This window comes from Benincasa hispida, chromosome 7 (assembly GCF_027475165.1).
Source record: "Benincasa hispida cultivar pf3 chromosome 7, pf3_genome.v1.1, whole genome shotgun sequence".
Lineage (NCBI taxonomy): Eukaryota > Viridiplantae > Streptophyta > Magnoliopsida > Cucurbitales > Cucurbitaceae > Benincasa > Benincasa hispida.
The window spans coordinates 19,771,393-19,843,481 of record NC_143484.1 but is presented as its reverse complement, the minus strand read 5'-3'; the positions used below and the strand labels follow the sequence as shown (position 1 = coordinate 19,843,481).

The following is a 72,089-nucleotide window of genomic DNA, read 5'->3' as shown; positions in this document are numbered from 1 at the left end:
ATACGAATTAGGCAAAGAAGTGGAAGAAATTAAATTAGAAAAGAAAGCAATTTTGGTTTTAAAATCAAAATATGTTATTTTTCTATGGTTTTTATATCTCTACCTGTTTCAAAGGTTTATTACATTTGATGAAAGTAAATCTTTCTCAAGGCATTTTAATAACCTTCAATAAAACACATTTTTTAATATTTTTCGGAGGGTTTTTATAGTACATTCAATCAATGTATATTTTCCAAAGGTTTTATATATATATATATATATATATAATCTCTGATAAATTGTTATATTTTTTCCGAAGGTTTTGTAATATTTCCAATAAAATATATATTTTTCTCAAAGGGTTTTTTTTTTTTTTTTTTTTTTTTTTAACCTTTGATAAAGTAGAGATCTTTTTGAAGGTTTTTAAAAACCTTCGATAAATATATATTTTTTTTTCAAAGTTTTTTTATAACATTCAATAAATGGAGGTATTTTTTTTTAAGGTTTTCTAAAACCTTCCGATAAATGTATATTTTTTTCAAATATTTTTTATAACCTTCTATGAAATGGTGGTATCTTTCGAAAATTATCTAAAAATATATGATAAATTTATATTTTTTTCAAAGATTTATTTATAACCTTCGATAAAATAGAGATATTTTTCAAAGGTTTTTAAGAGCTTCTAGTGATTTTTTATTCTTTTCAAAGATTTTTTTTTAATTACCTTCGATAAAATGAAGGTACTTTTCGAAGATTTTCTAAGAGCCTCCGATAAATTTATATTTTTTTCAAAGGTTTTTATAATCTTCATAAAAGGTGGTCAAAATAGACTAACTTTCTTATAGTGGCCACTTTGGTGACTAATAAATTATTTATACTATAGATATCAAAATAACATAATTCCCAGCCATTTATATCATACAATTTACAAATTTTAATATTGCAAGTAATTTTATCAATGAAATATGAAAACTTTATGTATTCCATTGTGTAATTTAAATTACAAGGATAAAAGATACTTTATTCATGACACACATAATGCATATGGATAAAATAAATTAAATACATAATTTACTTTACTAAACTTGATGGAATTTAAGCATGAACATTAAACTTAATTCACAAAAATTATTCACATTGATATCTTACTTTTATGATATACAATAGGAAAAATAGCATAAATTCAATTTTAGATCCATCGTCAACAATCACTAAAAGGGTGTTTGTTTCAAGGGTTAGGATTAAATGGGTTAGGCATTCTAAGTCCAACCCTTGTTTGGGACAAGGATCTAGTAAGTCTTGGCTTCCTACACCATTTTCCCATGGGTTTGAATAGTAAACACAATTCAAACCCATGACTTATCCTTAATCTTTTTCCAAATTTAATCTAGGAAGTTCATTGCCCAATTTTCGGACACCATCTCTGATCGTCGCCAACCAACCGCCGACCACCAACTTCGGCGACCACCTCCAACCATCACTTTTGACGACCCCACCCGCGAACATTTTTTTTCTAAGAAATTCCAAAGAGGCCCCTTAGTTTAATTACAATAATTTTTTTTAAAAAAAAATACACTTCCTCTTCTAATTATTTTTTCTTTTTGAGTTTTTTTAATTATTATTTTTATTAGATGATCTTTTTAATTCTCCCTTCCCTTCTTAGTTTAAAATTAATGTTTTATTCATTGTAGGATGTTTCATTTATTTTCTATTGTTCTAGTTGAAAATAGATCATCTATCTATTGAGATTTGGGAAATTGTCATAAATGGCACCTTATGTTTTTACCTTACAAAACTAACACTTTTTTTGAAAACTCGTAAAAATAGTTTTTCTCAGTCAATCTCGAGCGAAATCGACCATCGAGATTTAGTTAAAAAAAAAACCAACTTTTTCTAACTTATAGATTGTTTTGAACCTTCTCGGTACATCTCACCGTATTAAACACGAGATTTACTATTTTTTTTTTTTATGCAATCTTCCCAAATCTTATATATTTTCAAGTTTCTCCCAATTCAGTTATGTTTACTAAATATTATATCAAATTATTTCGTAATTTTTCACATCTTTAGCATAATTTGTGTTTTCACAATTATATGAATTTCCAAAATTTTGAATGTGTTTTTCAATTATCAAAATAGATTTTCCAAATTGATTCAACATTTTTAAATTTTGGGAAAGATCAAATTTGCGAAAAGTTGGGTAAGATTTGAGAGATATATAGAATCTCAATATTAATCTTGCCTGAGGTTCCATCGAGAAAGCTCAAATATATGAATTTTTGTGTTAATGATGCTTGGGATTTCACCGAGAAAACTCAAATATATAGAATCTCGGTATTATTTTGTCTAGATTAACACAGAGATGCACATAATCTTGGTGTATAATCTGACGAGATATATCGAGATAGTCCCAAACAATCGATAAGTTGGAAAAAATTGATTTTTTAACTAAAATCTCGTGGCCGATCTCGCTCGAGATGGACCGAGAAAAACTGTTCTTACGAGTTTTAAAAAATGATGTTTGTTTTGTAAAGTAAAGACTTAAACAAACTATTTCTGACAATTTCCCTTTAGATCTCAAGTACATGTCGAATATAGTGATATATATAATATAGTGAAAAATGTAAATATACCTCGCATATACCATGGTTTATTCTTTAACGTATTTCCAAATATACTTAAAATGTAATTATACATATATTGTTTAGTATATAAGACAATATATGATACAAATTATATTGTTCATCCACTTATCAAAGATCAAATATACACAGATTTATTTATAGAAAATTCAAATATATAGTGTTATATATTTATCAAATATACCTTGTTTTCTCATTCAAAACTTCTCGTCGATTATTGCATTGATTTATGAAGGCAATAATTTTCAGACATTGGATATATTTTCCTTACCTATATAGGTCCTAAAAATAAAATTGATTTGGAAAGTTCATAAATCGCAAGAAAATTTCCATACATGTCGAGAGCTAAAAAGTAAATTTGGCCTTATTTTAGTGTAAAATAATAGCTCATTACAATGCAATTGTATGATTAGGTGTATTTATTTAAGCTATCTATAAAAAAAATCCCTAATTTAATTTGACATTTTTGTTTTTTTTTTTTCGATAGTCAATTTAACTAGTTCAAAGATTTAAAATTATTTTTTAAACGTAAAAGGATTAAAATGTTGTAACAACTTAGTACCAAATAAAAATTAAACCTCAAACTTTATGATTTTTTTATTCCTTAAATGTAATTTGATAAAAAAAAAATTATAATTTTTCAATAACTGAATTTAAAACTAAAAACTAGTTTATTTCCATTTGAAGTTAGCATATTACAGTAAAAAAAGTCGATCATTTTTAAATTAGTTAAAGTGATAAAACTCATAAATAAATTTATAAATTTAGTTTCATCTCTATTTATGAAAAAAAAAAAGAACAAATATTTTTGCGAAATTTTTTAGTTTATTTTAAAAATTTAACTATATTAAATAATTAATATGACAAGGTTGAACTAATCTAAATCTAGTTAAATAAATAAAAAAAAAATCACAAACTAAAAATCTGCACTTCATTCTCAGGCTTAAGCCTGTACTTTAAACACACATCCAACTTCTAAATACAGATTATTAAACTCAGTCTACCTAACTTTTTCAGTCTACACCAGGCTTAATATTCCCAAACTTAATTTTAAACCTACGCATCAAACACCTCCTATGAAGAATAAAGAATAGATTTTAGGTTATTGCAATTAGAAAATTTATTTCTCAATTTTCATTTGCAATATCAAATTTAAATGAGGTTTTTTCTTTCACACACACATATAGTAAAGAAAAAACTTTAATGGAATAATTAATTCTGCAGCATACATAAAATTAAACACAATATATTATTATCCTGGCTAAATACATTAATTTATGGGATCTTTTTAAATATAAAAATATATTTAAAAATATTTACATGTAAAAAGTTTTAAAATACACAGCTTTCTATACTTTTAAAACTTTTTGCTATGAAATGTAAATACTTTTGAAAATTTTCTATTTATAAGATTTTTCTTAATTTATTTCACTAAGAAAAGACATAATGAATCCAAGTATGGAACAACATAAACTTTAAAACTCATCAATAGAATCATAAACTTATCAAGAACGGCATCCTTCACGATTATTAATCTTAATCGCCAGCAACATTATTATTATTATTATTATTTTAAAAAATAAAATAAAAATTCATAAAAGTTGCTGCTTATGAAGATCACTTTTTTTCATTAAAATAAATAAATAAATTGATTGGCGGCAACTACGTTAACGTGGCAGAGAGAGGATCAATCCCTAGGATTTTATCTTTATATAGACTCCTTAATTGATAATTGATAGAATTCTTAATAATTGATAGTCTAAATTGATTTGTTTATGAAAGTTTAAGTATTTAATCGATAAAATTATAAGTCTCACACGACGTGTTTCCAAACAATATGTAATGGATGGTGTAAATTGATACACTCACAAAAGGTTCCAAGTTTAAAATAATACAACTATTAGTTCAAAGTTTAAATAGATATAATTCCCCTGTTTAGAGGCATAATTGATAAATTTTCATTTTTATAATAATGTTTATTTATTTTTGAAATTTTGTTTTTCTTTCCCAGTGACATGTTTGACATTCTTGTAGTCAAAGTATTATATCTAATTGTTGTAGTTGATGTGGTAGAACATGTATATATTCAGATATCTTGTTGGGGTTTACTTATTTAACAGAAATGGTACTTAATAGACACATTTGAGATAGCAATTTAAAAGGTAACCATTATTGTACCAATAAATAGGCTCATTGAATTATAGTTAGTTCTTGGAGTTCTTTTATTATCATTACTCATAAAATTACTGTAACTCTTAGGATAGCTTCAACATTGTTGTTTGGGGTCCAACATGGGATGGTATATCCCCACATCCTATATCATCTCATTGTTTGGAGGCTCATTATCCTATCACACCGATTTTAATTATTTGTGAGCCCATTTTTGAAATTCGTGTCTCACCGTCATTTTTCTTCTGTGTATCGTATATCATCCCAGTGCTTGAACATACTCGATCATACTCGATCATTCATACTAAATCAGAACTCTCTAGACATCAGAACTCTCCAAACATCAGAACTTCCCACATCCTATATCATCTCAGCGCCCCAAACAATTCAATTTAAATTTTTGTGTACAGATAAAATTGAAGAGATGAAGATTGTATTTATCCTAATTTCTTGTGGAAAACAATATTATTTTTGCACACTTGTGAAATTGAATTGTGGTAATTTGCATATTTCAAGCTTATGCTAGCTCAATTGATAAGATATCATCATTTATCATTATAAAGACCAAAGGTTCGAGTTCATCTCATAATACATGAACTAAAAAAAAAATCAATTTAGGTTATGGAGGTATAAAGTTGAGTTGGAACTGTTCATATCGAATGATCTTTTGAGTTTCTTTCCCCAAATTTCAAGGATCCCATTTTGATTTTGGTAAGCATACAATTTTAGAATGGTTGAGTTAAAGTATTATGAAAATAGTGGTGGATCCAAAAATTTTGTTGACGAGGATCTATAGTTCAGTAAAAATAATTTATAAGTGATTAGATCTAAAAATTGATAAATTTACTAACTTTCGTACATTACAATTTCTCCATTTAGATTTCAATTTAAATCTACAATAACATTAAAATGAAAATAAATCAAAAACAAATTGACAACACAACAACTATATCATAACATAAACAACCCAACAAGCAGAGTTTAAAATATTTACTTAAGATCCATAAATTATTTCAAAAATTAATAAAATAAATAAATTAAACAAAAAATAAGAATGATTTGAAATATGAAAATCAAATGCATATAAATAAAATAAAAAACTTAAAAAAGAAGAATAAAAATAAATTACAAAACTCACCTCACAAATTCGAAGAAAAAGTTGAAGAAGAAGCCAAGAAGAAGTTGAGGACGAAATTTAAAAAACTAAACAAAAATTAAGAATGATTTAAAATATTAAAGCCAAATGCATATAAATAAAATAACAAAGTTAAAAAGAAGAAGAAAAATAAATAATAAAAAAAACCTTACAAACTATGAGAAGAAGTTGAAGAAGAAGCCAAGAAGAAGTTGAAGAAGAAATTAAAAAGCTAAAGATTTATTGAAGTTAAAGCTTTATAATAATAAACAAAAAGAAATTTAAAAATGAAGACAAATATCATAGTTGACTTCCTTCTTAATTTCTGGTTGTATTTGATAGCGATTAGTGTGTAATTATTGTTTTTTTTTTTCCTCCAAACATCGAGTTAAGGAAGGAAAATCTGACGAAACAAATGTAAAAAGTAGGGTTTAGACCTAGGCTGAAGAAAGTTGGAAAATAAATTTACCACTGGACTAACTAATGGTATTGATACTATGTTAGTTTTTTTTTATATATGTTATATAAAGAGAATAAAGTTGAGAGGGAACTCGATCCCCCTAGACCTATATTAAAACTGTCGGTGATAAAAAATAACAAAAGTATTATTATAAATATAGTAAATTCAAGATGTAAATAAATTTTTAGTTGTCTCATATCTACTATGTACTATTACAACTATTTGCTATAGTTGATCAATTCTAAGTCAACTATTAATTCTAGGGTTTAAAAGGTCTTTGATTCCTTAATTTAATATCCTTTTATTAGAGATTTGGAATTGGCTATGTATTTGTTTAAGGTTCCTTGAGTTTTGTTTTTGGGTTGTTTTGATGACGTCCTAGGTAATATCTCACGGGATGTCTCATAAAATGTCAACAAATTTATTTTTTTCTATTATGAAAAATTCTATAGATTTATTTTTCTGGATTCTTTCCTTGTTTATTCTTTGCAGAATTTGAATGGGGTTGTTTTCCTATTTTTCTCTATGCATATTTAGGAGCAATTCGTGTTCTTTCTAGGATTGGCCATTTTGAAGAATATTGGAGCAATCATCTTATGTTTATGTCAAAAATACAAGTGTATCAATCCATGAGATTGTGAAGATTTTGCCATTGTCAATCTTGAGTGATTCTCTAGATCTTTTTGATTCATTCTACTATATTTTGAGAAAGGATTCTCATACTTAGCGGGAGTCTAAATTTTTTCATGCGAAGTGGTCTTCATTTGAAGCAAGAAAGATAGGAATTCGAATAGGGAAGGAGGCTCACACTTAGCGAGAGTCTAAACGATTGTTCACTAATATTCTTATACTTAGAGAGAGCCTAAATAAATTGAAGGTGAGGAGATCTCACATTTAAGGGGAGCCCATGTTTCATTAAGAGTGAGCCCTACACATAGGGGGACCTAACTGGTCATACGCCAAGTTAAGCTATTTGAGAGTCACTATAATTATCATTTATTTACAAATAAGTAGATCGTTGTAATTGCTTGATTTTCATATTAGTGAAAATATCTTTCCACATGTACACTGTAACCCTCATAGCACTGAAAATATACTATCTTTCTCTTCTTAATTTAAGATCATTACTATGTTTAATGTATTTATTTATTATTTTTCGGGTTCCTAGGAGGTAGAATCGACCATTACGAGCCATCTGGGATTAATTTGGAGTAATTAGGAGATAAATTAAGCATCTGAGCTTCAAATGAGGCAAAATGACAAAAATGCCCCTGGCGCAAGCGTAGCAACCCTATGGAGAGCATAACATTACGCTGCAAGGTAGTAGCTAAAGATTGAAGGGAGCGTAATGTAACGACATGAAATTAAGATATACTGTGATTGATGTTGAATGCTTGAAATGATGCGATACTACCACTAGATATGCGTTAATGATGGGTGTTCACGTAGTATGCCATATGTTGGCGCAAGTTTCCTTACGATAGAACCAAGTGTAATTCCATCGCAAGTTTCTCGGTGTGATCCGAGGTCGAACACGGGGACTGGTTTAGGTTATTGTGGTATGTTCATGATATATGCGACTAGGTTTTCAATCTTTAAAAATGTGTTTGTACAAGTATATAAATTACGATAAAATAAAGTAAAGTGGTAAAGATGCGATAATAAAATAAAATACAATAAACCTATGCTAAATGATACAAGATACAAGCTTCATGTACAAGATGTTGGGGTCAAGGCTGGCTATGAAAGATGTGCAAAGACGTGGAATGCGACGGCAAGTCTTATGAACAGGATAGAAAGAGAAAGACAAATAATATAAACAAACCAAGTTCTCAATTGCATTGAAGCTACAAATGTTGTTCTGCTCTTCTCTTGGCGTACACCTTTCAGTGATGGGCCGTGCTCCCACATGTCTGTGGTGAAACAAAGGCTAACATAATAAACGCAAGGTTGCTTCCATGTCTGGAAGTACTACTCACTTTAGTTAATGCATCCTTCTGATCTTCTCTCGATAGATCAGAATGACATCTTCAACACAGATTAAGTACTTAGTTAATTCATATTGCTTATCGGGGAATTAAGAAGTCATCAGAAGAAAGTGATTGATGGGTGAACAGAATAGACAGAAGATGGTAAATGAAAGCTATCGAAACATTTAATATGTCTATTAGGCGTTTGATATATGGTGTGTGAATGAAAAGATAAAGAAAACATGAAATACAATGAAAGAAGTAGAACAGATACAAATAAGTGTCAATGTCTTGGCACTAATTCGATGGAGATCTGCTTGTCAGATAGGATGGATTTGATGGTAGGAAGAGCTTCCCTCTCACGCTTGCCCTCTCGGTAACAGGGATCTTTGGACAGAGCTTTCAATCGGGTGTTTGGCAGGTTAGATCTGAGATTCACCTCTCGGCCTTATCTCGTCTTCTTCCCGGATTTCTTCACTCAAGCACTCAGCTCAGCCTTTTCTCTCAACAATTTTGCAACACTTACCCCGTATCCCATAGCATACTTTTTTTCTAAAATCAATGGGGTATTTATAGGTGTAAGTCTTTGACTCTGGCCTTGCGGTCCCTACATGATTGTCATGGTATTCCGAAGATGGAGGGATATTATTCCTTCTGTTATGCAATCAGACAGTCAATTCTGCACAACCGTTAGTTGTACACGTGTCTTAATCCTTCGCTTTTGCATTGCTCAGCTGCATCTTTCGATCATGGGTTCATATGCGGTGCTATTTTTATTACCGCATGCGGTTGAAACATAGCTCTGGATCGACTATCGCATTACACCGCCATTGCAGTAATCGTCTCTTCATTGTTGATTAACGGGCGCAATGTGACAGAGATGCGTTGATCAGTTTCTCGTGAGCCTTGAGCGCAAGTGGTGACTTGGTCTCCTTCAAAACAGAGTAAAATCCGACTTGTCTTCCATCTTTATGGTGTTAGTGGGTGTAATTGCAAACATTTATTATTATTGTAATACTAGGCTAATTTTCATACAATCGGTGCAAATTTACTAACTTTTGGTTGCAATATCTAGATAAGGTAGCATAAATAACTTGTATTTCTACAAATTATCACACCCAAAATTTAGATATATGCTTGTCCTCAAGCATATCGTCTACTAAGGCAACCATGCTCAATTCCTATCCTCTATTTTTGCGACAATTGGTTGCTCCGAATGTTACACTTAGGCACATTACTTGACATCGCAATTTCTTTCTATCCTTCTTAATTCTTAGCAAGCCCTACTTTATTCTTCTATATGACAAAATTCTGCTCAAAGATGCTTTTGTAGTTTTCAAAATAGAATGTTTATCTCTTCTTTGTCAAAACAACTTGATGTGTCTATATGCGGTGAGCAAAATTTTACGTCATTTATTCACTTAGAGACTGTTCATCATAGTTACACTCTTCGTTTTGGCTTATCCTCACGGGTGTCATGCGGACATCCAACTACTGTTGTGTGCCAATTTTAATTTTAACTCATGATAATCAGAGGAGTTGTCTCTTGCATTCTTTTATTTTTGTTTTTGTTTCTTTTTTTTCCCTTTCTTTTTTCATACTGCGTTGTTCTTGGAAACCCACCTTCGTTTTGGCTTGCTCCTATGGGTGTTATACGAACATCCAACTTCGAGCAGGCTCCTTTCACAACTAAACTCTTGTCAGGTTGGGATAGTTTTGATGTTTTCCCTTGCGTTGACATTGGAGTTTTGCATAATTTTTTTTATTATTTTTTTAAATGAAAATGGACACATTTTCTTAACTACAGCATAATCTTGATCTCATCTGCTGAGACCTTCCCTACCCCCAAATTTAAAGATGAGCAAGATCCTCATTGTGTTGTTTGGAGAGACTAGACAAACACTTAGAAGAAAATTTCAAAAAGAAGGTTTGAGCATAACTTTGAAATATAAAAGATAAAGTACTACCAAACTAAGAATTAACAAAATGTTAGTCAGAATTTATTAAGTATGGGAAATGTTTCTAAGTATTTACATGTAATACATCATAGCAATGCAATGAAGATCGTAAAAAATATAAGAGATTTAGAATGTCACAAAAATTGACAAAGGAAGATAAAGAAAGAGGCACAAGCAAAAAGTGGAGCGAATATATACTCTGATTGTATTGACTATTAACAAGGTATACAAATAAATTACAAATGAACGCATTTCAGAATTTGATTACTTTACAAATTTGATTTAGAAGGGTGCATGATTCAGAATTCACACTATACTTCCAATAAACGCAGATACATTTTTGCCGAGGACGGGCAACACGCATATATCCCCGTAACACACCCCTTAACTAACGCATTTCTGGAGGATACCTCAACATAGCGCATTTGGCTAAGGACGGGCAAAGGACATATGCTAGCGCAACACAACCCTCAACTTAATGCATTTGGGTGTACTGGATGCACAGTGTCGCTTACTTATTACACCCACCCTCTCATAGTTTACTTTCCTGTCCTCTTAATTCATCAAAAATGTCAGTGGAAAATACCTTGCATTGATTTATCCAATCATTCACAACAATTCTATGACCGGTGCTACTAAATTTGAGATATGGAGAAACATGCGAAATTAAATTGGAAGGAAATACAAAAATATTAAAGACTGATCCTACTAGACAGTAATTGACGGAATTTAGAAAACAGTAAAAGAAAGCTGTAAAGAAAGCGAGTAAACATAGATAGGAAGGTCGATTGAAATAAGTTCTTAGAGTTACCGCAATCGCTTTCCCTGCAAGCGGTTTAATCCTACTTGCTCAAGTCAATGGTGTCCATGCGTCGATCGAAGTCGCCTCCATAGTAGGGCTTAATCCATTGACCATTGACTTTGAATGTGCTGTTCCCATCTAAAGTTGTTAGTTCCACTGCGCCATGAGGAAATATTGTCTTGACTCGGAATGGCCCAGACCAGCAAGGCTTCAACTTTCCTGGGAACAATCGCAAACGCGCATTGAGTAATAATACCTGCTGACCTTCGGTGAATGTCCGATCGTTTATGTGGTCATCATGCCATTTCTTTGTTTTCTCCTTGTATATCTTAGTATTTTCATAGGCATCCCTTTGCCATTCGACCAACTGATTCAATTGTAGCTTCCAAACTTTCCCCGCATCGGCTAAATCAAACGTCGGCTTCTTGCATGCCCACATTGCCTTATGTTCCAACTCAAGCGGCAGATGACAAGCACTTTTGAAGTCTAGGGCGTACAGAGACATGCCAATTGGTGTTTTATAGGCGGTCCTGTAAGCCCATAGTGCTTTATCAAGCTTGGGTGACCAATCCCTCCTGGCAGTATTAACTACCATTTCCAAGATAGTTTTGATCTCTCTGTTAGAAATCTTTGCCTGCCCATTAGTCTGTGGGTAATAAGCAGATACAACTCGATGGCTAACGTTGAATTTAGTCAACAGGTTGGCAATTATGCGGTTGATAAAGTAAGAGCCCTCATCGCTGATTAAGGCCTGAGGCGTCCCATATCGAGCAAAAATGTTCTTCTTTAGAAATTTTTCCACAGTGGCCACGTCATTCTTAGCACATGCGATGGCCTCAACCCATTTCGATACATAATCTACCGCAACCAAAATATATTGATGACCTTCTGATGGTGGAAACGGGCCCATGAAGTCAATTCCCCAAACATCAACTAATTCAACTTCTAAGATTGATGTCAATGGCATTTCATTTCTTTTAGACATATTCCCTATCCTTTGACACCTGTCGCATTGCACAATATAGGCATGGGCATCCTTAACAGTGTTGGACAAAAGTAGTCGCACTGTAAGACTTTTGCTGCAGTCCTTTGTCCTCAAAATGTCCTCCATATGGAGACTCATGACAGAGCTCTAAAATATGCTTGGCTTCATGCTTAGGAACACATCGACGTATTATATGATCAGGTTCTTGTCGATATAGGAAGGGATCGTCCTAGAAATAAAATTTGGCATCATGTCTTAGCTTCTTCTCTTGCTGGTATGTATAATCATCCGGTAGTTGACCGAAAACTATGAAGTTTACTATGTCTGCATACCAGGGAACATCAATGTCTACTGCCATCAGCAGCTCATCGGGGAATCTTTCCTCAATATCTTTTTCTGTCCCTTGAACCTTGCAGTTTCTCAATCTTGACAAATGATCTGCGACTTAGTTCTCGGTGCCCTTCCGGTCTTTGATTTCTAGGTCGAACTCCTACAGGAGTAACACCCACTATATCATCCTCGGCTTTGCATCCTTCTTCATCATTTAATACTTAATCGCAGAATGATCCATATACACCATCAAGTTCGTTGCAATTAAGTACTGTCGAAACTTTTTCAGTGTAAATACCATTGCGAGCATTTCCTTTTCTGTGGTCGTATAGTTATCCTGCGCGCCGTTCAGTGTTTTGCTCGTATAATAAATAAGATGCAACACCTTATCCTTGTGCTGACTCAAAACTGCGCCCATAGCATATCCGCTGGCATCGCACATCAGGGTGAATGGTTGCATCCAATCAGGCGCAATCAAAATGGGTACGGAGATGAGTGCATCTTTCAATGTGTTAAATGCTTTGATGCAAGCTTCATCAAAATTATACTCGTTATCAGCTTCAAGAAGTGCACTTAAGGGTCTTGCGATTTGGGAAAAGTTGCAAATAAATCTTCTATAAAACCCCGCGTGTCCCAGAAAGCTCCTAAGTGTTTTTATGTTCACAGGTAGGGGTAATTTGGAAATTGCGTCGATTTTTGCCTGGTCAACTTCCAATCCTGCCTTGGAGATTTTGTGACCAAGAACTATTTCTTCTTCCACCATAAAGTGTAATTTTTCCCAATTCAAAACAAGATTTATTGCTACGCATCTCTTCAAAACTTTTTCAAGGTTAGACAAATAGGAGTCATAATTACTGCTGAAGACTGAGAAATCATCCATGAATACCTCGACTGACTCCTCCAAGTAATCTAAGAATATTGCCATCATGCATCGTTGAAAAGTGCCTGGTGCATTACAGAGTCCAAATGGCATGCGTCGGAACGCAAACGTACCAAATGGGCACGTGAAGGTTGTCTTGTATTAATCCTCCGACGCAATTGCTATTTAGTTATACCTTGAATAGCCATCAAGAAAGCAGAAAAATTCATTCCCCGCAAGTCTGTCTAACATTTGATCTATAAACGGGAGTGGAAAGTGGTCCTTTTTAGTGGCCAAATTCAGCTTGCGATAATCCATGCTGATTCTCCATCCTGTAGTTGTCCTTGTGGGAACCAATTCATTCTTGTCATTAGTGATGACTGTCATCCCCCGTTTCTTCGGAACACATTGCACTGGGCTCACCCAACTGCTATCAGAGATCGGGTAGATAACAACTGCGTCCAGCCACTTTACTATTTCCTTCTTTACAACCTTCTTCATGGCAAGGTTCAAGAGGTGTTGCCTTTCTACTGATCCATTCTTTCCTTCTTCCAGGTGGATATTGTGCTTACAATATGAGGGACTAATTCCTCGAATGTCAGCCAAGGTCCATCCTAATGCTTTTGCGTTATTTCTCAGGATCCATATGAGAGCATCTTCTTTCTCCTTACATAGTGATGCAGAAATGATAATCGGTAACGAGTCGTTACTTCCTAAGTAAGCATACTTTAGGTGTACTGGCAACAAATTTAACTCTAACACAGGTGGCTCTTCTAAAGATGGCTTAAGGCGCTGCGATGTCCGTTCAGATAACTCGAGCGATTCAAAATTAGATTCCGTATGAATTGCGGCACAGTCCTCCTCCAATATTATGCCGACCTCAAAATCCTCCCCCTCCATTTCCTTCAGGGGTTCGTGCCACTGTTCTCCCCACAGCTCTTCGATATATTGGCAATTCTCTATGTCTCTTGGGTACTTCAACGCATTGAGTACGATAAATTTTACTTCTTGATCATCAACCCGGATGGTCAATTCTCCTTTCTGCACATCGATTAATGCTCACCCTGTGGCGAGAAATGGGCGTCCCAAGATGATAGGAATCTCTCTATCGGTCTCATAATCCAATATGAAAAAGTCTACTGGGAAGATAAACTTGTCCAGTTGCATGAGAACTTCTTCTATCTTGCCTTCAGGAAGCTTTATCGATCTATCGGCTAGCTGTAATGTGATCGTGGTTGTCCTTGCTTCGCCGATGTCCAGCTTCTTAAAAATTGACAAGGGCATCAAATTTATGCTTGCCCCTAAATCACACAGCACGTTCCCGACCATCTTCCCCCCTATGGTGCAGGGCAATGTAAAAGTCCCAGGGTTCTTCATTTTAGTAGGGAGATTGTTTTGAAACAGAGCGCTACACTCATATGTTAGTGCAACTGTTTCATTTTCCCCAATCTTTCTCTTGTTGGCAAGAATATCCTTGAGAAATTTCACATAGCTCGGTATCTGCTCTAATGCTTCTATCAGGAGAATATTAATGTGTAGCTGTCGGAGAACATCCAGAAACCTCTGAAACTGCTTACTGTCGTCTTTTTTTTTTTTCAGCCTAGACGGGAAAGGTGGACGATCCTGCCGTGTTTCTTGGTCACTTTGCTGCTTGGTGAGGTCCTGTGCTTGCTGTGTGTCATTGGTTGGAGGCTGCGTTGATTGAGAATTCAAGCTTGAGAAGCTTTATCTTTTGTAAATGATCTTACTTCTGAACTGAGGCTGTTTCCGTTATTCAGTAATTGGTCATCATTAACAGTTAAATTTGCTGGTACTTTTGTTACCTCGTATGGTATCTTCGGTATAATAGGGGATATCGTTCTACCACTCCGCAATGTCACTGCATGACATTGTTCTTTACCTCTTGGCTCCGACACTCCTGAGACTCCATGCTGCGTACCAGGCGTTTTCTTCTTTAATTCCCTTGTAAGCTGATCTATCTGATCTTCTAATTCTTTGAGAGAGTTAGCTAGCGATTGTCTCATTGCCTCACTCTTTTCAATATAATGTTTTAATGATGTCTCCAGAGACGGGGTACTGAAAGCGGTATCATATGCGAACAGATGGTCACAGGGTGGCGTACCTTGAGAATTACTTGGGGCTGTAGTTTGGATTAGTGAAGACCGGAGGGTTGCCTCGATCCACTTGATAACTAAATTGATAGAAACTATGGCCCTCCTGATTGAGATTCTCATCCAATCCAAAAATTGGGTGACCCCCCCCCCCCCTCCCCCCCCAACCAGGGTTGTGGTTGTTGTCCCCTGATTTCTCATACATAGCATATACGGGTTGTTGATTCCATGGGCAGACGTCTACCGGATGTACCTCTCTCCATTGAGTACAATCCACTGCGGGCTCATGATTCACCACCTTAACCTGCACTGTTCCTTGAGAGAGAGTTCTCTACTGATTAGCCACCATCTGGAGAAGCGAGGTCATTGTGGTCATTTGTTCGACCAATCCGCTCATTGTGTCCATTGGCACATCGACCCTTTCTACTCTTTCTTGCTCCTGACCTCTTATCTAAAGCTCGGTATCAATCCATTCGTCAGAATGTCGCGAGATGCGATCCAATATGTTCTTTGCTTCCGTATATGACTTATTCATTAATCCTCCTTCTACGGAGCCATCGACAACTGCTTGCGTTGATTGGTCGAGGCCATTGTAAAAGGTTTCCATCAAAATACTGTCAGGAATCCCGATATGCGAACAATTCTTCATTAACCGCCGGAATCGCACCCAGGTGGTGCTCAAGGTTTCATAACCCTTTTGTTTGAAATTCAAAACCTTCCTCCGCCTCCTTGCGTTGACAGACGGAGGGAAGAATCTGTTCATGAACCTATTAACCAACTACTCCCATCCATTAATTTCGTCTGGCTCTAATGATTGGGCCCACCTCTTTGCTTCTTCCCGCAATGTGCACGGGAATAGGTATAGTTTAAGACTTTCTTGAGTTACATCAGGCAGAGAGATTGTGTTACACATGTCTACAAAATTTGCCAAATGTGCGTGTGGGTCTTCTCCCTGTAATCCTCCGAATTGCCTCACATTTTGAATCATTCGTAGCATAATAGGTTTTATTTCAAAGCTTGCATTCCCCTCGACTACTAGTCTTGATATTCCTGGTGAAAAATTATAGAAATTTGGCATTGCATATTCCCTCATAGGGATGTTCTAATCAGCAACAAGAAAAACGGGAACTTGCACTGGCAAATCTCCCCTCTGGTTTCCAGCAGGTGCCATATTCTCATTAGCCATACTTCTTCACTAATTAATTTAGCCCTGATGACTCTGCGCGAAGAATACAATTGATCTCTTAGAATTACCAGATCACTCTAGCACTCATAAGCCGTCAGACTGCTCTCCGCGTTGAACAGTCAGTACAAAGAGACTGTCCTGCACAAAACATAAAAATATTCAAACAATAAACCATTAACCAAATCCCCAGCAACGGCGCCATAAACTTGTAACGACATGAAATTAAGATATACTGTGATTGATGTTCTATGCTCAAAATGATGCGATATTACCACTAGATATGCATTAATGATGGGTGTTCACGTAGTATGCCATGCATTGTCACAAGTTTCATTATGATAGAACCAAGTGTAATTCCATCGCAAGTTCTCGGCGTGATCCGAGGTCGAACACAGGGACTGGTTTAGGTTATTGTAGTATGTTCATGATATATGCGACCAGGTTTTCAATCTTTAAAAATGTGTTTGTATAGGTATATAAATTGCGATAAAATAAAGTAATGTGGTAAAGATGCGATAATAAAATGAAATACAATAAACCTATGCTCCATACAAGATACAAGCTTCATGTACAAGATGCTGGGGTCAAGGCTGGCTGTGAAAGGTGTACAAAGACGTGGAATGCGACAGCAAGTCTTATGAACATGATAGAAAGAGAAAGACAAATAATATAAACAATGCAAGTTCTCAATTGTGTTGAAGCTACAAATGTTGTTCCACTCTTCTCTTGGCATACACCTTTCAGTGATCGGTCGCGCTTCCACATGTCTGTGGTGAAACAGAGACTAATGTAATGAACGCATGGTTGCTTCCATGTCTGGAAGTACTATTCGCTTTAGTTAACGCATTCTTCTAACCTTCTCTCGATAGATCAGAATGCCATCTTCAACACAGATTAAGTACTTAGTTAATTCATATTGCTTATCAGGGAATTAAGAAGACATCAGAAGAAAGTGATTAATGGGTGAACAAAATAGACAAAAGATGGTAAATGAAAGCTATCATAACATTTAATACGTCTATTAGACATTTGATACATGGTGTGTGAATGAAAAGATAAAGGAAACGTGAAATACAATGTCTTGGCACTGATTCGATGGAGATTTGCTTGTCGGATAGGATGGATTTGATGGTAGGAAGAGCTTCCCTCTCATGCTTGCCCTACCGGTAGCAGGGATCTTTGCACAGAGCTTTCAATCGGGCGTTTGGCAAGTTATATCTGAGATTCACCTCTCGGCCTTATCTCGTCTTCTTCCCAGATTTCTTCACTCAAGCACTCAGCTCATCCTTTTCTCTCAACAATTTTGCAACATTTACCCCGTATCTCATAACATACTTTTTCTCTGAAATCAATGGGGTATTTATAGGTGTAAGTCTTTGACTCTAACTTCGTGGTCCCCACATGATTGTCATGGTAATTCCAAAGATGGAGAGATGTTATTGTTTCTGCTATGCAATCAGACCGTCAATTCTGCACAACCGTTAGTTGTACACGTGTCTCAATCCTCCGCTTTTGCATTGCTCAGCTGCATCTTTCGATCATGGGTTCACATGCGGTGCTGTTTTTATTACCGCATGCGGTTGAAACACAGCTTTGGATCGACTATCACATTGCGCCACCATTGCAGTAATCGTCTCTTCATTGTTGATTGACGGGCGCAATGTGACAAAGATGCGTTAATCAGTTTCTCGTGAGCCTTGAGCGCAAGCGGTGACTTAATCTCCTGCAAAATCTTTATGGTGTTAGTGGGTGTAATTGCAAACATTTATAAATATTGTAATACTAGGCTAATTTTCATAAATCGGCGCATATTTACTAACTTTTAGCCGCAGTATCTAGATAAGGTGACATAAATAACTTGTATTTCTACAAGTTATCACATAACAACACCACCCTCAGGGTAGCTACGCTACGATTTTTGACGAAAGTATTGGGCGAGCTCACACGCTAGAGCGTAAAATGCTGTGTGTCGCTACGCTCCCATGTTATGCTGCAGCAACATTTGGCTAGTGTTGCTATGCTTCAACTGAGCACAGAAAATTTATATATTCTTCTTTGATTTTTAGGTTAAGAGGTCACCCACTTAGGCTTACAGCCACCTTTCCCCTTTTTTCTCTCTTCCACTTTCTTCATTAGGTGTTCATTTTGTAATTTATCAAGGAGATTCCAGGATTTGTCTTCTTTATCTCCATGAGGAGGTAAGTTCAAGGGTTTTCTTAGTTTAGAGGATTTGGAGAAACCATTGTAACTCTGTGAGATTTTTATATCATGATGTATATATCTTGCTTAGGAATTCTCACTCTGAATTGATTGTGAATTGCATTTTCATGTATTTGATTGATAATCAATACTTGTTTATGTAGTTCCATGCTTAGATTTAATCTTGATTAAGACAATGAACCATAGGAAGCAAAGGATTAGATTAACTAGCTTATTTGTATCATTGACTGCACTAAGTAATGCTTTAATCAATCTTGATGTAAAAATCATATTGAACGAGTTAACTAGACGGTGAAGTTAATTAGTTCATCTAGCGTCTCCCTTAAGCTTAATGTGATTAGTTAATATGTTTAGAGTGGATTCATCTTCTCATGTTAGTTAATTAGATAATAAGGACGATTAATTAGGATTCTAATTAATTTGGCTAGGCATATGCAAGAACGACTAAGTAATATTATGATTACTCAATGATTTAAATTGCATCGAGCCACTCCATTCCTTTAAACTATGTTTTGATTAATTGCACTTCTATCTTGTACTTTTCTACATTTTAGTTTTATGCATATCCAATTGTCAATCCACATCAAACCCCTTCATCCCCCCCTCCCCCTCCCTCCATCTACCACTTTAACTAAAAATGAATTTCGAGGAACTAATCTTCTATGCTTCCTTATGGTTTGACCTCGGAATTGTCGCTTGTACTACTAATTAGTATTGTCGGATAGAAGTTTGTGACACCCACTCTACCGCTCTTTCAACCCCAGACATAGGTGGGTTTGCACCGAACTGAGTTACCAAACTCTATGTTCTATTTTTGTTTTAGTTTTCTATATTTCTCTTTGATGTTCCTAGAAATGTTATAACATCGTGTGTAACAGGTTTTATCATATGTTAGATAACCTAAATTTCAATTGGTATCAAAGAAGGTTGCCATTACATCTGGTATTTCGATCTATACTTCTTCACATGGAAGGAATAAAAAAAGATGGATCAACCACATGTTCCTCTGGGCTTGATGGAACAAATTATGTGTGTTGGAAAGTTTGTATGACCAGTTTCCTCAAATCCATTGATAGAAAACATGGAAAGCAATGATTATTGATTGGTCTCATCCAATTGTATGAAGCTTGAAGGGATCAAATCTCACAGCAGAAGTGTATGAATGCTTTTGTTTTTTATGTGGAATATAAGAATTTACATAATTAGAATAACAAACATACAGAACATATATCACATGCTGTAAAATAAAGGTTAAGTATGAGTTTTGAGGTTTTGAGAGAAATACCTTTGTAGAATCCTCTATTCAACAACACGTGCTCTCCAACAGTAAAGCAAACTTCTCCTCTACACGGTGACGCCTCCGAAAGGTCTTCCTGGCTATTTTCTAACAAAAACTGAGTTGTGGGAGCCCCTTTTTTCAGAGAGAAAGGGAATTGGATTTTACAGAGGAAAATTCTCTATGATCTTGATATTGGGATTGGTGTCCTAAATCTCCTTGTAATCTCGTAGTTTGTAAACTTTGTATAAATATATTATTGTTAATAAAATAAGTGTTATTTTATCAGCATATACTCAATCCAATAAACTAAAATCCGAGGTTATTTCCTATAATTTAAACAAGTCTGTAGAGACATACAGGTGGATCTTGTCTAAATAATAACCTTAATGGTCTGTAGTAGATGGATAAGGTTGGGTACCTTATCTTGGTGACACTACGGATACGACCCACTTTGTAGGTGTTACGAGTGTTGTAAAGTGCTACAAATGATTTAATCCTGATCGTTCATGTAGGACATGTGAGCGGAGGTATCCTATACAAAGAGTTTGTATAATACTGGACCACGAAATGATTAGTCTCTTTATATAACGCCGTTAATAATAGAGACTTACATTTCACTAGGATGACCATAGGTGACATGACCTGAATCCTGAGTGAGTTGTGAACTTCTTTTTATGAAGGTGGTCCTTTGATTTGTATGGGTAAAAGTGGCCAGATTGTCAACTCAATAAGACTACCATTTTGGGGATTCATTCGACTGGGGAGCTGGGAATGCAACTACACAAGACGAAATTCACTCCTTCCCCGATACAAGGAAAAGTAGATAAATTGCTCCCTTAAGGGTTGATTCCGGGGCTCGAACATAATGGCCACACCCTCTCCTGGCTCGAGAGAAACTTGGTCGTAGTTGTACAATGACTTATTGTTCATTAGAGGGATCAATGGTACTTAAGGAGTTAGATATAACTATAAGGGCAAAACGATTTTTTTGGCCCAACTCTACTTACGAGCAATTTTTGAAAGGTTATCCCACTATTGTTGGTTATATCCAATGGACACAGAAATTTATCCGTAGTGTGAAGAGTGCAGCTATTGGTCTTTAATGGAATGACCGGCAATTAACGAATGTTGGATATTTTAATTAAAGAATTTAATTAATTATCCATGTACCGTTGGAGCTTCAACCTACAAGTCCATAAGGTCCTCTCTGTAGCTCAACAGGGATTTGATTGAGAATTAATTTTAGATTCATTTGAAGTGTTCAAATTAATTTAAAGAAATGATTATATATGATATAATTAATTAAATTAATTATATATTATAATATAAAGTATTTTATACATTATAATATAAAGTAATATGAGAGGAATTTGAATATGATTCAAATACTAATTATATGAATGAGATTCATGTAATTAAATCTAATATAAATAATTCATTTGGACAAGCATGCTAATTTTAGACTCTTTAACTTGATTTGTTCCTTCTTGCGTAATTTCAAGAGTATTCCAAATTTCTTGAGTGGATGAACATATGGATATTCTATTAAATTCATCTTTGTTCAAAGTACAATACAAACAATTAATAGCCTTAGCATTAAAAGGACACTTTTTCATTTCATTTTCATTGTACTCTTCTTCTAATTTAGGCTTATCAACATTATCAACATTTTTCATGGGTACATAAGGACCTTTAGCAACAATTAACCACAAATATAGTCAATAGGCTACAAATAAATTTTCATTCTAGCTTTCCAATATGCATAGTTTAAACCAGCAAAATAAGTACGTCTAGAAGTAAATTACTCTTTAACAATTCCATTTGCTACTAGGTTTGCTATAAGCTCTAACAATAAAGTTTATCAAGAAAATTAAATTTCAAGAGAGCAACCTCACTATGATACCAATTGTTGGATCGGTATAGCAACCCTAGGGGGTGAGTAGGATTTAATTAAACCTCAATTTGATCTAATTAGATATTTTTAAATTAAATTACTAAAAACTCTAATTTATGCTAAATAAGAAGATTGATAAAAGATATGTAACAATATACTCAATCAATCTAAAAAAAATCAAGCAATTAAAATTAAATACAAAAATAAATAGGAAAGAGATAGAGAAGAAGACACTGGGGATAAATAGGGTTTAGTTAAACTTTTTCTTAAAGAATGCTCAATTTGATCTAATTAAATATTTTTAAATTAAATTACTATAAATTCTTATTTATGCTAAATAACAAGATTGATAAAAATTATGTAACAATATACTCAATCAATCTCAACAAAAAAAAAAAAAAATGAAGCAATTAAAATTAAATGAAAAAATAAATAGGAAAGAGATAGAGAAGAAAACACCGTGATTTTTATGGTTCAGTCAAACATGACCTACATCCACTTTCCCAAGTTCCACTTGGGATTTTGATTAAACAATCTTCTTTGACTCTTTCCATGGATGAGAGTCGAACCGCTACCTTGCTCAAGAACAAACTCGATCTTTTCCATGAGTTAGGATCCAACCATTACAATATATTTGAAATTTTAAATTACACAATAAAAAACTCTCTAAAAAGAGTGGATATACAAGTTTAAGTTCACACACTTTAATCCTCACAATACAACAAAAATTTCTGTCGAGAATAAGATGAAAAGAAAGAAAATTGGAAGCTTGTAAAGAGAGTAACAATGATGGAAGCTTGTAGAGAGAGTAACAATGATGACTTTTTTGTTAATTTTGAGGATTGTAAAATGTGAAAAGTTGAAATAATTTTTGGAGAAGATGAAGTATGAAAAGAGAAGGAAATAGAGTAAAAATCATATTTTGATTTGGACCATTGAATTGATCAAAAAGTAAAATGGAAGGTGGTGATTGAAAGTGAAAAGGAAAAATATTAAATAAATATATATTTTTTAAAAAAAGCATTTAACAAAAATCCACCAAAACAATATATATTCTTTTTTTTTAATTTATTTTTCCTTAAAGTGACCAACGGTCACTTTATGGAAAACGGTAAAGGTAAGTATAAGAGCATTGAAAAACTTAATAAAATGATGTTTATTTAATGCATCTGTATGATATGTGTATTAATTATTGACTTTGTATTGTAGTGTCTTTTACAAGTGACAACTGTTGAATGTGGGTATTGTGTTATGAGAGAAATCGTGACTAAAAAGAAGAATATTATTACAGATGCGGTATGTCTTTAAACTACTTATATATATTGTAACATTATAGATAGTGTAAATAGTAAATATATATATATATATATTTCAATTTCTATGTTTTATAGATTGATACGAGGAGCTCGTACTTGCAACTTGAATTGGATGAAGTATGCGTGGAATGTGCTGGATATTTAGGTTGCTATATCTGATAGACTTCCTATAAATTTTGTGTATGTGTCTACATGGGAATGCCCAAAACTTTTTTTGTGTAAATGTTTTGTTAAACCATAATAAGTTATATACTTCAAATAAATGTATGGTGGAGGATAGAATTTTAGTCTTCTGATTTTCGGAATACATAGCACATATAGATTGGTTTTATAATTTTGGAATTATCATATATTGGGTAGGTTGATAGAGTATATACTGTTGTATTATTGGTCTTGTAAATTTTGGAATCGTTCATATAGACATGAGTAATAGAAGAATGAAATTGTTTATTTTAGTATTCTGAATTGTTATGTTGGATATATTGGACTGATATGTAAACCTGAAATATGTGCAACTGTTTATTTTAGTTGATGAAATTTCTTATTGCAACAAATGTAATGCAAGAAATGAGAAATGAAAATTAAATTCGAATGTTTAATTTGAAAAAAAAAAGAGCATAGATAACATTGGAAATGTGTCAAGAATTAGATTACTTGTCCATTATTTCATGTCAAGATAATATATTTGACAAATAAAAAATGTCAAGAGTAATCACAATAATAAGTGTCAAGAATTAATACACTTGACATGTCATCAGTGTCAAGTGTATTATATTTCTTGACACAAAAATTGTGTTAAGAATTATTTCTCTTGATGTTTTTACAGTATCAAGTTATGACATTATACTTGACAATCGAATAGACGACCTTTTATTAACGTTAAGTATACCCTCTACTTGATATTGGAAAAAAGTCAAGTAATCCAATTTCTGTAGTAGTGCATAGACATATATATTTTGATTTTTCTTAATTTCAACCAAAATAATTTCTTTTAATTTGTTTTTTAATAAAACTAAAATCCACCAAATGCAATTTTAAGCCTCATGTGTCAATCACCCTATAGTTCCAAATGACACTCTCTAATTAGTTTAATTAGATAATTAATTCGTCAAGTCACTATCTCAGATATTTTTCCGTTACATTTCTTTTGGTCACATCTTTTTCATCCAAATTCTGATTTGGGTGATTCAAAAGGCAACAAAATCGTTGTTTTGAGCTCTGCACTATGAATTATTCAAAACAATAAATTTGATAGTAAAAAAAATCAGGTTTTCTATAATCAAAATATTAACTAATTAATTAATTAAATTAATTAATTTGAGTTTAAGGGCCAAAAAGCCAACACCCATCACTCTCATTTTATTTTAAAGATCTTGTTTCTATTTAATCATTATAAATGTACTCTTTTAGTTAGTTTTTATGCTTACTTTTTTGTTAATACTAATATATATTTATAATTTTGACACAATCAAAATATATAGTAAGAAGTTGACATTGTTATTTCTTCCAAAGTGTTATGTGATTATCTTCTCTTTTACTATATATTTCTCTCATGTTTTGTTAAGTTTTTTTTTTTTTAAAAAAAAAATAATTTACTAGATTTTTATATTTGTACTAACAATATTATTGTTATTATTTGCTTAGAGAAAAAAAGATTGTAAAAGGAGAGGAGACGGATATCCGTATAAAAAAAATATTTATTATAAAGTACAAAAATACACGTTATTATTATTAGAATTATTTGAATTTTATTGCTTGGTAATGTATATAATGAAATATGTAAGTCATCAACATTAGATTAAAATAATTAACTTAAATTAAACTATAAATCAAATAAAATTAAATAATTGATCTGAGCTAGAAATGGAATGTCCTTCAAGGTTTAAAAAAGTTATTTTTCTTTTTAATTTCATTCAATGAATTTTCATTTTTTTTTTAATTAATAATAATGATTATTTGTTAACCTAAAGTTTGATAGGACATTGTGAAAATGAAACGGAAGTGGCTCTTGATTTTCTCTTCTCTCTTCATCAAACCAATGTAATCATAGAATTAATTGCCCAAATTTCCGTTTGTGGTTACCCCTTCGACTTCTTAATAAAAAGTTATTTTCCTTTTTAATTTCATTCAATGATTTTTTTTGTAATAATGATTATTTATTAACCTAAAGTTTGATAGAACATTTAAAAAAATGATTGTGTTGGGAAAATGAAAAGGTAACCGAAGTGGTTGTTCATTTTCCCTCCTCTCTCATTATAAAAAGGGATTTTATGTACATTTCCCTCTATCCAAGCAAACGTAGTTCACAAGTACTTTAACATAAGAGATGTGTGAGGTTAGTTTATGCTTCTCTTTTCTTGTTTGAATTTCTTGATCTTAAGGATATTTTGTAATTATTTTTTGTGTTGGGTTTTGATTTTAGAGAGTTGAAGTTGCTAATATGAATGCTGGAGAGAAGAATGCCACAGTCACTGCCATTTTTAAGATCCATATGCATTGCAATGGTTGTGCTGAGAAAGTGAAACAAGCAGTGAAGCATTTGGATGGTCAATTTTTGTTTCTTTCTAATATGGTAATTTTAGTTATTGGTTTGGTCAAATATTATCTTGAATCAACTCCGATGATTTGCAGGTGTGAGTGATGTGAAAGTGGATCTTTCATCCAACAGACTCATCCTTACCGGAAAAGTAGATCCTACTGTAATCAAAACCAAATTGGAGCACAAGACTAAGAAGAAAATTGAAATCGTCTCTTCTCAGCCTATCGAAGATGCCAACGGCCTGAACAAACCCGGCGAAAAGACTGAGAAGAAGACCGATGAGAATATGGCCAACAAGGTAATGGTCATATGTCATTTTTAATTGGGCTATAGCTTAGATCTGTGAATTAACCGTTAATTTTCTTTTCAATTCGTTTTTGGAAGATTGGATTATATTTCAAAGGTTGCATTCAAAAGATTAGGAAGAAACTCATCAAATTTAAAGATGAAGAAATTCATGTCTCATTCAAAAAATCAAAATCAATTGAAATCAATTTTACGGGAGTCAATGAGATTTCAATAGATGCTCAGAAGAATTTGATTACAGCAAAACACAACATAGAAGGAAAAGAACATGTCGGCTACCTCAATGGCAAGTTCAAGAGATCCGTCGAAGTAGTTCCTCTCAAGATAGGAGAAACCGCCTCTACTGGAGGTGACAAGAAAGAAAAAGAAACTGGAGAAGGCGATGGTGGTGACAAAGCTTCTACCTCATATCAGCCTTCGACATTCTACTACGAGGTCCCGATTAATTTTCACGGGGTTTAGATGTGTAGCGACGAGTATCTAAATTCTTGTCCCATCATGTGGCTAAAAAAATATATCCATGAAAATTCTTCATATAAAAAGAAGAATAAGAAGAATTAGGTAGTTTTTCCTTTTTTTTTTTTTTTATTTGTTGTTAATTCTGTGATCTATCGACCAACTAGTGTGGTCAAAGGTAGTCTATCTATCTTACTATGTTAAAAGATGGCTAAGAGGGAGAATCAGTTTTAGAATATTCTACCCCTTTGCCAAATCTTGAATTTATAATGTCATTGTTCTACCATCTTAAATTCATCTTATTAGGTTGTTTATGTTAATATTTGGAGGAAAAAAACACCTTTCAATAAGTCTCTTTTTTAAAAAAAAAAAAAAAATTGAATTATATATATAAAATAAAATAAATATTCACGACTTATTATCTTTTCACATTCTCATGTCCGTACATAACTTATAAGTATTTAAGAGATAAAAGATGTTAGAATATGAAAATTTTACCTCTTTATCATCATTATTAAATTTCTCAAATTTATGAGCTTATATTTAATGATGAGATTTTAAAAAGTTTTTGTAACTTATATTAACTTTTTTTTCCAAACATTTGAATATTCACTTCTACATAGGTTTTTTTCTTCTTTTTATTTACTCTTTCTTTATAATTTCTATTAGATTGTTTAATTTAACCTTCATCTTTAGCCTTACTCTTACGTTACAATGTTTTGTTAATGAAATTTGTAATGTTAGGGAAGACTCAAAGATGTTCATGTAAGGGAGAAAAAATATATATATTTGTCAATTTTGTAAAATTAAGCACAATAATGTTTTGATTTTATTTTTTTATTTTTTTATTTGTAATACATGGGGTTTAACCCTAAACCCTAAACCATAAAATCTTATCTTATTATCTTCCTATCTAAAAGATATTTTAGCTAGAGAATCATATTTTTTTACTATTTTTTCCAAATGATAATTTCAAAATTTTCTATATGCCACTTACTTAATTTTTATTATTTATTAAATATAAAATTAAAAATAATTCCCACATCCCACAAATAATAAAGGAACATTACAGGAGCATGAATTTGTAAATGGTTAAAAATATTAAAGGTGGTGGTTACATAATGGTGTGATTGTGTGTGTATATTTTTGGGTTGTTTATTTTCTATATACAATTACAATTATTTAACTTAGTTAGACCTCCATATCTTCCAAATATTAATTAGATCTCTTTATCTTTCAAATATTTATTTAATTGTAATAATTATAACATAATAGTTCATATATATAAATTTTATTATAAAATATTATTGTTCATCTTTTCAAATATTCCATAACCAAAAAGTAAATGGTTAATTCTAGGATACCATCTTGCATTATTTGTAAATATTTATATAATTAAAGATGCAATTGCAAACCAGATATTATTATTATTTTGTGTGTCAAATTGAAAATAGATTGTTTTAAGGTACATGCAATCCTTTTTATTTTTTATTTTTAATTTGACCATTTACTTTTATTTTATAGTTTAGATGGTTGTATTTCATTTTTTTTACTTGATAACGATATGTTTCTTATTTTTAATTTTTAATATATCCATTTTCTTTTTAAAAAGATGTTATTGCATTGCAACTTTTTTTCCTTTAAATATTCTTCTAATTTTTCTGTGAATACATAAAGAATTATTATCTTCTTTTGATTATATTTTAAATATATATATTAGCCAGACTATTTTGCCTCCTATCGTCCTTACTGGTATCTCCGACTCACACTTTATTTTTCTCTCCTTTTATTTTTCCTCTCTTTGTGCTCTTTGATGACTTGGTGTGTAGGTTGAAGTGGGGCGTCCCTCCTTTTATAGGCATCCAAAAGCCCTCCAAGATCCACATCTCCTCCTCCATGTGTTACTCTTAAAGATTGCCAACCTCCAGCCCCTTCCAACTCCTGCTTGAGGTGTCTACAAACAAAAGGTTTGATCAATGCAAATGTTGGGTGTCTTTCTTCTACATTGGCAATGCATGAGACTGATTTTTGCATGTCTCCTCAAGCCTCCACCTCAAATCCTTAAGGTTGAAGAATTCTTCTCAACAAGCCACATGTTAGGATGACGTCTTCCATATGAGCTCAGTCTTCTTATGCGTTCATTCCTTTCAATATGCATTCACTAGGGTGATTCTCAATGCATACAACTAGCCTCGCATGTTAACGCATAGTGTACTCAAGAACGCATAGTAGGTCCTCGACGCATAGTATGACTCCAACACATAGCAACCATTGGTTTCCCTTGATTTCCAACATAGGACCATCGCAACCCTTAACTATCGCAAGAGCCAACACCATGCGTCCCTCCTAGCCTATCGCATGGCCTATGTCCAATGCATTCCTCGTGAAAGCCATGACCAACCTCCAATGCATCGCAAGTCACACGGCTCCAACACGTAGGCTTAGCATCAACACATGGCTCACTCATCATCAACGCATCACTCGAATGGGTCGCATGGCACGGCGCTTGACATTGCTTGCATGGGCGCTTAGCCACATCGACGTACACTCGCTCGACCGCATCGACGCATAGGCACTGGCATCGACACATACGCGCTTGGCTGTATGAGCACTCGGCAGCATTCGGAAGTGCTCAACGCATGGGCGCTCGGCAGCGCTTGGCCCGCTCGACGCATGGCTGGGCGCTTGGCAGCGTTTGGCCTGCTCGACGCATGGCTGGGCGTTTGGCAGCTCTTGGCTCATTCGACGCATAGCTAGGCATTTGGCCGAGGCGCTCAACGCATGGCTCCCCTCCATCCCTGCGTTGCCCCACGTCCTGGCTTACCCTCCCCCTCCCCCTCCCCCATGCACCCTCGCATGCCCTTTTTCAACCGCCTGCCACCCTTCAACGCATCCTTTGCCTAATACGTTGGTCTAACCTCCAAGGCATGCGTTACTCTCACTACACTTCTCCCTTTGCCCAAGACCTTATGGCCAACGAATAAACATACCTAAACACTTAGTCAATTTTGTAGTAGGGTTTCACCTAACCACATCTTCACCACTTAGGGTTTATTTCCAAAGTATTCTATTCTTTTTCATCACTTAGGGTCATCCTAATCTTACCCTAGGATTTAATCCTTTAATTAACTCCTCTTTATTTTATTCTATTAATCGAAAATAGGCCTACGCAAAACATACGCCTCCACCCACACCACCCAAAGTGACCCCGACTTAATTAAGATAAGCCAGAGCAGCTACATAATAGAAACCTGGTTCCAAGAGGCCACATGCTTCACACCCAACCCCCCTCTCCCAACGATAAGTACACCTCATCCCACGCCACCTGTGCACCACCCCAACTCACCACACTACCTTTCCATAAATAACTACGTAACAGACGATCAAGCTCATGAGTTACACATGCAGGCAACATGAAGATGCTACACCAAAAAACACGAAAGGACTGTAAAACAGACCTAACAAGTTGCAACCTCCCAGCAAAGGAGAGGGACCTCGCTGCCCAGCTTCTAATACGAGCTGTAACCCTCTGTATGATAGGTGCACAATCCACAACCCTCAACCAACCTGCCAATAAAGGTAAACCTAGACACCTAATAGGCAGCGAAACAAGAGAGACACCCATATATGCAGTTAGTTCCTCCGCCTCACACCGGCAACAAACATGGAACTCTTCCCAACATTTGCAACTAACCCAGATAGCTCTGCAAACTTTGTCAATACTTGCCTACAAATTCCAAAGAATCTCTCTCAGCTGTACAGAAAATCATAAAATCTTCTACAAAAACCAAATGAGTTAGGCCCAAACGCTCACACCGATCATGGAACCTAAACTACACAGAAAGTTTATTCAACAACCTAGACAAGACCTCCATCACTATCACAAACAAAAAAGGAGACAACGGATCCCTCTGCCTCAACCCCTTCCTATCAGGAAAAAACCCTTCGAGGGAACCATTAATCATCACAGAGAACTTACGTGAAGTAATACAAGCTCTCACCCAATTAACAAACTGAAGGGGCATACCTATAACCAACAACACACTAAATAGAAAATCCCAATTCACTGAATCGTTAGCCTTTTGAAGGTCTACCTTTAGCACACAACACGACTTCCCTATACCCTCATTGTAGTTCCCCACGAGCTCCTGACACAATAAAATGTTATCGAAAATCGACCTACCAGGAACAAATGTAGGCTGATTACTACTGATGAAATTAGGCAACCACAACCACTTATACATAACATTACAACATGAAATAGTACGAAACTCCTCCATATGTTCAGCTCCCTACCTCTTAGGGATGAGAGTAATAGCAGTAGAATTAACTTCACCAGGTAGGTAACATGTCTAAAAAAAATTCAGCACAGCGTCACAAAAATCATCTCCAACCACACTTCAAGCAGCTATATAAAAATCCACCGAAAACCCATCAGGCCCAGGAGCCTTCCTAGACTTCATCGAGAATAAAGCCTTTTGAATCTCCTCCCGACTCACTCGACGACCAAGTGCCTCCACCCTCTCCTTGACCCAGCTAAACTGCACAATATCCCCAATTTGGGCAGTAAGATCCCTCTACCCCACATGCTGAGGCCCTAAGCAACCCGGAAGAATTCTACCGCCACCCCTGCCACTCTATCATGCACCGTCTGGCGAGTCCCCCCAGCATCCATGACCGTAAACAAGCCACTGCAGCTGCGACGAGAACAGACACAGCGATGGAAAAAAGCTGTGTTCATATCACCTAACTCCAACCACCTGACTTTAGCCTTCTGTCGGAGCGACGCCTCCTCCAATCTAGCCACTGACCAAAACACCTCAGTGGCCCGAGCTGCCTCCGCACACACCGACTTTGAATTAGGATTCCTTTCTACCGCAGCTTGAGCAGCCTCCATAACCTGCCTAGCCGCCTGGACCTCATCAGCTAACACAAAGATACGCCTACCATACGAAGCACGAAAAACCCGTTTCACTACCTTCAAATTTCGCACAAAACTAACCATAGGAGACACATCCTCAGACCTTATCTACACGTACTTGATAGTATCAAGAAAACCCTCTGCCTCGGCCCAATGAGAAAAATAACGAAACGTAGTAGGTAGACTACTCCTCATCTCCCCTATAGAAACTAAAAGAGGGCTATGATCAGAAATCTCTCACTGACCAACTCTAACCTCCGAATACGGAAAAGCTACCTTCCACGCCTCATTGGACAAGCATCGATCCAAACGACGCAAAATATCATTCCCCTGAAATTTACTAGTCCAAGTAAACCAGTTACCTGTCACACCCAACTCAACCAGATCTGCCTCCAATAACACGCCATCAAATTCCTCCATATCCCTCAAGCTAGGGAAACCACCAAAATCCTCCGAGCTACTACGAATAACATTAAAATCCCCCAAAACAACTCTAGGAAGCTTCCATGAGGCACACACATCAATCAACTGAGACCACAAGTTCCTCCTCTCACTCATGTGATTAGAGGCATATACAGCACCAGTATGTACCCTAACACTAGATACAATATCCACTAAGGTTCCATAAATGAATTGATCCCCACTGACATCAATAGAAAAATCATAGACACTCTTCCGCCACATCATTCAGATCCTCCCAACTCCCTGCACACTATAGCTACTCACATAACTCCAAGCATTACCAAACCTACCCATCACTATACCAAAATTCTCATGACGAACCCTCGTCTCAAGCAAACAATAGAAAATAACAAATGAGGAAGCTAGAAAGTCTACCACCACCCTACACTTGAAAGGGTCATTCAACCCTCTAACATTCCAGGAACACCAAATCATGAATCTTGCAAGAGATCACACTTACCACTTCCCACTAGGCCTTTGCCCAAACTCCAGTACATCCTATCCATAACAAACAACAGATCAGGATCTGCCTGCACTAGTGCCAATGCCAAGGAGTCTCCCCCCTTATCACACAAAATATCAAACTAATTACGATCATCAACATGCTTTACAAACCCCGTTATTCTAGGGGACCCATAAACTTCTGCTCTTTAAGGGCGACGTACCCGGTGACCCACTACCACCGCTATGCCCTACACCTCCTCTATCACGCCTACGTCGACTAACCATAGTAAACTCTTCAACCCTCCCCACGCACTTAATCTCATCCACTAGGCCAGCTCCCCTCGCACCCATACCCAAGTCCTGCCCCTTCCTCAAACTCTCAATTCCCCCATTCTTCTCTAAACACCCCTCATTGACTGCCACAATACACAATTCCTGACCCTTTTCCATACCCTATTGCTCACACACCGCCCCAGTATGCCCAAAAGAACCACAACAAGAACACTTGGAGACCACTGTCGTAATAAGATGGGCTTGCCATCCAAGTCCATGGACCATTCTCCAACACACAATCCCGTGAATCTACCTTCCGAAATTTAAAGATAATCAAACCGTTATCCAACAAGGTAATAGTTGGCATGTCTACACGTCTCCAAATTCTCTGAATAAGACGACAAATAATAGAATACGGGAGTTTGGCATCCACAAACTGACCAACCAGATATTTCTCCCACATACAGACACCCTCATCAATAATCTCCTCACAAGGTTCAACAATAACTTTATCATTTTCAACCAAAGGAGGAATGAACTCCAAATTATAATTAGTGATTTCATGAGAGCTATGAATAAATTATAACTGGAAGCTAACCATTTTTCAAAGACAAAAGTAACAGAAAAATAAAAGAAAAAAAAGTCTCTTTATTATGATATTAATTATATTGAGGCCATTTTATGATTTTGTATTTCATTATATAATCATTTTGTAAAGTTAATTTTCTCAAATAAATAAAAATATTATTTTACGTTTAAATATGTTGCCTAATCTCTCTCTTCAAGCTTAAAGTCCATTAGAATTTTACCTTATGTTTTCAAATATTTTAATTTATATATGTTTCTTTTTTAATCCCCTATTTCTTCTTTCTCCTCTTTGATTACAATTAAATGACACATTTATGATAGTAATAAGTAATAATAAAAAGAATACTAAAAAGGTTATTGGATGTTATGAATATTATAATAATGAGAATATCAATGTGATCACTACTCATTTAACCTACAAAAATCATACCCTGATCAGATATGATACTCAAATCTATATAAATTGACAACAAAATGAAAATGGAATATTGAACCAAAAAAAAAAAAAAAAAGAAACAAAATTATGACGAGAAAGAAAGTGAAACTTGCTTACATTGCAAATGCCTCTGCAAGAAAGGCAACATACAAGAAGAGGAAGAGAGGGCTTATGAAGAAAGTTAGTGAATTGAGCACTCTTTGTGGAATCGAGGCATGTGCAATCATCTTTAGTCCCTATGAATCTGAGCCTGAGGTCTGGCCTTCTCCGACTGGAGTCCAACGCGTTCTCTCCCGATTCAAGAAGATGCCTAAGATGGAACAGAGCAAGAATATGGTAAATAGTTTGGATACATTTACGAAGGGTTGTTGTTACATTATTATTGCAACGTAACTTCTAAAAGAAATAGGGGTATCTTTTGAAACAGGTGAATCATGAGAAGTTTCTACGACAAAAGATTGCAAAGGCAAATGACCAGTTGAAGAAGATGAGAAAGGACAACCGAAAGAAAGAGGTCATGCGACTCATGTTTCAAAGCCTAACCGCTGAAAAAGAGTTGCATGACCTCAACGTACTTGATTTGAATGACCTCGTTTGGCTCATTGATCAGAGTCTTGAAGACATTGCTACACGCATTGACTCTCTTAAAAAACGTTCGATGCAGCTTCAGCCTCGATCTCAACCTCAGTCTTTGTGTCAAGCATCGGAGAACCCGTCGGAAACAGTGGCGTGGATGATGGAGCTTGTGAGCCCTCAGGATCAAATGGGGCTTTTTGGGGATGATATGTTTTTGCCTTCTGGGGATCAAACTTATAACTATAGTAATGCAATGTTCTCCAATGCCTTTTTCCCTTAGATTTCACTTCTCCATTTTTCTTTTTTAATTTCTGAAATTTTCTTTTTCTATTCTCATCATCATAAATATAAATTTCCTTCAGTTTTCCTCTTCTTTTTCCATGTCATTTTTGTTTCAACTTGTCCAAACAAATTTTCATTTTTTTCTCTGGTTTCCTACAAGCTAATATTAATCTTTATAAAAATCGAATATTGTTTCCTTTTAAACATTGTATGCATATAAAGAATCTTTATAAATATAGTATGTGACATATAGGAAGGGTTTTGGTGAGAATAATTTAATTTCTATGATTTTTATCTTTATGATTGGGATAAGATGTAAAGTATCAAAAGAAGATATATATATATATATATATATATAATCAAATTAACCTTTCGAAAACCACCAAAATCATGTAAAACAATATATTTAAAAATCATAGGTTGAAATCACATGCAATTGTCCAATTACAATTTATCACGCAAGAACTTCTTCATATATATATATATATATATATATATATATATATATAAAGTTATTCCCACGATATGATTAGGATTGGTTGTAAACAAATAGGTGCATCTAAGTCTTTATTCTTTTCGTATAAATTTAATTATGTGTAGAAATCTAAACCATACTACAAGTTAGTGCATTATTAGCCTCTAAAAAGTAAAACCGACGTACGTATTAGAACAAAATAAGACATCAAGAAAAAGAGGAATAGACAAAAATTTTGTTCTATTTTATATGATATATTACAGCTAGGATGAGACACATTTGATTAGAAAAATAATTTGTACTTCATACAGCAAATAAGATATTTATCTTTTTTATATGATATATTGTAAGATGAAACACATTTTATAAAATAAAAATAAAAATGTGTACTTCATACGTACATCATATATTTTACGATCAAAAGAATATTTTTGGTCTCTGAAGTTTCATAGAAGTAATGATTTATATTTTGAACATTAGTTTACTTCAATTGATCCACTTATATTTATCGTATAGCTATATACTTATATTTGTATAGATATTAATTTTGTTTTTAAATTACAAAGATTGAATTAAAAGCTAATACTTGATTTTGATTTCATTTTTGGTACTAAACGTGTTTATAAAAAAAAAATGTAGTATTGAACCATTATAAATCTCAAAAGTATATTTAACAGTAAATTGTTACAAATTAAAGATTAAATTGTTAATGAAAAAAATTGTTTAACCTATATTTTATCTATTTTAGTGGCAAATTGATTGGTAACTGATAATTAGTGTTAGCATTTAGTGGCAATATTTCCAGAGTAATTGAGACATTATTGCATTTACATTCTCACAGTTTTCCAGGTAATTTGTTCTTACCGTTTTAATTAGTTTAAATCATTTAGTGTATTTCCATGTTTTAATTTTATTTTTTCCTTTGATTGGATTGATGTTGATTTAACAATATTTATATATCCTTGATGATAGGTTTACATTTTATGAATCCAACATATTTAGGACCTGATAGACAATTCAAATTTTGTTTTATATTTTATGTTTTTAGATTCACTAAATTCAGCGAATATGTGTTTTGTTGAGATTCTGTTTCCAAAAATTGTTTTCAGGTTCGATCAAAATGGTGCAAATTCTGAAAATAACTTTTTTATGTTTTCAGTGGATATAGATTTTGAATTCAATATTTTAAAATGCATAATTATATTTAAAAAAATAACACAATTATACTATTTCATGGTATAAACTCAATTATATTTGTTGAATTTAAAATATGTATTATATTATATGATATTACGAAATAATAATTATACAAAAACTTTAACATAAAGCAAGTTTATAAATTAATTAATAATGGTTTATATTCAATCTAGTATTTAGTGAGTAACAAAATATATTTTGAATCATATTTTAAAAATTTATTTAAATTGGAATTTGATTTATAAATTTACTATCAAACACATATCTGATAACATGAAATACAATTTTCATTGAATCCATTGTTTACAAATTTCTATTTTTAGATTGCATACCAAACAACCCTTATATATTCTCATTCCCGTTTTCTTCTTATAGTAATGTAATCCAAAAATATTGTTTTATTTTATCTCTTAAACATTCGGAGGGCATTTAGTAGTAGCAAAATGAAACATTTACAATTAATCTATGACTTGCTTCGTTTATTTTTTTTAATTATTATTTATTAATAACATATACAAAATATTGTAACATTTAATTTTTTAAATTATTATTTATTAATAACATATATAAAATATTGTAACATTATGAACAAGTTCTATTGTGTGTTAGACAATCATTATTTTATTATAGATGGTCACCTAGATAGTTGAATTAAGATTCCCTCTCACATATCGAAGCGAACATAGCTCAACTGGCATGCAAGAGTATTATTGGCTACAGGGTTTGTAGTTTGAATCCCTCTACCCCTATTATACTAAAAAAGAAAAAATAGATTCACCGTCAAATTTCTAAAATATTTGACATATATAATACTACATAGAACTGAGATATTTTTTCTTTTAGAATAGGTGATATTATTATATAACAATAAGGGGATCCCACAGCCCGAGATCAAGGCATCAAAGCATCAAAGCACAAGTAAGGACAGGGTAACAAAACAAAAAACAAAGCCTACAAGATAAGATCAGAACAAAACCAACACAAAAAAAAAAAAAATCGCAGACCACTAGAAAGAAAGCCAAAGAAAAGAAACCAAAATCCCACAAACAAGGGACAACAGCAAAACAAAGAACAACGGAAAGTACAACAAGAAAACATCCGTAAACATATTATATAAGACCAAGAAGATCAACTCGCCAGGAATAAGCACGAGCATGAACCGTAGAGACCATAAGGTGAACCAGAGCTGACACCGACCTCGGTCTACTTCCATGCAGTCGCCGATTACGTTCTTGCTAGATGTAGTATATGGAAGCACACCAGAATACACGGAATAACTTACTATGCACCCCCTTACATGACCCCACTCGACACAACCAACTTAACTTCACATCCCAACCCGCCACCCGATGCGATGACCCCAACTAATGCAACACACCAGACCACACCTCTCTCCTAAACCCAAACTTAAAAAATAAATGATCTCGCGACTCCACACATCCCCACACAGAAGGCACCCCCTTCTGACAACACACCCCAACTCCTCAACCAACCCCACGTACCCAACCTGTCCCTCACAGCTAACCATGTCCAGAAGGAGTGAAAACTTAGATATTTTTTAGGATTATAAAACCCAGATTGAAAAGACAGATTATTTTTTCATTAAAGATGTCTTCAGCTAATAAAGTTGATTAACATCAACTCAAATATAATGAAAACAGTAGTAAGAGGTAATTCTTTAAAGTTAGAATTCATTACTCTAAATTTTTGATAAGTTTTCAGGAAGTAAGACCAAAGTTGAAGTTCAATAATGTAGGTCTATCACAATTTTATGATCAAATCCTAATGAAAACTACATGAACATTATGTACTAAGATTAGTTGATAGAAAGTGAGAGGTTACATCTAAACTCTAAACATATCAAGTACAATTTTGTGAAATTTTGATGTAAAAAGAAGAAACAAGACCTTTGACATGTTCAGATTAATAATGAGTTATACAACATTACAAAACTCCAGTTAAGATGTGCAAAAGGAAGTTTTGTATTTTAAGAAATTTTAAGAATAAATAAATTAAAATATTTAAAATATGAAGGTCGTTTTTTCCTCCATGGAGTTGTTTATATTTTTCATCTTGAAAATTCTTAATTGAAAGATCTATTAAAATCATATATCAATAAACTCGAAAAGTAACTTCGAGTAACAACACAAAAAAATAAAACAATAATTGGAGAAGGTTTGATTATTCATAATCTTTTTAAAAATCTTATGATTTAGGATCTTAAGGATAAGAGAACAACATTCAATTTCACATATCAAATTTCGAGAAAAAATTTACAAAAATTGTCCATATAATGAAAAGAAGAAAGAGTAAGGAAGAACCATAAATTGTGTTCCATGCATATAAGAAATTTTGTTTCCGATGAGATTTTCCTTTAATCAAGAAATTGAGATATATACTTCTTATGAAATTTTTTATTATTTTTTTTTCTTTTTTCTTCCAAAAAGCAACCATCAAAGAACTACCCCATAATTAAGTACTATTTTATGTTATTATGTCACTTTCATACCAATTATATTTCACAGTTATTCTATCTAATTATATCATTGTGTATTCTAATTTGATTCATCGACTCTTTTTATATCTTTATTTACGGTATTATTTATATATATTTATTTATGGTATTTAAATGTTAAAAGCCCTTGAAATTTTATAGTTTAGAATAAATAAATTAAAATATGAACGTAATTTTATGTTTTGAAATAAACATTTTAGTCTAATAATAGTTTTTAGTTTTGTTATTTTTTTTTTAGTTTTCTTTTCAAAAATTCATATCTTAATGGCATACTAAAAAAAAGATTGATCAAAGTCAAGTATCGAAAAACTAAATAAGTAAATACAACTAACAATTAAAAAATCTTAAAAACATGAGAAGATTTAGTTGTCATAATTTTCTTAAAAAATGATTTGATATATTGGATTCTAATATAATAGGAAAACAACATTAAATTTTGTTTACAAAGAGATTTTTCTTTATTCGATGTAAAAATTATTAAATCTTTATATACTTTTTTTTTTTTTTAAATAGAGGTGTATAATTCTTATGAATTATATACTTTTATCATCTACGTTTACATATTTATTTATGGTAAATTAACTTGAAACAATAAATATATAGTTTAAGCACTATTTTTTTAAAATTTTTTTATTTCAGGTTAAACATTTACTAATTAAATTGAATGAATGTTCAATCAAATTTAAATTATAACTTAAAACTTTATGTCATAAAAAATATGCATACATCTTCCAACTAGTTTATTTAAGTCTTTGCAAATTTTTATTTCTATAATGCCTTGTTCTTAAGCAACTATTTTAAAATTAAAGTTGAAGACCAAAACAATGATTTTAGGTTCTTTCTCTCTCTTTTTTATGTTTGTTTGAATTATTTTTTAGAGAAATAGTAGTAGAATTTTTACTTTGGTTAATTTAGCGAGTGTTGAGAGACGACGAATCCACGATATAATTAAAAGGATATTGTCCTTTTAGAAACTATTTAGGAAAATATTGTTGTTTTCAAACTATTTGTAAAAATATTATTGTTTTTTAAAAAAAAAAAAAAAATAAGTCGAGGGTTGAAAATTCGACCTAGATAGGTCGAATTTTGAACCCTCGACCTTCCTTTCACTTGTACGTCGAACTTTAAACCCTCGACCTTGCCCTTCCTAATATTATTATTGAGTCTGTTTAATTATCATTCCGGAGACCTTTCTCTATCAAAATATCATATTTCTAAATTTTCATAAGGTCCCCCTGGAATTCCTTCCAAAACTTGTTGAATAATTTTTACGGATTCTGTCATCTCAGCAAGTCTGACTAAATAACGAGCTAATGAATCTCCTTCTTTTTACCACTGAACTTCCCAATCAAATTCGAGAGCGAGATTATGAGAGAGAGCCAGATTGAGAGAGCCAGATTTTGCGAGAGCCAGATTTTGAGCAAGAGCGAGGACGTGGGTGTGAGTGTGAGCGAGGGCGAGGGCGTGGGCATGAGCGTGAGCGAGGGCGTGGGCATGAGCGTGAACGAGAGCGAGAGCGAGGGCGTGAGCGTGATCGTGAGCGAGGGTGTGGGCGAGAGTGTGAGCAAGAGCGAGATCGAGATAGAGAGATTTTGAGCGAGAGCGAGAATACCGTACAAATTTCTTTTTTTTTTTCCTTTTTAATTATTACACATTCCACCTTCTTCTTTCAATCCTTTCTTCTTTTTTTTTTTTAATTTTTCATTTTATAAAAACCATTTCTAAAAATATTTTATTATTTTATTTAAACTCTAAAAAGAATAAATTTAAAAAAATAATAACTCATAAAAATAAAAAAATGTAAATTAAATATCTCATTTATATAAAAATAATTACAAAAATCAATGTGTCCCACAAGGCGGACGTCATCAATTTCAAGGTGGTTGTCGTTGTCGACTTCGAACTTGAGGTTGCTCGGGTTCTTCTTGATATTGCTCCGGTACCTCTGCAGGCGCTTCATAATATGAATATTCATTATGCTCTCCACGACCCCGACCATGTCCATGCACGTATGAAGACGAAGGACCAGCCTCTGAGTCATAATGTCCTAAACCAAATGTTGGCATCATCATCATCGGACAAACATAATTTGTTTGACTCTGCGTTTGCATCATAGGGGACAACTCTTCCACATTATGTGCAACCTCATCAAACTCATCCTCTTCCCCAACAGGTCCTCTACGTCTTGGAGCAGGTGGAGGAACAATAGGTATATCGTACATATAATGAATTTCCTCCATATATCTTTGGTTGTCACTACATATAGCAAGAAGTTAGTTCGGATCATTCGCAACCTCACGGTGCCTACTGTTATTCGATCTCTGTGAATTATAAAACAACTAGACAATATTTAAAATAAATTTAAATTAAAAAAATTAGATAATATTCATTCATTTACCAGATGACCCACAGCTGTTCCCGGACGAGTGATGTAGCGCCTTATGATATTATTATACCAATGAATATATTCTGAAGTGACATCTGTGTCAAACTGTTCAAGAGAAACCCCCACTGCAATAAACCTTGCACGATATAGTACCATCGTACTACCAAATGTGCAACTTTTGCGGACCAATCTCTAGTCCTTAGGTCAATATCATGCAGTACGGGTTCAGTATTATAAGGCGATGGGACATCCTACTGAAAACCAAATTGTCTCATCACCCTGTCAGGAAGATGCCACTCACCAATGTGAAAACATATGAGAGGACTCATCATCCGCCATATGTTTTGATCATTCGTACAAAAATAGGTAAAGTATGCACAATAATTTTGTACGGCTCCCAAATAACTTGAAACAAAAAATATTATATTAGAGAATATTAAAGACAAATACAATAAAAATGTGAATAAAATAATCAATTAGGTTTAGTGTAATGTACCTGTTCAGGTTGAAGTAGATCAAACATGTATCTATACTGGTTGACTACATGTGTGGCTGTCCTAGTCACAGAAAATTTATCTCTCCACCTAAATTTTTAAATTGATAATTTAAAATTTAAATTAACTAGATTAGTGATATAAAAATTAAATTGAATTAAAACAACATACTGAGAACCGTAGGCTCGTCCAACTAACTAAGTGTCATTAACATGATGTAGCTGTAGAGCCATTATTGGAAATCGCTCCCAAACCCATAGTTGCAAAAGTATGAGAGGCCCAACTATCTCTCGAACCTCAAGTCTTGTTGCTTTGCATAGTTGTCTATACAACCATGCCAAGCATGCTCCACCACACGAATATCGTCCCGTATCATGGAGGTTAGCTAACAGTGGCAGGAACATCAAGTGAACAAAATGACTTGATTTATCTGAAAACAGACTTCCACCCATCATTTGTAGTATATATGCTCGCGCATATCTTATGAAGGTTTCCTCGTTTGCATCATCTGTGAGCTCACGAAATTATGTTCCTAACCATTTGAAGAATGTTATCTGAGCAAGAGCATTTATAGGCAACATTCGAGCTCCTTTGAGGATTCCATTTATGCACTGATAGATTTGTCATCATCCACCCATATCTGAATCCTCCATGAGTCCATTGCTCTAAACTAATATTGTCAAAAAAACTTAGACAACTCCGATTTATTCCTTTGATATCTTCAATTGCTTTGTTGAACTTTTGAATTTGAAACTGACACCCGGCACGATAAACATAATTTTCAATGAATTAAATTTATACTTTTTATTGAAGTTGTTGACGATATGTCGTAAGCAGAAACGATGGTGACATTTCGGTCCCGTCCAACCATTTGCTGGGTTGTTCACTGCTGCAATTATACCAGCATGTGGATCTAAAATTAAACACACCTCTTCGTGTGTTACAATTTCTCTTAGGTGTTTCATACTTACTGATCTCAAACAAGCCATCATACCGAGCGGTACTGTTCATGTAACAAGTGGCAAGCATTCGATTTTCCATGCTCGCATTTTATGGCTGTTTGCTCACATTTTAACATGAACTACGAAGATTTTATTGAGGACTACTACAAATTGTCAACGTATGCTGAATGTTACTCTCCTCAATTTCAACCTATACCGCATGAAGTTTACTGGATCACGCACCCGAATATGCCCGTCTTACATCCTGATCCATCGTTATTAAGAAACATGGTAGACCGAAAAGTTCACGTTATCACAACGAGATGGATTGGACAGAACCAGTCACTCGACAGTGATGTGGATTTTGTAACAAGTTAGGAGATAATCAAAGGAAGTGTCCTTCGTTACTAAGACAGGCTCTAGATACTAAGACGGGCTCCAGATTGTATTCAATTTTTTTTTGTAATCAATATAATAATCTAATATATTCAATTTGTTGTCTAATGATTATTCAATTATAGTATAATAATCTAATATATTCAATTTGTTGTCTAATTATTATTCAATTATAGTATAATAATCTAATTTATTCAAATATAGTCTAACGATTATTCAATTATAGTATGATTATTAGCTCTTTTTTTCTCTTTTTTATATATATTTCTATGGAAAGTTCAAATAAAGTAAAGACTCTCGCTCTCTCCTAAGATCTCGCTCTCTCCTAAGATCTTGCTCTCTCACTCTCGCTCTCTCCTAAGATCTCACTCTCGCTCTCTCCTAAGATCTCGTGATCTCGCTCTCGCTCTCTCCTAAGATCTCGCGATCTCGCTCTTGCTCTCGCTCTCGCTCTCTCCTAAGATCTCGCTCTCGCTCTCTCCTAAGATCTTGCTCTCGCTCCCTCCTAAGATTTCACTCTCGCTCCCTCTCTCTCTCTCAATATCTCGCTCTCTCTGTTATTGTTGTTATTTTTCCGTTAATGATTACTAGCTTTCATTTCTTCTAGAATAATCATAAACACTTTTTTTTTATTATGGATCTACTTCCAAAAACTCAATGCATAATCTTAGCATTCAATGTGTATTCCTGAATAATCTCATTTTTCAATTATTCAACCATTTTATTTTACCAAATTCAATGTTAGTCAGATTAGTCAATATAAACTAAATCTCGTTCTCTCCAACATTCTCGCTTTGAATCTCGCTCTCTCCTAAAATCTCGCTTTGAATCTCGCTCTCTCTTAAAATGTCGTTCAACATCTCACTCTCTCCTACTATCTCGTTTTGAATCTCGTTCTCTCCTTAATCTGCTTCAGCCCACTTATCTCCTTAATCGCTTTGAAGTTTCGACATGTGTGTAACCTTTGACAACCTAATATACAAAATTTTGTTCGTAGACAAAGCTAATTCGGAATTTTCTTTCATTCCAAGGCATAACTTGTATCCATGTGTTTCATATTCGCCTGGAGTTCGCTCCCAGAAATATAGCTATCTCCACCCCTTCACATCAATCCCACAAGCCTCCGTCTAATTCGAAATGATAAAAAATGCATAGGTTGTTAGAAGCAGCTCGAGTACACAGATACATATAATATACCATCTTATTACTTTATTTCCTCTATGAGGGAAAAAGAAAAGTAATAAACCTGCAATCTTGAGGGTAGATGTGTGTCGAAACTTCAACCTTCGACAACCTAAGCGAGATTCGCGAGATTTCCCTTGGGTTGAAGTTTCGGCCTATGTATTGTTTCCAAGTTTTTCTTTGTTCGTCGAGTTCTCAACGTTTGACCTCCACATTAGTCGAGTTCTCAACGTTCGACCTCTAACCTCGAACTCCCAAAACAACAATATTTCTCTAATAAGTTTCAAAACAACAATATTTCTCTAATAAGTTTTGAAAACAACAATATTAATATTAAAGGTCCATCTATGTTTACATATTTATTTATGGTAAATTAACTTGAAACAATAAATATATAGTTTAAGCACTATTTTTTTTTAATTTTTTCATTTCAGGTTAAACATTTACTAATTAAATTGAATGAATGTTCAATCAAATTTAAATTATATCTTAAAACTTTATGTCATAAAAAATATGCATACGTCTTCCAATCAGTTTATTTAAGTCTTCGCAAATTTTTGTTTCTATAATGCCTTGTTCTTAAGCAACTATTTTAAAATTAAAGTTGAAGACCAAAACAACAATTTTAGGTTCTTTCTCTCTCTTTTTTATGTTTGTTTGAATTATTTTTTAGAGAAATAGTAGTAGAATTTTTACTTTTTTTAATTTAGCGAGTGTTGAGAGACGACGGATCCACGATATAATTAACGGTTTACTGATTGTTGATGTAAGAAATTAGTTGTTGTTTTGTTCACGTTCTTAGATGAAAATTTTTCTATTATTAGATTAGTAGTTTTTGAAAAAATTTAAGAATTTTTCATGTTCATGTTCTAAATCTAAGGATTTTATTTCCGAATGTTGAGGAGATTGGGGAGAGGAGGGTCAATTTGAAAAAAATTGGGGAGGGAGATATGGAGAAATATTAGTATTAGGAAAAAATTGACTTCCTAATTTTAATGTCATCTCAATTTTAAAGGTCATTTCTTCAAATCGTACCGTGATTCATATTTTATATTTATTTTTCTTTTAATTTAATTTTTTATTTTTTTTTGTATTTTTTTAAGAAAATCGTAAATTTATGACTATAACAAGGTAAGTTAAAATTCTTTGTTAACCTCTCTTGAATTAATAAATGGAATAGAATAAACTATTATATTTTGAAAATAAGAAAATTCATTTAAAAATAATGATGATAAAAATAGGCTTTTTTTTTTTTCATTACCATAATAAGATAATTTGAAATTTTATTGGGCTTGCTAGGTATGCCACGTGGGTTAATTGGGCTCCTCGGCCTTGGTCTCCCGAGACCATGGGAAAGGTTGGCCTAAAGGCCGTAAACTCCTTTATCTTGACCCAACATGTCTGGTCTTAGCCATGGTATATGGGGATGGGTGATCTTAGTGTCAAACCCATCTCTTCTATGTCTACTATTTCGGTTTTGACTCACTTAAATGACGAGAAAATTGTTCCTTTCCACTTCAATAATGCTATATGTTTTTCTTTTACTAACTTGCTGCCTATCACCAAGTCTTTTAGATTATTTTCTAAAGTTATGACTCGATGATTTAAGATGTATAGTAGGTGGTCCTAGAGGTCTTGTGTTCAAACCTCAAATAAATCATTTAATATTATTTCATAATTATAGGTCAATAAGCGATTTAAAAGTCACTACTCATTGTCACCATAACCCTCATCAAAGGTGAAATACAAGGAATGGAACATTATAAATATTTGGTATTTAGCATTTGAATTTTATGAGATTTTAGTTAATTATTAGTCATTTGTTGTATATAAATTTATATATTTTTAATTATAAAGAAAAACGTAAGTTATAACCCGATAACCCAACCCAATCCAGCTCGAATTTTAAGGGTTGGGTTGGGTTGGGTTGGAGATTTTACTTAGGCATTTTGGGTTGTCAACCCAATTATCCTGAATTTTTGGATTGGTCCAAAAAGCATCCTCAACCCAGCCCAATCCATGTACACCCTAAATATTTGTGTCTTTTAGAGTGATCCTTTTTATTATTTTCTTAAAGGAAGAACAATTGGTCTACGATAGAGAAAAAGGCGTGTGACCTTCTCTATGAGGCTGTGTTGGTTTGCTTTTGGTGTATGTTTGAACGGTTACATTCATGCGTTTTGATTTTGATTTAGTTAATAAGCTAATTTATGGATTCCTACTTAGAGGAGTCTAGATTCAAATGTAGAGAGGGAATTTCACTTTTAGGGGATCCTAAACAAAATTGTTCGAATAGTATTTTAAACAAGAGATAAAAAGAGTGATATTGCATTAAGAGAAGGGTTCTCAAGTTTAGGGGAGCCTAAACGCATGCTTATTGCATCAAGAGAGGGCATCTTCAATTTAGGGGAAGCTTTAACCTTTCATTAGAAGTAAGCTCTTGAGAGTCACAAGTGGTTGAATTCTATGAAATAAGTATTTTATTGAAATAAATTAACACATATTACAAAAGTTCTTTTCATTGAGCACACTGCTCAACAGACAGAGGTGTGGTTACATCGAACTGGATTACCAATTTTGTGTTTACTTTTTATGTCATTTTTTACAGTTTGATTTTAGGTCTCATATACCGTTTGTAACATTGCGGCTAACTTGTGTAGTCATTCATTAAATTCATCTAAATTTCAATTTCTATTGGGTTATCTTGAAGTTTAATGATTCACACTTTTATTCTTATTTTTCATTAAATATTAAATTTTACTTAATATTAATGTCATTAATTAATCTTTTAAAAAAATTAAATTAATTATAACTAAATTAGTTTTCATCAAGTTTTTATCATAATTAAAATTAAGTAAAAATTTTATATCATACTTATTATAAATTTATTGATTAATAGTTAAACATAGTGATGAAATGAAAACTAGATTCAAAATTTTTTTAAAATCTAAAGGCCAAGTGGAAATTAAAATTAAAGTTAAAAGAGGTAAAATGTAAACCAACAAATGTTATTTTTCAATTTCTTTTCTTTTGCAATTTTATTGGTCATTATTACTTTACTTTATAAAGAGAGAGAGTTAAAACATATTATATTTGTGGTCCCTAATGTTAGTAAGTTGATTTATCTTTTACTGGATCCACAAAGTCATTGACACCCCATACCTTAAAGTAGAAATAGTTTTAGAGGTTTAGGAAATCGTTTTGATTTCTAAATTATATTTATATAATTAGTTGACTATTATGAAACTAGAGTAGTTGATGAATTGGGAAATTTTGGACTTGTTAGGAACACTATATGTGTTATGTTTTGAGAGAAGTATAGATTCAAGGGTTTTTTTTTTTTTTTTTTTTTTTTTTTGTGTGTGAGAATATCTTTTATATACAAGAGGTATGGGTTTAGAATTAGTTCGTTGTTGTAGTTATTATCGTTGTTGTCGTTGTCATCTTCGTGTCGTCGTTGTTGATGATGCTTTATTTTAAAAAGTAAACTTAAATCCTTAAGCTTGTTGATTTTCTTTGATGATCAACCTTTTCTGTTTGATGATCCTCTTGGATGGTTGGCTTTTAGACTTGATGGTCTTTTTGGAGGACCTGCCTTTGAACTTGATGATCTTGTAAATCGTTTTGGAATGACATTTATATGTTCTAAGGGTTAATGATGATCGAAACATTGTTATCTGTGTCATGTGTTGATAATAGTTTCATGAATGAGTTCTATGTGTTATGACATTGTTAAATGTCTTTTGATTTAAAGGACACTCACTAGGCTGTAGCTCATGTTTGGAAAGAGGAGCGTTTAATTGCAAACGGTGTCAATGAGCAATGTGAGAAGGCAGGAAATTATCCAAACTTGGTTGAAACATGAGTGGAGGTTTGTTCTTACTTTGCCATTGTTGAAAAGATTATGCACCATTATTCTTTAACTTCTCTAGTGTGATACTTGATTTTTTTATTTCTATGATCATTTAAAGTGGTTTGGGAGTATACTTATGATTCGTTGTTACATTATTTCTATTTTAACTTCTAATTCAATAGGAGTTTCGTTTATTATTTATTTAGGATATTATGTTTCTTAGAGTTTTATATTTTTATTTTACTCCTAATTGTTTTAGTATATATTCATAAGGAGATTAAGTTCTTGAGTTTTTAACAAAAAAAAAAAAAAAAAAAAATCACTCTTGTTTATCTTATTGCTAAATTTATTTGGTTTCCCGAGTTTCAATTTAGGAATCTATGTTTGGGCATGAAAGTCATATTAGTTTTTGTTTTAACTTCCTTAAAAGCTTAATGTAAATAACATTTATTAGAATCTACTCATCATGGAGTTGTGAAAAATAACACCATCATACTTATGTAAGTTGGTGAAATTTTAAAGTAAAGTTTGTTCATTATGCTACCATTTTCAATGATAATATTTTGTTTGAATATGTTGTTTCCATATCTGTTTGAAAAAATAGATACAAGTGTGTTTATGACTTGAGAGAGAAAAGCCTATATAGAAAGGAAAATCAAAGAGAGAAAGATTGATTGTTTCCAAATTGATAGATTGTTTCATTAGTCAATTTGCAATGTCTTGAGAATCGAGACATTAATGCTTAATTTTACTTGATAAAATTCTGGTTCTCGAGCCTTGAAATTCATTTTCACTTTCAGAAATCGTACGAGGGGTTCGTTCAAATGTGGTTTCTTCTCTTGTGAAGAAGTTGTGGTCGATGAAATCTAGCACCAAAATTGGTATGTATCTTTGTTGATTCATGTTTTGTTGTTAGTTTCTTACAAAATCGACCAGCCAATTATAGAACCAAACACTAGATACAAAGTCAAGTCTTCTTATTAATGCTTATGATTTCAGTTCAAATCATGCTGATTGGGTATCCGAAGCTTAGTTTTGGAGTTGTCAGATGATTTGAGGATCACTGGATTTGCCTTGTCGTTTGGACGAATGGTTGAAAGGCATTGGATTTCATTGGATAGGTGATTCACTTTGGAAAATCCACGACCAACTTGACGGGGCAATCAAAGACCATCAATACTAGTTCTAATATTTTTTCTAGATTTGGTTTATGGTAGTGTTTGAACACTACTCTTTGTAATCATCATTCATCAAATTTCATATGGTGGAGAAGAACATGATTTTCTTTGTTATTAAATTGGTGGGAATTTAGTTTTCTTCGTTGTTGACATAAAATTGTGAATATATATTATTTGTTTATCTGGTTGACAAGATCGGAAACGTCGTTTATTTGGTTGTTGAATATTGTTTTCTTATATATATCAATGTGATAGTTGGACCTCGAAATAGGAGCAATTATATAATTCAACAATTGTTGAATTAGTACCATGCATCAAAATGAAAATATGATTAAAATATGATATTTTCATTCCTATATTTTAAATTCTATTTTATTTTAGTCTATATACTATTAATTGTATAAATTTAGTTTATGTATTCTTCTAATAAATTTTAATTAGTCCCTGTACTTTTATTAGACGGGATTTTCAAAAATAAAAAAATAAGATTTTTTTTTGTGCAAATAGAAAATTTTAATTATAGTCATGATAAACATTCTTATTAATGTCCATTACTAAAGAAATTGGATTACGTGACGTTTTTCCAATATCAAGTAAAGGGTATACTTGATGCTTATAAAAGCGTCGAGTATTCGACTGTCAAGTATAATGTGATAACTCGACTCCGAAAAACTGTCAAGACAAATATTTCTTGATACAATTTTTGTATCAAGAAAGATAATACACTTGACATTGGTGGTATATCAAGTTTATTGATTCTTGACATTGATTACATATCATATATGATAACTCTTGACGTTTTTTATTTGTCAAGTATATGTCTTTTTTAAAAAAAAAAAATTAAATGCCCTAATTGATATTCCCATTTTCTTCCTTGTATTCCAACAATAATACAATTATATCAACTGAATAAACATTATACATTTAAGATCTATCAACTCAATATATTCACTAAAATTTGCTTTTGTATACAAAACTCAACTTTCAACAAATTCAAAAGTGACAAATTGTTTAATAAGTAACCTCTCAACAAAGTACATTATTTATTCTATACATTGAGCTTTGAAGTCTAAAGATCGAAAACTAAGGGTCGGACAAGTCATGTTTAAGCAAGTCAACCTGCAAAATAGAATAAATGGCGATAACATCAAATTTCAAAATATAGAAACAAGTGTTAAGATACAACAATGACAAAAAGTTACGCACAAGGAAAAATGTACATGATTGACTTACTTTATGCAATGGAAAAATATCATACTCAAAACTTAAAAAATATCTACAACATAAAGTTAGGGGCTTACTGGAAATTCATTCATTCTCTTTTCACCATATCCAGCCTCAGGAGGAACGAACTTTCGCTACAAAAAGAAGAAAGATGGGAAAGATTTGAGAAAAATATAATAAAGAGGAATAAGATTATCAACAAATCAAGCATATGCTAAAATTTAAAATAGAAGAATGCAGATACTTTTCCTCTAACTTTCACAACTTTCACAACTTTCAAGCGAAAGCGACTTGACACAGTTGTAATCCCTTTATAAAGGCAATCAAAGTGCATCTTTAATAGAAAACTAATATAGAAATCAATGAGTGGAAGAGAATATTGGAAACCAAATCTTATCTACAAGCAATAAAAAATTTCTTCAAAATTTCATTCACCAAAATAACTAATTAACTCCAAATAGATTACCCGAAGTGTGGTTTGATTAGAATGTCTTCAAAACTACAACTAAGTAATCCAACCTACAAAAAATTCAATAATAATGGCTACAAACCCAATTCCAGCAACTATTTAATAATTCCACCAGAGTTTCAAGGCCTTAATACTTATCAAAATGTCCAAACATCGTTAACTTTGTTGGACAATGGCTCAAATCCCTTGAAATCTTTGAATTGAACATAAAAAATTGACCTCATAAATTTATCCAAAATTATCATGCTTCGACTCTAGAGCTTCAGGTCACATAAATAGAATTACAACAAACTAGGACATTCAAAGTATAAATCAGTAATTCTAGGTTTGGTTGATTTCAGTGGGTATTATTACCAGTGGTCAAACCAAACTAGAATGAGAAACCATAAAAAATGAAGAAATCAACCTCGAAATTATGATTCTAAATGCAGTGATCATCGGAAATGTTAACTTCCATTTCAACCCATCAATGGTCATCCATAGATACCATAAATAAAACAATCCACAACTATAGCTTCCAACTAATCAAGTGAATGTTTTATGTTACCATCCTTTTACTTTCAAGTTCTAAGTCTATAACCCGTTCTCTCCGAAGTGACTTAATGGGGCCCTTCAAGGTCAAACGTCTCTCTAGGTCTCTATTGTCTCTAGTTGAATATCAAAACTCCGTCACTATTATTTGGTGAACGTGAGGAAATCTGGCAGTAGACACAACAACCATTTTTCCCAAAGAAAATAATGAAACTACGACCTGTTACCATCTTTGTATAATAATAGGATTCCGTCCACATATCGTCAATTCCTCACCAATAACAAGAAAGTTACGACAAATAAAAGAGAACACAAAACATAACCACTTGAATCATAATGTGCCGTTTGGGTAGAGTTCCACTTGAATAACAAAATAACAAGAACCCACTAATCTCACCTCACCGAGAGGAACCCAACTTACCCAAAATTTCACCCAACACCACGATCAAGTAAAAATCCCAAGGAATGGCGACGGTTGAGGATGAAAACAGTAGATCTGATGGAGGACTGACCCGATCTAGAATAGGCGTAGCGCGGCTGTGCAGCGAACGACGTCTGGCGCGAGGCTGGGCAACTCCAAACCGCGTGTGGCGGTGTCGTGGTGGTTCGGGCACAAGCAGCGACGTCTGTTCAGCGCGAACAGCGGGTGGCTAATGCTTCTTCCTGCTTGGGCAAAGGAGACGAGCATCAGCGTCTGGTCACGTAAACGGTGTGATCGACGGTGACGGACAGCTTTGGCTGGACACTGGAGGCCGGTGGATGAGGGAGGAGTTGGTCGGCTGCCGACGGTAGGGAGAAGGAGAGTCGGCTGGGGCGGTGAGATGCTGCGAAAATAAGTTAATTATTTTTTATATTTTACTTGACACAAAAACGTGTCAAGCAAGAGCTTCTTATACTTGACATGAAAAATGTGTCAAATAAGACCTTATATTGACTTGACATGAAAACTTGTCAAGTAATGGATTAAGTGAAAATATCTAAAACATTTCGTCAATCTCCGCTTTTTTAACCATTTTACTTGACATTTTCTTTTCTAGGTCATTACTTGACCTTTTTTTAAAAAAAACGTCAAGTAATTACAAACTACAAGTGTCAGGTAATGTAGATTTTGTAGTAGTGGTCTATGACAGGTAGATGCTGATAGTAGTTTATCAGTGATAGAAGCTGATACAAGTCTATTACTGATAGATGCTCATAGAAGTTTATCAATGTCTATAAGTGATAGAAATTAATAGAACTTTATCATTGATAGAGGCTAGTTAATGTTTATTAGTGTCTATTAGTGATAGAAACTCATATATATCGATAGTAAACTTGTAGAATCTATCATGTCTATCAGTGTTTATCAGTGTTTTTTTTTTCTATTTTTGTAAATAGTTTGACAGTGAAAATTTCTCTTTAATAAATCTTATATTTATTTTTTTGAAGCCAAAATTTTATTAAAACTAGTTGAAAAATGATAATAATTTTCATGTTAAAAAATACACCATGCATGTAAATATATTTCAAATGAATGTTGGTACTATTGAGGATCTCCATTGGAAAATTAGGGACCTCACAATGTTAAGATACACGAGCTACTTCTCTCATTGCTAATTGATTGAAATGGAACCTTGTGTTATCTGGAATGAGATTAGACCCATGAAGTCCATATGGGTATATGACTTAAAAACAAAAAATTGTGTCATTCTATCCAAGAAAGAACTTAACATGCTTCACATTGGAAATATCAAAGGACCTCAAACTTTTCATAAGATAAACGAGTTACTCATGTTATCAATTAGTTTTGAGATGGAACCCCATGTAATCCAAAAAAAGTTGGAATCCAAATCAAGAAAGGTGAATTAAAAGGACACCATCTTAAGTGTATTTATTGAAGAACACATTGAAAACAACAATGGACCGCACGATGCTTATAGGAAAGTTGGACCCTATAGCAACTTTTAAGGTTGGGTTTGGAAGGACTGAAAAAAAAAAGTCTTGCAGTTTTCAAAAATGTGTTATTTTCAATATAGTGTCATTCCATAGTTTTATACCTTACATGATTTTTCTCAAAGGTAAAACCTCTAGAATTTGGTCCTCTTTCTACGTCATTAAATAGTTCTCCTGGTCAAGAAACCTAATTAAGTTCTAAAAAAAAGGAAAAACAGAAACGCAATCACTTACATGATCTAACTCATGTTATTGTAAAAATCATCTAATTCAAAGATTTTGATATTTGTTATTTTATACAATGTTAGAGTTTTATTGTATTATCGGTTTTCGGACCAATCTAGAACCAAACTAAATCGATTGGTCATAAAGAATGATTCAAATCAATATCCAATGAAGAACAAAATCAATAGATTAGTTTTTATTTGGTTCAATTTATTATCGGTTTGATTCTTCGTTTTGGATATTTCATTCTAAATTTTTATTGTTATTCACTTTTGTTTTGAAATTGATCCTTTTTGCTATTTTAGAAATAAAATTTGGTCTATTTCTTTATATAGATTGAAATTAGACATTTTTTTTATTTTTTTCTTTGTACTTTACCAAATAAAAAACATATACGCTCCATAATAACTAATCCTTTTTCTAAACAACAAATATAACCAACAAGAATGTAGCTCAATTGGCATAGTGTTCATACTATCAACAACGTGGTCTAAAGTTCAATTTCCCCACCTTATACTTTAATTATAATACTTTTGCAGGATATGTGTGTATATATATACATGCAATCAATCCAAACTAATACTTTTTAGTTTTCTCTACCTATAAATCAATATCATTCTTTCATAAGATTGCTTCTCCCATTTCTTATATTTTACTTTTTTTTTGAAAAAAAATACTTTTTTGGTCCTTACATTTCTGGTATAGTTTAATTTCTATTTGACCATTAAATTTTCAAATGTTATACATTTGATTTTAATTAAATTTTAAATTTTGTTTCAGTTTAGTCCTTAAATTTCAAAATGTTATAATTTTTTTAATAGTTAACGGAATTTTCATTGTTATGATGTGATATTTTCGGTTTAATGATTTTTTGGTATTCATAGGATTCTTTCATCATTAATGAGTTTTTAGTGTCCATGAAGTAATTTCATCTCTTGATCATTATTACTTAATAATTATTGAAAATCATTTTGCTGTTTTCCTAATTTTAAAACATTTTTGTTATTTTTCAAAATAAATATTTAAAATTTGTATTCCTCTAACATAAGCTATTCTTCCCTTGTGAATTAGGCTTTATATTATCTGTTTCAAAGTTCATGAAGTCCAAATAGATAATTCTGTCAAAATACAAAAAAAAAAAAAAGAAGAAAATTTGATTTGATTCAAGTATGGTAAACCAAATGAGGCATTATCTTGAAGTAGTGAGTCGCGGATCAAGAACAAAACAAACAAGTTTTTTTTTTTTTTGTCTTTTTTTAGGAATCAACGACAAAAAAGACTGAATTTGAGATTTATTGAAAGTACAAAGTAATAAATTTAGAAAATTAAAAGTACAAGCATTAAAATGAAATTAAACAAAAAAAAATATAGGCACCAAATTAATAGTATCTTAATAATATATAAAAAATAGAACAAAAAATTTTAAAAACAATAAACCATTTCTTCCACATTATATATAGTTTTAAGGATCACCTTCTTTATATAAGATTGTGAATATTGTTTGATAGTAATCCATTGTGGTTTTCTAAATAACTTTAAAAGAAGAACAAGAAATTCAAAAATTTATTAAAATAATGCCAAATTTAAGCATATCATTGCATTGAAAAAGTTCAAAAAATAAATTCTTAAAAGGAACAAAAGGTAATGAAAAAGAGAATACCTGAATTAAATAATGATTTTGAAGAAAAGAAAGAACTGAGAAAGCTGAAAAGTTGAGAACTTTGGCTGAAGGACATGACCAAATTGAACCAAACAATGGAGCGTATATAAACATAAGAATAACTAATTTATTTAATTATTTTAAATTAATTAATTGAGATTAACTTTTATTAATTAATTTACAATAGTATAATGCAAGAAATTTTAAGTAACATTAACATTGATGACATACTAATAAAACTAATTTATTTAATTATTTTAAATTAATTAATTGACGTTAACTCTAATGAACAAAAATTAATACTAGTCAAATGAAGAATAGAAGTGTAGATCATAAAAAATTTAAGGATCAAAAGGAAAGAAAAACATAATATACTTAAGTGGCATTTGGGCAATTTCTATCACTGATAGACATTGATAGACTTTTTATCAGCATCTATCGGCTTCTATTAAAGAAGATTAAAATTTTATTATTTTGTGTAAATAATTTTTCTTATTTTTCTATTTTTGAAAATCTCAATGATATTTAACTAAATCCATTAGATGTATTTCACCTATAACATCATGATATTTAATCTTTTAAAAAAATCATGACATTTAATTTTAAAAGTTTTTTAAAAGTAATAATTGGTTGTAAAGAATACAACGGATCATCAAACTATACCGACTTGAGCAAAACATAACTAATTATTTTATTGGAATATATTATTTTCTTCTATTTTTTATCATTTGTTAAAAGATTATGGATACTCAAATTTTGAGATCTTAACCTGATAAGTTCTCAATTCATTATTGGGTTGAAGTTCTTCATATACACATAAAAATTTGACACACTTCGTTTTTTTTTTTTGTTTTTAAGTTTAAGTTGATTAGAGTCTAACCAACGATTCTGTTTTTTTTTTTTTTTTTTTTTAAAAAAAAAATTAAGCATATTTTCTCCCCAATTTTTACTACAATTTACATATTTCTTAAGTACAATGATTGAATTTTTAACCAAATTCCTACCAGAAAAACAAATTTTTAAAAGCTACTTTCTTAGGCCTCTTTTGGTAACTATTTTGTTTTTAGTTTTTGTTTTTGAAAATTAAGTCTAGGGGCACTACATATATTGGTAATATATCAATTGTATCAAATGTATCAAGTATATTACATGGGTTGAACTTCTTTTTACTATTTTTGTAAAAGTAATAAGTTTGGGCTGTGTCCTTAATTTTTTAAACTTATTTTTGTCAAATCTGTCTGGAGCTCTAATAATTATGTACTAATTATCCACTACATAATTAATATAAAAAGAATAGGTTAGATAAAGCAATGGCGGTCAAATTTGCCAAATATAATTATAGACATTAATTATAATTAAAAATTTTGGATATCCAGACACTAATTATAGACATTGGCATATAAGATTTCGTTTTCAAATATTAATTTATACTCAAGGTTGTATCAATTTAAATGGTAAGCTTTTATATGTATATAAACTTACCCCCTCCTCCAAATTTTGATCGATCAATGTTGTATGAAATTTATAATTGAACCAATTAAACGCCTAAATTTTCATAAGTCACTCAATTTAGATTCTTAATTACTATTACATTTGAAAATCATTCATGCATTAATTCTCAAACACAACATAAATTTCTTCAAAAGTCGGTTAAAGGAAGTTTACGGGTTTATTTGATACAACAAATGTTACGAAATCGACAATTAAAGAACACAAAAAGGAACGTGGAGATAGAGAGGATCGACACACAGATATACATGGTTCACTAACAGTGTGTTAGCTACGTCCGCGGGCAGAGGAAGAACAATATTATTTGAGAGAATGTTTTCAGAAATTATATCAAAACGGCGCCTTTAGGGTTAGCGAGACCCCCGTACTTAGTTGTTCGAAACACCAACAAACAGATTCAAGGCATTTCAACAACAAATGTATTTCACATGAAGTTTTTCTAAAGAAAATGTAATGGAGGGTGTAAATTGATATAGTTACAAATGTTCATGATTAAAATTGATAAATTTATTAGTTTGTGGTTTAAATTGAGAAAACCTCTAACGTCTAGGGATATAAATTGATATTTTTTCTAAACTTTGGTACGCTTCCATTCAATTTATAGCCCTCCCCAAAACCCTTTAGTGAATATTCAAACAATTATTACTATTTATAAGATATATGTCACGAATTAATAATATAATCAATCTATAGAGAAAAAAAAATCTTGATATATAGAGAAGGAGGTGTTCTTTTTTTCTTTTTTCCCCTTTTTTTTGTCTAGTTTTGATTTAGTCCCTATGTTGTAAGATGTTATACTTTTAGTTAGTAAGTTTCAAAATGTTTGATTAATTTTTAGGTTTCAAAATGTTACAATTTTACTCTCTGAGCCATTTTGAATTACATATATTGTTTCATGACATGGATGTTAATTATTTGAAATTTAAATGTTTGGGTTTTAAATATTTGAGATAATTAATACTTGTGTTAGGATAAATAGGATAATCAATGTCTGAAAGTTATATGACTAGCTTGTAGTTATGATAGCTAATTCGTGCATATAATGTCTTTATTGAATGTTTGAGTTGTAATATCCTGTGGATGTCTTGCATCGTTATTATCTGAAACTCTCCTCTAAAAAATATTATTTTCCTTATTTGTTGCAGATTTCAAACAATAGCTTTCTCTTTTGGTCCCCATGAAAATTCTCTACCTTATAGACTTATTTCCTTTTTTTCTCATATATATTCTCTACCTTATAGACTTATTTCCTTTTTTTCTCATATATATTTGTAATATTTGTGTCTTTTAGAGTTAGAAGTAAGTTCTTGAGAATCACGATGGTTGAATTCTATGAAATAAGTAATTTATTAAAATAAATTAACTCATATTAGTGAAGTCCTTTTCATCAGGTACACTGCTTACCAGATAGAGGTGTGGTTACACTAAAATGAATTACCAATTTTTATGTATTTACTTTTTATGTCATTTTTTACAATTTGATTTTAGGTCTCATATATTGTTTGTAACATTGCGACTAACTTGCGAAGTCATTCATTAGATTCATCTAAATTTCAATTTTTATTGGGTTATCTTAAAGTTTCAAGATTTACATTTTTATTCCTATTTTTAATTAAATATTAAATTTTATATTTAATATTAATATGATTAATTAATTTTTTAAAAAATTAAAATTAACTATAACTAAATTAGTTTTCATCAAGTTTTTATCATAATTAAAATTAAGTACAAATTTTACATCATATTTACTACAAATTAATTAACTGATATTTAACATCAAAGATAAACATTGTTAAGTATTGAAATATAGAATCGAATAAAAACTAGATTCAAAACTTTTTTAAAATCTAAAGGCTAAGTGAAAATTAAAATGGATGTTTAAGAGGTAAAATGTAAATCAACAAAAGTTAATTTTCAGTTTTTTTTTCTTTTGAAATTTCATTGGGCATTATTACTTTGACTTTACATAAAACCTTTAAAGATTACATTTACTATAATTTATGAAGATAAATTATTAAACTGTGGTAGTAATTTAAAGAGAAAAGTTAAAACATATTATATTTGTGGTCCCTAATCTTAGTAATTTGATTTATTTTTTTACTTGATCAACAAAGTTAGTGATGTTAGCATAAATTCTTAATATCTATATTGAATAGATAAATCTTATGATTATTCATGCCAAATTGTTAAGAATAATATACCGGATTTCATTGCAAAATTGATGATAGCTTCAAGATGATGATGGATGCCTATGGTCTTCCTCAACCAAAACTCTGAATGCTTTTAGTGGGATCTCTCTCTAGATGAGATTCAGGAAAGACTTAATGCTTATTGTTTTGGTATATTAGGAACCATAGCCCTATGGTCTCTTTATATACTAGTTCAATTAGGGTTTCCATGAAACCCTAATTAACTAGGAAGAAACCTTCTACCCATTAAGTCCATACTCAATTAGGAATCTAAGGCCTTAATTAATTAGATCACATAATAGGGCCCAATCTAATAAAAAAACCCAATGCGATAAATTTTTTTATTTTTTTAGAATAGGTGATATTATTATAAAACAACAAAGGGGATCCCACAACTCGGAATCAAGGCATCAAAACAACAAAGCACAAGCAAAGACAGGGCAACAAAACTAAAACAAAGCCAATAGGATAAGAACCCAAGGTGAAAGACAGAGAAAAGAACCCAAAACCCCACAAACTAGGGGAAATAGCACGAGCACGAACCGTAGAGACCATAAGGTGAACCAGAGCAGACACCGACCTTGGTCGATCTCCATGCAGCCACCGATTACGCTCCTGCCAGATGTAGTATATGGAAGCACACCAGAAAACACGGAACAACTTACTACGCCGCCCTTTACCCGGCCCCACTCGGCACAACCAACTAAACTCTACATCCCAACCAGCCACTCGATGCATCAAACCCAACTGACGCAATACACTAGACTACACCTCTCTCCCAAAACCACACTAAAAAAATAAATGATCCCGCGACTCCACACCTCCCCCACATAGAAGACACCCCCCTCTGACAATACACCCCAACTCCTCAACCAATCCCGCGTACCTAACCTGTCCCTCACTACTAACCACGCACAAAGGGAGTGATGCGGATACCACCCCCCGCCCACAAAATACCAACCCACGACACCCTAGGGCGACGAGGATGTATACTCTCCCAAGCACTAGAAATAGAAAACCAACCACTAGCATCTGACACCCAAACCCAATAATCCTCTCCCCTCACCCTAGGCCCCACTGCCTGGATAAAACCCCAGATCTCAAGAAGCTCCCAAGACACTTAGGCCACCTCCAACCTCCCTCACCATCCAAGAACTCCAACAACCGCGCTTCCAAACTACTCCTTGTATCATAAACCACCGTAGACCCATATGATTCTAAAATTGCGCCGCCCGGCAGCCAAGGATCCCACCAAACAAAACAAGATCGTCCATCGCCAATCATCAAGCGAACCAGATGTTTGAATTTATCTCTACTTCGCAAGATAGCCCTCAAGCACCAAGACCTCCCAACCTCACTCCGAACAACCCATAACGACCATCCACGCAAAACATATGCCTCCACCCACGCCACCTAAAGTGACCCCGACTTAATTATGATAAGCCAAAGCAGCTTCATAATAGTAGCCTGATTCCAAGAGGCCATATGCTTCACACCCAACTCCCCTCTCCTAATGGCAAGCACATCTCATCCCACGCCACCCGTGTACCACCCCAACTCACCACACTACCCTTCCATAAATAACTACGTAATAGACGATCAACCTCATAAGTTACACACGCAAGCAACACGAAGATGCTACACCAAAAAACCTGAAAGGACTGTAAAATAGACCTAACAAGCTGCAATCTCCCAGCAAAGGAGAGGAACCTCACTATCCAACTTCTAATACGAGTTGTAATCCTCTGTATCAAAGGCGCACAATCCACAGCCCTCAACCGATTCACCAATAAAGGTAAACCCAGATACCTAACAGGAAACGAACCAAGAGAGACACCATATATACAACTAGTTCCTTCACCTCCCCCGACTACACACCTGCAACAAACATGGAACTCTTCCCAACATTTGCAACTAACCCAGACAGCTCTATAAACTCTGTCAATACCTACCTCACAAACACCAAAGAATCTCTCTCAACTGCATAGAAAATCATTAAATCGTCTGCAAAAACCAAATGAGTTAGGCCCAAACGCTCACACCGATCATGGAACCTAAATCACACAGAAGATTTATTCAACAACCTAGACAAGACTTCCATCACCATCACAAACAAAAAAGGAGACAGCGGGTCCCCCTGCCTCAACCCCTTCCTACCAGGAAAAAATCTTTCAAGGGAACCATTAATCATCACAGAGAACTTAGGTGAAGTAACACAAGCCCTCACCCAACTAACAAACTGAAGGGGCGTACCTATAGCCAATAACACACCAAACAGAAAATCCCAATTCTCCAAATCGTAAGCCTTCTGAAGGTCTACCTTTAGCACACAACGCGGCTTCCCTCTGCCCTCCTTGTAGTTCCCCACAAGCTCCTAACACAATAAAATGTTATCGAAAATTCACCTACCCGGAACAAACGCAGACTGATTACCACTGATGAAATCAGGCAACCACAACCGCAATCTCTCAGCTAATATCCTCAAGATATACTTATACATAACATTGCAATATGAAATAAGACGAAACTCCTCCATACGTTTAGCTCCCCACTTCTTAGGGATGAGAGTAATAGCAGTAGAATTAACTCCACCAGGGAGGCAACATGTCTCAAAGAAATTCAACACAGCGTCACAAAAATCATCTCCAACCACACTCCAAGCAGCTCTATAGAAATCCACTGAAAACCCATCAGGCCCAGGAGCCTTCCTGGACTTCATTGAAAATAAAGCCTTCTAAATATCCTCCCGACTCATTGGACGACCAAGGGCTTCCACCCCCTCCTCGGGCCAGCTAAACTGCACAATATCCCCAATTTGGGCAGTAAGATCCCTATACCTCACATGTTGAGCTTCTACCCAACCCCGAAAGAAATCTATCGCCACCCCTGCCACTCTGTCATGCACCGTCCGGCGAGTTGTGAAACCTCGATTTCCATTTTTCTTACTTAAGCATGTGGAAATTAACTAAGTGAAAGTTAAATCCTATGTTGAAGAGAAGGAAATTTCTGAGTTTTGAATAGATATTCCTTAAATAGTTTTGAGTTAAGCTTAAATTGATGAAAAATTGACTAAGTGTTGGACTAGGCATTGCTATGCATTGGCCATAAGATCTTGAAAAGATTATTTGGGCCAAGGGAGAAGTTGAAGTGGGAGTGACGCATGCCTTGGAGGGTAGACCAACGTATTAGGCTGGATGGATGCGTTGGATCGTTGGATGTTGGATGCATTGGATGCATTGGATGCGTTGGATGATGGATGCGTTAAATGCGTTGGATGCATTGGATGCGTTGGATGTTGGATGTGTTGGATACGTTGGATGGTGGACGCATTGGATGCGTTGGATGCATTGGATGCATTGGATGATGGATGCATTGGATGTGTTGGTGAAGGAAGGAAAATGGAAGTGATGCATTGGAAGGTTGGATGGGACAAGGGTAGGCGAGGACACGGGAAAGGCATGCGACATGCGTCGAGCGCTCATGCACAGTACACAGTCCATGCATCGAGCGGACGAGCAAGCCCTGCCGAGCGATGCGTCGATGCCAAGCTGCCAGCAAAGTGCCCCTGCCCATGCGTCGAATGGCCATGCCAAGCGCACAGCCCATGCATCAAAGCACCCTATCGAGCGGTCGTGCATCGAACACCTCTGCAATGCGTCGAACGCCTTGCCATGCGCCCATGTGGCCGAGCAAACCAATGAGTCGAGCGACCAACGCCTATGCAGCACGCCCATGCGTCGGTGGCCAGTGCCTATGCCAAGCGCCATGCGCCCATGTCGGGCTAGTCGTGCTGTGATACCTAGTGAGCCATGCATCGAGAATGAGTGGCCACCCTATGCATTGGTGATGGTTGGCTCTTGCGATGGCTAAGTTGGGTTGCTAGGCATTGAGTATGGACTATGCATTGAACATCCAAGAGTTGGACGCATATAAAGGATGAGATCACCTAGAAAACATTATCAAACCATGTGTCTTCTTGGGAGGAAGCCTTAAGCCTTAAGAATTTGAGGTGGTTGCATCAGATTGGAAGCTCATGCATTGGCTACATAGGAGAAGGACACTTAGATTGCGTTGATCAAAGAATTGCGTTGTTGGTATGAGGAGTAAACACTTGGACATGCAGCCAAGTAGGAGGTGTCGACTTTGGAGAAGGTTTGGATGCCTATAAATAGGGCCAAAAGACTTCATTTGTAGATCACAATTCAAAAATACATTAAAATGAGTGTGAGAGTTGAGCAAACCTTGCGTTGAGGCCAAAATCCATGCGTTGATCATAGAATTTCAAAGAGGACGCATTGGACACTAAAGCATGGAAAGCAACATCAATTTGAGACGAGAAGTTCTCCCAATTTACTCATGCGTTTAATGTGATTCCAAATCCATCTGAAAGCTAAAAGAGTATAGTTTTCATGGTGGGGCTTCAGGAGAAGAAGCTCTAAGGAATCGGGCTAGAAGCTGAGGAAAACACAGAAGGGTCAGGCTGTCGGGTAAGCTGGGCCAGTATTGATTTTCTGAAGATTCCAGCTAAACCACGAGAAGTTATGAGCTAAGATTTTATAGTAAGCTTCCTGAGATATCTTAGAACATGTTTTTAGAAGAAAGTATCTTAAAATAAGGTCTGTAACTATGAGAAATATAAGCTAATAATTGAATCTGGAATTTAGGGTTCGAAAGGGAACCAAGGAAACCTAAGGAATTTCAGAAAGGAAAGTTCCTAACCAACCAAGGTGAGTGGTTATTGTGTGTTATATTGTGATATAATTTCTATATATAGGTAAATATATAGAGGGGATAATGTTAAATTGTCATGATCAGGGATATATGTTTATCTGATTACTATGCTTGTGGAGATATTGTTTGTATGTTTGTTTTGGAAACTAAAATTGTACCCGGGATACATAGTTAGCATGCTTGAAAAGGGTACTTGGAGGGAAAATATAGTCGACTTCGATCGGCGGAAAATGATAGTCGGTGACGACCGGCGGGAAATATAGTCAAGTTACCTAAGCATAGCTAGCGGAAAAATAGTCGATGTGCACATTGGCAGGATAATAGGGTATAGGGAAAGTTTCCACAGGAATTGTTGTTGTCTTAGCATACATGTGAAAGTACTGGGGATTGATTGTTTTAACCAGCGGTCGAGCTGGGAATTGTCCAGCAGTTTGGCTGAAAAATAATATTGAACTTTTTGTAATGTTCTTGTTGACTATGCATTGCTTTCCCAAAAGAATATTTCTGTTGACAAAGTTATTTGTTTATCTAAAGGCACCACTCACTGGGCTTTATAGCTCATATTTTCCATGTTTTATTTTTTACCCCCCTCCCCCTCCCCCTAGGTAACGAAAGGTGAGGAGTTCCAGGGTGCTACTAAGGTCAAGGTCTGCCACGTGCCACAGTTACACTTCCGGAGGGTTTTACAATTATTGTTGTAAACTTTGTAGTTAAGTCTTAGAGTTGTATAAACTTTACATTGTTCTAAATAAAATGGACCTACTTAATCAGTTGTTTGTTGAATTTTTTCATTGGTATTAGAGTTATTTTCGTAAGAGTTATCAGGCAGTAAGTGTGAACTAAAGGGTTGATAACTGCTGCAGTCACACCCTTTCTCAGGCTCAGAGGGTAGTCTGGGGCGGGGTGTGACACGAGTCCCCCCAGCATCCACGACCGTAAACAAGCCACTGCAAATGCTACGAGAATGGACATAATGATGGAAAAAAGCTATGTTCATATCACCTAACTCCAGCCACCTGACTCTAGCCTTCTGCCGGAGTGACGCCTCCTCCAATCTCGCCACTGACCAGACACCTCAGTGGCCCGAGCTGCCTCTACACACACCGACTCTGAATCAGGATTCCTTTCTACCGCAGCCTGAGTAGTCTCTATAACTTGCCTACCCGCCCATACCTCATCAGCTAACATAGAGATACGCCTACCAAACGAAGCACGAAAAATTCGCTTCACTACCTTCAAATTATGCACAAAACTAACCATAGGAGACACATCCTCAGACCTTCTCCACACAGACCTAATAGTATCAAGAAAACCCTCTACCTCCACCCAATGAGAAAAATAACAAAACGTAGGGGGCGGCCTGCTCCTCGTCTCCCATGTAGTAACCAGAAGAGGGCTATGATAAGAAATCCCCCACTAACCAACTCTAACCTCCGAATACGGAAAAGCTACCTTCCATGCCTCATTGGACAAGCATCTATCCAAATGGCACAAAATACCATTCCCTTGAAGTTTACTAGTCCAGGTAAACCAGTTACCTGTCACACCCAACTCAACCAGATCTGCCTTCAATAACATTCCATCAAACTCCTTCATCTTCTTCAAGCTAGGGCAACAACCAAAAATCCTCCCAGCTACTACAAATAGCTTAATCCATATACATAGCCCGTACTTTAATTAAACATATTATTATTTAAATATGTCTAACAATATCCCACTTGGGCTATGTCTGTGTACTTGATATAATTAAATCACATAAACCTTAAGCGCGCATAAACAGGTTATTTCATTAATAGAATTCCCCTTTTGTTCAATTTGTTCCATCTCCTGTATTAGCACGAAATCAAGGCGGTTTTATCACTACCCTTGTAACTAAACCTTCCTTGATCACCAATTCCAATACATTCAATGACATAGATCAAGTATGGATGGATAACATGGAAACAACATTTAAAGTGATCTAGATCATGCCTGTTTCCAACTGGTCCAAATTCCTTAATGAGATCATTCTAAAAACCTTTATGCTAAATTGCATGCATGATAAATGAGTTCAGATAATAAAATATAAACCATCAACTTTGTTCTACATAGAAAATAAACAAAATAAGATCAAAGAACTTCCTCAATAACAAACTCTCATTAAACCATGGAATCAGAAAAGTGACAATACCCATGTGAACAACATGCTCATGGAAAACTTTAGGTGGCAAACCTTTAGTCAATGGATCTGTCACCATAGAGTTTGTTCCTATGTGTTCTATCGAAATTTGACCATTCTGAACTCTTTCTTTAACAACCAGAAACTTCACGTCTACATGCTTTGACTTCGTATTGCTTTTGTTGTTGTTGGAATAGATCACTGTCGACTTATTGTCACAAAATAATTTTAGTGGTCTTTCTATGCCAACCACTATCCGGAGCTTAGTGACAAAATTTCGCAACCATATTCCATGATTGGATGCCTCATAACATGCTATAAACTCCACAACCATGGTAGAAGAAGCCATAAGTGTTTTTTAACATTTTTCCAAGATACAGATCTTCCAACCAACATGAAAATATAGCTTGAAGTGGATCGCAAAGTGTCTTGACATCCAACATAATCAGAATCAGAATACCCAATGATCTCCAAAACTTTTGATCTCCGATAAGTGAGCATATAATCTTTTGTTCTTTGTAAATACCTCATAACTCATTTGGCTACTTTCCAATGATCCATCCTCGGGTTACTCAAATATTTGCCTAACACTCCAACTATGAAGGCAATATCTGGACGCGTACATACTTGAGCATACATTAGACTTCTATTGGTTGATGCATAGGGAACCATCTGCATCTCCTTAGTCTCGAGTGTGGTCTTGGGGCATTGACCTAAATAAAATTTATCACCTTTAGCGATCGGGATATCTCCCGATGCACAATCTTTCATGTCAAATCTACTCAAGATCTTTTCAATGTAGTTCTTTGTGACAATCTCAAAATACCTTGAGAACGATCTCACAGTATTTCAATTCCTAATACAAAAGAAGCATCACCATGATCCTTCATCTCAAAATTCGTTTTGAGAAATCTCTTAATGACATGCAATAAACCTACATCATTACTAGCTATAAGTATGTCAATGACATATAACACAACAAAGATTGATTTGTTCCCACTGAACTTATGATATACACAATCTTCCAGTATGTTCACCTCAAAACCAAATGAGGTTTTCACTTCATGGAATTTGTGATATAATTGACGAGAGGCTTGCTTGAGGCCATAGATGGATTTCTTTAATTTGCACACCATAGACTTTGAATTACCAGACACAAAGTTTTCTGGTTGCTCCATATAAATTGTCTCATCAATGTTCCCATTGAGAATTACAGTTTTTACATCCATCTGGTGTAGCTCTAAATCAAAGTAAGCTACAAGTGCCATGATTACCCTAAAAGAGCCTTTTGATGAAACTAGAGAGAAAGTCTCTTTGTAATCAATGCATTCTTTTTAAGTAAAACCCATTGCAACAAGACAGGCCTTATATATTTCGATATTGCTATATGAATCTCTTTTGGTTTTAAATATTCATTTACATGGCAGTTCGACAAGTTCCCAAACGTCATTATCTTTCATGGATTTTATTTCCTCTTCAATAGCACTTATCCAGTTTGAGAGTTAGAACTTTGTAAAGCTTGTTGGAAGTTGATTGGATCATCTTCCATTATGCCCACATCATCCTAATGTTCTTGAAGAAACACAATATAATCATCTTGAATTGCACTTCTTCTCTCTCTAGTAGATCATCTTAGTGGCACTTCTTGAGGTTGTTGAGTTTGAACTTCAGGTTCAACAACGGGAACTTCAATGTTGTCTTGTTCTATAATTGGTTCAATAATGAAGTCAGGGATTGGGGCCTGAACATCATTTATAATTACATGAGGAAAAGAAATCAATTCCTCTTCAAATACAACTTTCCTTATGTTATCTTCCCCCCAAACTCAACATCTTCAAGGAATCTAGCATTCATGTCTCAAACACCGATCTAAGTGGGATCATAAAACTTGAAACCCCGAGAGGGCTCAAAATACCCAATAAAATAGCAGCTAATAGTTCTTGAGTCCAATTTTCTTCCATTAGGCCTACGAGGCCTAGCCTCAGCTGGACAACCCCAAATGTGAAGATGCCTAATACTAGGCTTCTTTCCTGTCCACAGCTCATAAGAAGTTTTGGCTACTACTTTACTAGGTACCCTATTAAGGATATATACTGTAGTCTTTAGTGCCTCACCTCAGAAGGATTCTAGTAGAGAATAATGAAAAATCATAATTCTTACCATATCCTTAAGTGTTCTATTTTGTCTTTCCACTACACCATTCATGTTGGGTTTGCCCGACATAGTGTATTGCGGGATGATTCCACATTCCTCTAGGTATTTGGAAAATGGCCCTGGATGTTGTTCACCTGATCCATCATATCTACTGTAATATTCACCACCACGATCAGATTTGGCAGCCTTAATTTTCTTTCCAAGTTGAAGTTCAACTTCAGTTTTGGAAGACTTAAAAATGTCCAAGGATTGAGACTTCTCATGAATTAAATATAGGTACTCATATTTTAAATAGTCGTCTATGAACGTAATAAAATATTGTTGTCCATTCCAAGAGGTCGTAGGGAATGGACCAAAAATGTTTGTATGTATTAGTTCTAAGATGTCTAAGCATCTGTTGGCACCTAATTTTCTTATGCTTGTCTGTTTAATACATTCCACAAAAATGTTGAAGTTACATAAATCAAGGGAATCAAGAAATCCATCTGACTCAAGTCTTTGAATTTTCTGTTTAGAGATGTGACGTAAACGCTTGTGCCATAACATAGCGGAATTCTTATTTAATTTACGCTTTGTACCACATGAATTAGATAACAAGATCTTATTAAATGAAGCAAAAGAAACAAGCATATATAGACTATCAATTAAAGAACTGGTATCAATAAGCTTAGAATCTTGAAAAAACCAAAGTAATATACTTATGTGAGTAGTAGCACCAGAATCTACCCACCAAATATCTGTAGGTAAAGAAGCTAAATAAACTTCGGAATAAACCAAAGTAAAAAGTTTATCCTTCTTTACACGCCACTTGGTGTACTTGGGACAATCTTTCTTGAAATGATCTTTCCTTTTGCAGAAAAAACAAGGATTTTCAGTAGTTTGTTTCTTGTTTTTATTCAACTCAAATGTCCCTTCTGCAGCATCCATAATTTTCCTTTTCTTCTTATCACGAGAGTCTGTTGCCAAATGAGCACTTTCTGTCCTTCTCTCTTAATCCTATCTTCTTATTGCACACATTGTGAGATAAGCTCATTAATACTCCATTTATCCTTCTAAGTATTATAGCTATTCTTAAACCGAGTGAATTATGCAGAAAGAGAGATAAGTACCAGATGCACGAGTAAATTTTCATTTATCTCGATATCAAGTGTCTTTAATTTACCTGCGAGTTCAGAAATTTCCATAATGTACTCCCTCATGTTTCCATTGCTCTTATACCTCATAGAAGTTAAAGAAGTCAAAAGACTACTTGCTTTTCCTTCCTCATTTTTAGGAAAATATTTCTCAATTTTAGCAAGGAACTTATTTACATTTTCACTTTTCGTGATAGAACGCCGAAAAGACTCCGTAATGGAGTGCCCAATGATCATCAGAAACATGCGATTTGAACATTCCCATTTCTCTATATTAGCCATATTTGGTTGTTCCTCAGTAGAAGTAGGTTTATCGGTCCTTTAATGAAAGGTCCAAATCCACACACCCGAGAAGTATCTCTAAGCTTTCCTTCCAAATCTTGAAGTTCGATTCATTCAACTTAGGGATTCAACTCAAATTTCTAGATATTTGAGTAAGACCAACTGAAACAATAAACAACGAAACATATGCTCACAATTAAAATATAACAAAATAATTTCACATATGTAGTGGGTCCCTTTAACAAGATACCCAGCCTTTGGGCAAAACAAACATATGCTCACAATTAAAATATAACAAAATAATTTCAAATAATTTCACATGGTCACAATTAACAACATTGATGTCCAGCCTTTGGGCAAAAACACCAACTATAAATGGTACTCTCAACGTAGTAATCAAAGTACTAACAATTAACTCTGTAAAAAAATAGCCTTTCTTTGGAGGGACTATTTTTCACATGAGTAATTCTTATAATTGCCACATACTCATTATCACATACATACCCATAATTTTGCCAAATAATTATTCACCTTTGGGCCGATAATTATCTGCATAAATTCATGAATATGCACATCTTATATTTTAGAATTAAATTAATTTAGATAACAGAGGCTACTTTGGTAACATATTATTTTGGTCTATTCAATCGAAAATATAAGACGCAATAATATAATAATATTATTGTATAAAAATAACGGAGGAAGAACACCAAATAGCCTTTATCAATATTCACTTAATAATTGCATACACATAATATAATTAAAGCAGCATGAACATGTGAATATCGCTAAATATCATCAATCAAATTTAAATATAAATTCACCAAAATATCAATCAAATTTAAATTTAGTCCACAATATAATCAATAAATCTTGAATTCACAACATGATTAATCAAATATAAATTAAATCCACAACATGATTAATCAAATTTAACTTAAATTGACAATATTTTCACTCAAATTAAAACCAAATTTAGAAAATTATTAATTAAAAATCTTGATTTTAAATTCACTAAATTATAAATAATTAAAATCAAGAATCATCAGCAAGATCAAAGAAAAATCGCCGTTAAAATCAAATAGATTGTTTTATTCCCAATAGATATTAGATTGGAAAATTGGATCGATTCATTATTAACAAAATTGATTAATCATTTCTTTGGATTTGAATCTACCGAATTCATTGATCAAAAGAAAAAAAAAACTGTACAAGAAGACAAATTGCCTACCCAAGAACTTGCACAAATTGCGAAAAGCACTAAAAAAAATTGAAATAAAAACTATGTTCATGCCAATTTTTAATCACACTAAAATGCTAAAGAACACAAATCAGATTGCAAAAGAACACAAATCCGTATGAAAAAAATATGAACAGTTGGTAAAATTGTGTTCAACCCTTTTTTTCCTTTTCTTTTAAATAATCTTTAAATTCTTTAACCAAAAAATCAAAATCCCAATGGAAAACAAACCTAAACCAACAATCCAACATGAATTCATGCTTTGATACCACTTGTTAGCATAAATTCTTAATATCTATATTGAATAAATAAACCTTAGGATCATTCATGCTAAATTGTCAAGAATAACATACCGGATTCCATTGCAAAATTTATGATAGCTTCAAGATGATGATGGATGACTATGGTATTCCTCAACCAAAACTTCGAATGCCCTTAGTGGGATCTCTCTCTAGATGGGATTCAAGAAAGATTGAGTGCTTAAACCTCAATTAATTAGGAATAGGCTTCTACACATTAAGTCCATACTCAATTAGGAATCTAGGGCCTTAATTAATTAGATCACATAATAGGGTCCAATGTAATAAAATAACCCTAAATTATTAATCCACATACATAGCTCATACTTTAATTAAACATATTATTATTTAAATATGTCTAACAAGTGACAGTCCATACCTTGAAGTGGAAATAGTTTTAGAGGTAATTTAGGAAATAGTTTTGATTTCTAAATTATATTTGGATAATTAGTTGAGTATTATGAAACTTGAGTAGTTGATGAATTGGGAAATTTTGGACTTGTTGGGAACAATATATGTGATAAGTGTTTTGAGAGAAGTATAGATTGAAGGAATTTTTTTTATGTGAGTGTGAGAGTCTCTGAACCTAACTTAGATGGCCAAACAGAATACAAACAATTAGCAGAAATAAATTGAAAACAGTAAAGAACACCAAGATATATAGTGGTTCGACTAATTTGGTCTACATCCACTTTGAGAACCAACTTGAATTAATTTTATTAGAGCAATAAAGAAATTTATAAATTATAGATAATCAACGAATTTACCAATCTGTAATTCTAAGATCCACTGATACTGAGAGAGATCCGCACATTACGTCACCTCTGAAAACTGAGAACAACCCGCTGCAAAATAGCCCAAAACATTGTGCTACCCCCTCTGACCGGCGAACCAGGCGCAGACCCATGCGTCTCTCTCGCTGACAACCGCTGTTGGATGCAGCCTCCACTGCGAAACCAAACCGCCACACCAATGCTCGAACCGGCGCTAACGAAAACCCACGGGTGGATGATTGCCTTTCAATCGCTTACGCCGCAAATTGATCTGTTTCTACCATGCACATGCTGCGGCACCCGAACCGGCAAACCCAAGTTCCAGCCGGATCTTCAACTTCGGACTAGACAAGCGCGATGCTCCCGCTTACTTCAGGTGGCTCGT

The 72,089-nt window shown here is 33.7% G+C and overlaps 3 protein-coding genes and 1 pseudogene across 3 annotated transcripts; 1 reads left to right on the top strand and 3 right to left on the bottom strand.

Moving 5' to 3' along the window:
• Positions 1-29,870: 29,870 nt before the first annotated feature.
• Positions 29,871-32,873, bottom strand: LOC150035005 (uncharacterized). Its single transcript, XM_090315202.1, has 9 exons — positions 32,645-32,873; positions 31,773-32,131; positions 31,203-31,574; positions 31,021-31,137; positions 30,893-30,948; positions 30,720-30,775; positions 30,485-30,623; positions 30,250-30,323; positions 29,871-30,163 (listed from the first exon to the last, which is right to left on the bottom strand). The coding sequence occupies exons 1-9, from the start codon at positions 32,871-32,873 to the stop codon at positions 29,871-29,873; spliced, it is 1,695 nt and encodes a 564-aa protein (XP_090171328.1).
• Positions 32,874-33,784: 911 nt separating this feature from the next.
• On the top strand, positions 33,785-34,654 carry LOC150035004 (agamous-like MADS-box protein AGL80). Its single transcript, XM_090315795.1, has 2 exons — positions 33,785-34,056; positions 34,148-34,654. Exons 1-2 carry the CDS (start codon positions 33,808-33,810, stop codon positions 34,574-34,576), a joined length of 678 nt encoding a protein of 225 aa, XP_090171921.1. The 5' UTR covers positions 33,785-33,807; the 3' UTR covers positions 34,577-34,654.
• A 5,952-nt stretch (positions 34,655-40,606) lies between these two features.
• Positions 40,607-41,307, bottom strand: LOC150035003 (uncharacterized; annotated as a pseudogene).
• Positions 41,308-64,667: 23,360 nt separating this feature from the next.
• On the bottom strand, positions 64,668-69,392 carry LOC150035002 (uncharacterized). The gene is made up of 3 exons (XM_090315201.1): positions 69,140-69,392; positions 65,097-65,203; positions 64,668-64,898 (listed from the first exon to the last, which is right to left on the bottom strand). The coding sequence occupies exons 1-3, from the start codon at positions 69,390-69,392 to the stop codon at positions 64,668-64,670; spliced, it is 591 nt and encodes a 196-aa protein (XP_090171327.1).
• Between the last annotated feature and the right edge of the window lie 2,697 nt (positions 69,393-72,089).

Coding starts and splice junctions, on each gene's coding strand:
- LOC150035002 (XM_090315201.1), bottom strand. CDS start 69,392: ATGGCTAATATAGAGAAATGGGAATGTTCAAATCGCATGTTTCTGATG. Junction 65,204..69,139: donor GGAAATTTCTGAACTCGCAG/GTAAATTAAAGA, acceptor TGGGTGTGACAG/GTAACTGGTTTACCTGGACT. Junction 64,899..65,096: donor TAGCTTTTCCGTATTCGGAG/GTTAGAGTTGGT, acceptor CATAATTTGAAG/GTAGTGAAGCGAATTTTTCG.
- LOC150035005 (XM_090315202.1), bottom strand. CDS start 32,873: ATGGAAAAGGGTCAGGAATTGTGTATTGTGGCAGTCAATGAGGGGTGT. Junction 31,575..31,772: donor TAGCTTTTCCGTATTCGGAG/GTTAGAGTTGGT, acceptor CGAAATTTGAAG/GTAGTGAAACGGGTTTTTCG. Junction 30,324..30,484: donor GATCCGTTGTCTCCTTTTTT/GTTTGTGATAGT, acceptor TGGAATTTGTAG/GCAAGTATTGACAAAGTTTG.
- LOC150035004 (XM_090315795.1), top strand. CDS start 33,808: ATGACGAGAAAGAAAGTGAAACTTGCTTACATTGCAAATGCCTCTGCA. Junction 34,057..34,147: donor TGGAACAGAGCAAGAATATG/GTAAATAGTTTG, acceptor CTTTTGAAACAG/GTGAATCATGAGAAGTTTCT.